This window comes from Alnus glutinosa, chromosome 2, assembly GCF_958979055.1.
Source record: "Alnus glutinosa chromosome 2, dhAlnGlut1.1, whole genome shotgun sequence".
Taxonomy (NCBI): Eukaryota; Viridiplantae; Streptophyta; class Magnoliopsida; order Fagales; family Betulaceae; genus Alnus; species Alnus glutinosa.
Window position 1 is genome coordinate 25,869,307 of NC_084887.1, and position 71,423 is coordinate 25,940,729.

General features: G+C 34.8%; 6 protein-coding genes, 1 non-coding gene and 1 pseudogene across 8 annotated transcripts in view; 5 read left to right on the top strand and 3 right to left on the bottom strand.

Annotated features, from left to right (window-relative positions):
- Positions 1–21,961: 21,961 nt before the first annotated feature.
- TRNAI-UAU (transfer RNA isoleucine (anticodon UAU)) lies at positions 21,962–22,035 on the top strand. Its single transcript has one exon. It is a non-coding gene; the product is annotated as a tRNA-Ile (tRNA).
- Positions 22,036–23,484: 1,449 nt separating this feature from the next.
- On the top strand, positions 23,485–24,404 carry LOC133859666 (glutathione S-transferase U17-like; annotated as a pseudogene).
- Positions 24,405–27,684: 3,280 nt separating this feature from the next.
- On the top strand, positions 27,685–31,627 carry LOC133861993 (uncharacterized). The gene is made up of 6 exons (XM_062297828.1): positions 27,685–27,900; positions 28,050–28,132; positions 28,774–28,918; positions 30,106–30,207; positions 30,368–30,592; positions 31,241–31,627. Exons 1-6 carry the CDS (start codon positions 27,763–27,765, stop codon positions 31,355–31,357), a joined length of 810 nt encoding a protein of 269 aa, XP_062153812.1. The 5' UTR covers positions 27,685–27,762; the 3' UTR covers positions 31,358–31,627.
- Positions 31,628–31,799: 172 nt separating this feature from the next.
- LOC133861995 (uncharacterized) lies at positions 31,800–34,935 on the bottom strand. Its single transcript, XM_062297829.1, has 3 exons — positions 34,590–34,935; positions 32,959–33,073; positions 31,800–32,174 (listed from the first exon to the last, which is right to left on the bottom strand). Exons 1-3 carry the CDS (start codon positions 34,827–34,829, stop codon positions 32,101–32,103), a joined length of 429 nt encoding a protein of 142 aa, XP_062153813.1. The 5' UTR covers positions 34,830–34,935; the 3' UTR covers positions 31,800–32,100.
- Positions 34,936–40,004: 5,069 nt separating this feature from the next.
- Positions 40,005–41,265, bottom strand: LOC133861996 (glucuronoxylan 4-O-methyltransferase 1-like). The gene has a single exon (XM_062297830.1). It carries the CDS (start codon positions 41,014–41,016, stop codon positions 40,153–40,155), a length of 864 nt encoding a protein of 287 aa, XP_062153814.1. The 5' UTR covers positions 41,017–41,265; the 3' UTR covers positions 40,005–40,152.
- A 6,240-nt stretch (positions 41,266–47,505) lies between these two features.
- On the top strand, positions 47,506–54,529 carry LOC133859429 (uncharacterized). Of its 2 annotated transcripts, XM_062294829.1 has the most exons (11): positions 47,506–47,795; positions 48,302–48,476; positions 48,574–48,732; positions 49,345–49,438; positions 49,912–49,982; positions 51,670–51,721; positions 52,185–52,233; positions 52,324–52,461; positions 53,586–53,705; positions 53,793–53,934; positions 54,367–54,529. In XM_062294829.1, exons 1-10 carry the CDS (start codon positions 47,596–47,598, stop codon positions 53,929–53,931), a joined length of 1,197 nt encoding a protein of 398 aa, XP_062150813.1. In that variant the 5' UTR covers positions 47,506–47,595; the 3' UTR covers positions 53,932–53,934; positions 54,367–54,529. The 2 variants fall into 2 exon arrangements, with proteins under 2 accessions (XP_062150813.1, XP_062150812.1); XM_062294828.1 differs by lacking the exon at positions 54,367–54,529 and having other exon boundaries at positions 47,507–47,795; positions 53,793–54,099.
- Positions 54,530–55,520: 991 nt separating this feature from the next.
- Positions 55,521–63,303, bottom strand: LOC133860933 (uncharacterized). Its single transcript, XM_062296606.1, has 10 exons — positions 62,863–63,303; positions 61,431–61,469; positions 60,805–60,931; positions 60,350–60,411; positions 59,240–59,307; positions 58,865–58,914; positions 57,416–57,485; positions 57,116–57,239; positions 56,384–56,500; positions 55,521–55,951 (listed from the first exon to the last, which is right to left on the bottom strand). Exons 1-10 carry the CDS (start codon positions 63,193–63,195, stop codon positions 55,853–55,855), a joined length of 1,089 nt encoding a protein of 362 aa, XP_062152590.1. The 5' UTR covers positions 63,196–63,303; the 3' UTR covers positions 55,521–55,852.
- Positions 63,304–65,296: 1,993 nt separating this feature from the next.
- The window catches only part of LOC133859577 (putative methyltransferase At1g22800, mitochondrial), an 8,902-nt gene continuing 2,775 nt past the window's right edge, over positions 65,297–71,423 (top strand). Inside the window, exons 1-8 of the mRNA XM_062295018.1 lie at positions 65,297–65,637; positions 65,837–65,917; positions 67,729–67,807; positions 68,241–68,382; positions 68,482–68,551; positions 69,799–69,863; positions 69,963–70,041; positions 70,433–70,520. Of these exons, the coding sequence (XP_062151002.1) occupies positions 65,443–65,637; positions 65,837–65,917; positions 67,729–67,807; positions 68,241–68,382; positions 68,482–68,551; positions 69,799–69,863; positions 69,963–70,041; positions 70,433–70,520 (799 nt within the window). The 5' untranslated portion in view covers positions 65,297–65,442. The remainder of the gene's footprint in view (positions 65,638–65,836; positions 65,918–67,728; positions 67,808–68,240; positions 68,383–68,481; positions 68,552–69,798; positions 69,864–69,962; positions 70,042–70,432; positions 70,521–71,423) is intronic.

The following is a 71,423-nucleotide window of genomic DNA, read 5'->3' on the forward strand; positions in this document are numbered from 1 at the left end:
CTAATGTTTGAGGATATTGAGCCTAAGTTGTTGAGTTTCTTGCTTAAAATATTCAAGGGGAAATTTGAAGAATTTATTAACGTTTTATTCTTGATATATTGTGCTCGATGTAAACCTAATGACCAATAATGATTACCTGTGCAAGGATGATTTACAGAGCTTATATTTTTAAAATTAGTTTAATTTTAATTATGTTATTTTGGAAAAATTATTTTACTCTATGGTGTTATGAGGTTATTTGGAGAAGTTTGGTATGAATTTGGTATTTGATGTTTAGATTTTGGAGAGATTAGTATTTGCACTAGCAATGAATTGTTTGTAGTTTGTGAGGTATCTTGTATTAATAAGTACATATATATTTTCCGCTCCTTATTTATCCAGAGTTAACAATAAAGAAGTCCTTGGGGCTTATTTACGTGGTAAATAAATCTTGGGGCTCAACTAATCCATATGTCTTGTGCTTAAATCATGTGCCCTGATTTTGTGTATTGTCTATCTAATCATCTACATTATGCTATCAGTTTGTAATGAATTGAAAAATGAGGAATATAATATATAATAGGCCAGGTAGAAGAAATATTTGGTGCTTGGATACATGTACACATAATTATTTCTAGCTTTTTTGGGTAAAAAGTAGATGTAATTTTTAGTTTTTTAAGCAATGACATGCACTTAAGTAGTATTAGCGACCAATTGATACCAGTGACCGCGCGCAATTTTTGTCGTCGCAAATAGAAGACATTAACAACCCCTTATGTACGCGGTCGCTAATGGGTGACTTTATATGGCCATAGATGTGGTCGCTAATAGAATGAGAAATGCATGTTAGAGTTCTTTATAATTGTTTTATTACATTTATGTTCTTTTAAATGTACACTAGAAAGAAGTCTAACATTCTTCCTAATAGAATAGTATTAGCGATGATTTTTTCCCACTTGTAATTAATTGTCGTTAATGTTCTATTTGCGACGGATACTAAAAACTAATAATACCTTTTGGGTCAAACGACACTAATTGGCATCGTTTTACTGTTGAGACGGCGACTTCTATCATTGCTGATATTCGATATTACTTATTAGCAATACTTTTTTTGCTTTTAGCCACAACTTTTGTGATTGTTAATGACCAAATTTCCTGTAGCGTTCATGCTAGGAATTAGTTAACTTCCCCATGAAAGCTACAAAAATCTATTATTATTCGCTGTTACAAAACTTTTATTACCATCATGATCACGTACATTCATCAATCATGCACTGATATATCAAACAAGATCAGTACCGCAAACGATGAGGCATTTGCAAAGGCAAGTATTTGGCGTCGAAGCAGATTGGCAGGTGCACTTCTGGGCCATTGACCTTGCTCCGTACCGATTCAAGAATTCAAGAGCACAGTCCAAACCGCCATTGGCCCGGCTTAGTCAACTATCCAGGGCAAAATTTGATTTGCCCTATATATATGTATACATCCCAAATACATGCCAGAATATATATATACACGTTAGCTTTACAATATCATTGGACTAATATTCATTAATATGTTGATGCCTTTTTTTTTTTTTTTATAAATAAGAAACCAGAAAGTTTACAAAGATATCAAGAGATATATATAGCTTTACCTTGTCCTTGAGAAAGGGTAAGTAGGGTTGACAGAAGAACAACCACGAGAAAAACTGTCTTCTTCATCATCTTTTCTTGCTGATCTCTCTCTTTTTCTCTATACACGTATTTGTCGAATGCTGTGTGGATGGATATTGAGCGTGGCGATCTACATATGCATGCGTCTAAACGGCTAATTATGGAGTAACAGCAATATCTAATGATAGCTACGTAGTAAAAGGATCTCCTCGAATTATTTCTAAAATAAGTTTAGGATTCTCTCTTTTATGTATTAATTACTTAATTGGTTATCATGATTCAGCAACATCTCAAGAAATAGAATAATACCATGAATATTGTGTCGATATTCATCGACTCTTGTTATCTTAGAAGTCATTGTACGTATATTCTTATATAATCAATACAAATCAATTTAATGTTTTGGTAATTAAGTAAGTACCTCAGTTAGTCAGTTTGCACTAACTATATATCAAATTTTGTTCTTGTTTATATGGCAAATAAATAAAGCTTAATTTTTTTAAGTTTACTTACCAGCTAGGTAATTTAGGAAAACCGAAACAAATTAATTGGGAAGACATTCCAACCACAACATACCTTTCGTGGATTTTGAATATCACACTGATTATATTAGGTGCCGGCCGGTACGTAGCATCCAAACATAAATTCATTTCCTTTAATATATATATATATATATACTAGAAGGTAAGATAATAAATTTTGTTTTAAGCCAAAAGAGTTTAACTATAATTGGTAAACATTCCCAAAACGTTTTTCGCTTGTCAACCACAAAACATACTCTTCATTCAAGTAGGCGTGTACAAGCGGTACTTATGATTAGCGATTATTAGCTCTACCCACTCCGCTTAGGTAGTTAATTAGCGGTTATTAAAATTTATAACTGGCTGTTTACAATTGCTTTTTATATATGAGCTTTTGGGCCTTCTTTAATATCTTTTTTGGGCTTATTTTAATAATTTTGAACCTTTTTAAAATAATAAGAATTGATTCATTAATAATGATGTAATATGCAGAAAACTTAAGAGCTTTAAGGCAAATTACAAGACCCTTAAAAAAAAAAAAAAAAAAAAAAAAAAAAAAAACAACAACAACAACAACAACAACAACCACAAAACTGACGCGTGGATGTGGAAATGAGTCGTCCCACACCAATAAGCTAGCCATTTTTATTAAAAGCCTCACCTCACCCCTTCATGGGTTTTTCCCCTCTAGCATAGGGAAAAAAAAAATTAGACGAGAAGAGTCCAGAAAATGAGAGAGAGAGAGAGAGAGAGAGAGGGTAAAAGGTAAAAGATTGACATGTGTTCCTTAGGATATATATAAAAAACTTTTTTTTTTTTTAATAGCATGTATAAGAAAGCATGTTTTTAATTCTAATATGCTTAAAAGACACATGCATATCACTATTAGTGACGACTTTTACACTATTAGCAACAACAAATTGCTAAAGACCTAATTTTTTATTTTTATTTTTTTTTTTGTTAGAGCTGCTATATATATATGTAATCACCTAAAAAACAATCAAGAGGCAAAAAATATATAACACTAAAATGATAGGATAATGTGAAGTACACATGTTTTTTGACTATATGAACTTTATTTTTCGTGGAGTTGTTGATGTAGGAGCAAACAGTACTGAATTAGTAGTTGAGTTGTTAGATATTGAATTAATGGCATTGAAATATCTTAATAAAGAAGATATGGATTAGTGAATTTTATTATGTATTATTAAACAGCTCTACAGTGCTTATCTTATCAACTATGAATAAAATAAAATGATTCTTTTTGGAAACCTAATATAGCTATTATTATAATCACCGTGTTAGATATATTTTTAAAAAAAATGGCTCATATTTTAAAATGCTTAGTAATTCTTATACTTATTGGGACCGTGGACTTATTAATCTGCCTATGTAAATGTGGCAACACCACAATTACATAGAAGTTGATGCATGTATAGAAGATGGTGAAGATGATCCATATGTCTATCTAGGATATTGTGGATAAGGTTTTCTTGTGTCTTAGTTTATCGTAAATATCCTAAAAATGTCTATCTTACGGAATATACTTATAATTAGGCATGTTCAAAGTACTTTTGGTGTATAGCTACTTATGCGTTGTGTATAGCACTTTAGTCTAGTGTTTTTTATATCATGTAAAGTACAATGTACAAATCAATATAATATAAAAGTCATAGTTTCAGTTCTGATGTATTCTAAGAGGGTTATCTTTAAAATATATATATATTTTTTTTCATCATAACTTTCGGCTCAAGAATCGGATTGCATTGAATTTGGTGGCGTTGGAAAGCTAATGAAAAATGAAACAAATAAGTCAGAAATATGTTTTCCCTATTTCGGACTTTTGCTATGCCCAAATTGTCCCGTAATAAAAGAGCGCAAATCTGATTGACATGTCATGATTTCTTACCATAATTTTTACCAAGACACATGGATTCAAGATCTGATTTATTTTCATCCTTGGGCTGCTGTGCAATTAATGCAAGATGTGATTCTTCCCTTAGCTAGACCACCAAGAAAGTACTAAAAAGACCTTGCAAGCTCTTTAAATACCATGCTTTGTTCTTCCGAAAGAGAGGAGAGGAGCGAAGGAGCACAAAAGAGCATAGAGACGCCAAGTTGAAATTTTATTTTCTTTGTTTTTAATTTATGCTTAGTACTTTGATTATGGAATTTATTTTCATAAACATGAGTGGCTAAACCTCTAGCTAGGGTTAGAGGTGAAGCCTAGTATTTTTATTATGTGTTCTTGAGACCATGTTGTTTGTTCTTCATAGATGAATGATTAAATTTTGGGGATGATTTTTTATTTGAGAGTAATTTAATGGGACAAGTTTATTTTGATTCCTTATGATTTTTGTTTATATCAAATGCTTACTTTGTTTGATTTGATATGATTCGAAAATATATGGAATGCTTAATTTTATTGTTTCATGTTTTTGAAATCAAATTTTCAATCAACCCATGTTTAATCTATTTTATATTTTTTTTATGTTTCATGAATATATAATAAAATACTAGGTGGATCCTTGAAACCCTAGTCTTTTCCAATAGGGAAAAGTACACATAACCCCCTCAAACTACCACCTCATTGTCAATGTCTCCCCCAAACTACCAATTGTGTCAATGTTCCCCCCTAAACTACCAAAAATTGTCAATGTCCCCCTAATGACAAAAATACCCTTCATAAAATTATTAAAATAAAATAAAAACTAAAAAATATAAAATAACAAAAATTTATACAAAAAAAAAATTAAAAATTAAAAACTGTTTTTTTTTTCGTTTTTTTTTTGTTAAAACAAATTATTTTTGTAAGTTTCAGTTATTTTTTCGTTTGGTTTTTTTTTAAAAAAAAAAATCATTCTTTTTCGTTTTTTTAATTTAATAAAAAACTGTTTTTCCTTTTTCTTTTTCGTTTGTTTTTTTTAAAAAAAAAAAAAAAGAAATTGTTTTTATATTTTTCAGTTATTTTTTCGTTTGTTTTTTTTAAAAAAAAAAAAAAAAAAACTTTCTTTTTCGTTTTTTTTTATTTATTTATTTAATTTGTTTTTTAAAAAATAATTTTTTAGTTTTAGTTTTTTTTTCGAATTTATAAGGACATTTTTGTCTTATTCAAAAAAATTTAGGGTTATTTTTGTCTTTTTGTTGGTATTAGGGGGGACATTGACAATTTTTTGTAGTTTGAGGGGGGCAATTGACACAATTGGTAGTTTGGGGGGCACATTGACAATTGAGTGGTAGTTTGAGGGGGATATGTGTACTTTTCCCTTTCCAATATTATCTTCAAAATCAAATTTATTTATTTTAGTTTTATAGTTTACTTTTTAATTTAAATTATATTCCTCTGCTCCACTTTCAAGTGGAAACCAAAAGGCAAAATTCCTATTTTATTTATTTATTTTTCTTTTCTACAAAATAGTAAGAATTATTTTCTCGTGTCTAATCATTCCCTGTGGATCGACCTCGTACTTACCGAGAATTTATTACTTGCGAAAACCTACACTTGGGTTTGCACCCTTTGTGGTCCAACAGAGTGCAAGTCTCAAAGTATTTTTACTTTTCACATAATGTTAATCTCTCACGCAGTGTGTCAAATTTTCAATCTCAATTTTTTTTTTGTCATGAACTAACTATGGCTTTGTGTTAAAAGGCTTAAAGCAGTACATCTTGTGATATTGTGTTAAAAGGCTTAAATATTCTTAATTTATTATTAACCCATGACTTTGTATTAAAGCAGTACGGCATGTTCTAATAGTAAATATTGTTAATTAATATTGATCTAATGATTTTTTTTTTATTTGGCTTTTATTTTATAGCTTATTTTAATGATTTTCTAGTGCATCATGTTTCCCTGTGTACTTAACTGCGCTTTACATTTTTAAATAATATTTTTCTTACTTATAAAAAATAAAAATAAAAATAGTGTATCAAGTTTGTTCACCATAATAAAGAATACTATTAATTTTTAGTTGTTAATCAATTACAGATGGATTCACCTCTAGGCACACCTTCATTGGGTAGTGATTCTTGTCGCCTATCTTCTCCTCTGAACACTCCAGTGACTCTCATAGAGATTGAGGACACTCTAGTGACTCCCATAGAGATTGAGGATGTAGAAACATCTGCTGTTGGATCTATGCCAGTTGGTGGTCATGGTCGTGGTGGACGACCACCACTCCCTAGGAAAAAAAAGAAATGTTTCAAACAAATCTGCAGCATGGAACCATTTCACTAGAGATAAAAGTACCCATTATGATGATCTCATGGCACATTGCAATTACTGTGGGACTCCCTATAAATGTCATCCAAAAATCAATGGCACCTCATCTATGATGTATCATGTGAACTCATGCCAAAAGTACAAGAGCCTAAAATCTAAACAGGATAGGTCTCAATCTAAGTTCACTTTTGAAGCCGGGCAGGGTGGTAGTGGTAACAACCTCATGATTGCCAAGTATTCTGAGAAGGTTATTAGGGAGGCACTTTGTGAAATGATTATTGTTGATGAAATGCCTTTTATGACCATGGAGGGAAAGGGATTTCAGAAATTACTCAGGGTTCTTGAGCCTCGATTTAAGGTTCCTTCTCGTACAGTGATAAAAGGTTGTGTCAAACTGTATATAAGGGATAAAAACATACTGAAGAACACATTTTTTACGATTGGTCAAAGGGTTTGCTTGACTACTGACACATGGATTTCAATTCAGAATATGAATTATATGTGTATCACTGGACATTTCATTGATACTAATTGGAAACATCACAAAAGGATATTAGCATTTCATCAAGTGGCAGATCATAAGGGACAAACAATTGCAAGGGAATTAGAAGAGTGTTTGGTTGAATGGGGTATTCATAGGATATTGACAATATCAGTTGACAATGCAAGTGCTAATGATACTGCAATTGATTGGTTTAAAAAAAGAACTATGGCTAATAAGGAAGTTGTTTGTCGTCATGAGTTTATTCATGTGAGGTGTTCTGCACATATTCTTAATCTAATTGTGCATGAGGGTTTGAAAAATGTTGATGATTCAATCATAAAAATCCAAAATATGGTGAAGTATGTGAAGTCCTCCCCTCAAAGATTGGCCCTCTTTAAGTCTTGTGCAGAAAGAAAAAAAAAAAAAAACATTGAGTGCAATGCTTCCTTAAGACTTGATGTTCCCACTAGATGGAACTCTACTTATACCATGTTGGAGGTGGCAGAGAAGTACCAAAGGGTATTTGAACTTATGATAGATGAAGATGGACATTTTTTAAACTACTTGTACGAGAATGGTGCGGGAAAAAGGGGGTTGGGTTCTCCGACAGATGATGATTGGTATAATATTCGTCACTTTATTAAGTTCTTGCAAGTGTTTTATGATGTTACAATGCAAATCTCTGGTATTTCGACGTACTTTGTTCTGTTTATTCATGTTTGACAGAATATTCTGAAAGTAGTGATCCATTGTTGAATACCATGGCGAACAGAATGAAAGTGAAATATGATAAGTATTGAGGAGATGTTGAAAAGATTAACCCGTTGTTATTTGTGGCTAGTTTGCTTGATCCACATTACAAGATGGCTGGTTTGGAATATTGGTTCCGGCTTAGTTTTGGGGCTGAGAAAGCGGAAAGAATTGACTCTCAACTGAAGTGGGTATTGGGTCGGTTATATGAGCACTATGCATGTGGTTCTAAAAATGTTGGAATTGGGTCTATATTATCAAATGATGAAGTGCGGAGTGGTACAACATTGGGTTTTACAGAATTTTCATTCATTTCGAGTGTCTCGAAATTTGATGTAATCTAAGACAGAAATAGAACAATATTTTTTGGAGGATGTTGAGACATCTAGTGAAAATTTTGATATTTTAATGTGGTGGAAGGTAAATTCGACAAAGTTTCCAATCCTCGCTGAGATAGCACGAGATGTATTGGCAATTCCAATTACCACGGTTGCTTCTAAGTCAGCATTTAGCACTAGGGGTCGCGTGATAGATCCTTATCGGAGTTCTTTGGCTCCAAAAACAGTTAAGCCTCTTGTATGTACTCAAAATTGGTTGAGATCTTCTCCCATTAGTGTACATGAGTCATACTTGTCTAACATTGAAGATGAAGAGAGCTATAAACTTGATTCAGGTAATGGTAACAAAATAAATTTCATATTTTGTTAATTGTTTCAATTATTCATTGATTTTATTAATTCTTTAAATAATTTATTGTGGTAGAAATAATGTCCAATTCCATCACATATGACGCGGATTAAGGGCTTGGAAGATGTACTTTGTCGAATGATGTCTTTTTTCAGGTAATGGTATTTTTTTTTCCATATTTTTATTTTACTTAATATTTAGTTTGTAGTATTTTTTGATTGATCACTATGCTTATGTTTTGATTTTTTTTTTATAATTGCATGTATCAATTGAAAGGAAATAAGGAATAGAATGTTGTTTAGTTTAATTTGAAAATTGAAGTGATCAAATCGAATGTTGTTATTTACTATTTAATATGGGCACTGAAGTATTTATTTTGTGTTTTGAGAAGTATGGATATTAAAGTTAAGTTTAATTGTTATATAGTATCTTTTGTATTATTTAGAATGTGCTTTTAAATTTTTTTTTTTTAAAGAGATTTTTTTTCATGATAATTGTATATACATGGTTAGTTGGATAAAACTTTTTCATGTTTTTTTCATGACAACGGTATGGCTTGGTTATTTTTTTTTCATGTTTTTATTTTTGTAACAAAAGATGGATAAAACTTTTGTTTAAAAAAAAAAAAAAAAACCTTTTAGCTAGCTGTACCGCATTTCTGATGCCCAATTGCCCATTATCATGAAAGTATTCTCTTGACTGACAAGCCTAGTGTTGGCATGGGAAGGAAAGGTTTAGGACTTTAGGTCATTGACCCAGCGGGTTCAAGATATAAACGATTCTGCAATTTTCACATTCCAAGCTACAACCTACTTTTCTCCATGATTACCTATAAAAACTAGTTGCAGCCTACTTAAAAATAAATTATAAAAATTTGTACTCCACCTAATGCATGTCTTCGTCTTGAGCCCAGATTAAAAAATTTCATACCCACTTTGCCCTTAAACCTTCATGAGCAGCTCATACCGATTTTGCTTGTCCAAGGGTATTTGAGGGAGGCAAAGAAGCTTCTCGAAATGTGGAAATTGCATACTCATACCGAGTCGTCTTGCGTTTTCACTTGCCAAACAGAAGTGCAAAACCAGTTTTCACTTCATCTTCCTTATTTTCGTCTCCCTCATTTGCTCTTTCCAAGCAATAATCAGATCAACGAGTCGCTGCCAGCCCATCACCACCGTTGCCACCACTACGTTCAGAACTAGCGACGTGGAAGCTATTTTTCTCGTCGGTCTAACAGCAAAGCCTCCCTCATTTTCGTCTAGCTCTATAACCGGTTACCGACCGTTACCTTCGCCCATTAACCGGCGACGGTAGCAGTCAAAATAGACCATGTCGGAAAGAAGTCGGTGAAATTACCAAATTCACCGACAAAGTCGGGACGATAGGCGGAAAACCCCCTACCGTCCCCAATACCCACCCCTATTTGATGTTTAGATTTTGGAGAGATTAGTCTTTGCCCTAGCAATGTATTGTTTGTAGTTTGTGAGCTATCTTGTATTAATAAGTACATATTTTCCGCTCCTTATTTATCCAGAGTTAACAATAAGGAACTCCTTGTGGCTTATTTACGTGGTAAATAAATCTTAGGGCTCAACTAATCCATACATCTTGTGCTTAAATCATGTGCCTTGATTTTGTGTATTTGATATTGTCTATCTAATCGTCTACATTTTGCTATCAAATTGTAATGAATTGAAAAATGAGGAATATAATATATAATAGGTAGAAGAAATATTTGGTGCTTCGATACATGTACACGTAATTATTTCTAGCTTTTTTGCGTAAAAAGTAGATGTAATTTTTAGTTTTTTAAGCAATGAAGCTTAAGTAGTATTAGCGACCAATTGATACCGGTGACCGCGCGCAATTTTTGTCGTCGCAAATAGAAGACATTAACAACCCTTTATGTACGTGGTCGCTAATTTGTGACTTTATTTGGCCATAGATGTGGTCGCTAATGAAATGAAGAATGTTAGAGTTTCTTGTAATTTTATTATTATATTTATGTCCTTTCAAATAGACACTAGAATGAGCTTTAGCATTGCTTCTAATAAAATAGTATTAGCGATGATTTTTGCCCACTTGTAATTAATTGTCGTCAATGTTCTATTTGCGATGGATACTAAAAACTAATAATACATTTTGGGTCAAACGACACTAATTGGCATCGTTTTACTGTTGAGACCACGACTTCTATCATTGCTGATATTCGATCATACTTATTAGCAATACTTCTTTTTGCTTTTAGCGACAACTTTTGTGATTGTTAATGACCAAATTTCCTGTAGTGATCATGCATGCTAGGAATTAATTAACTTCCCCATAAAAGCTAGAAAAATCTATTATTATTCGCTGTCACAAAACTTTTATTACCATCATGATCACGTACATTCATCAATCATGCACTGATATATCAAACAAGATCAGTACCGCAAACGATGAGGCATTTGCAAAGGCAAGTATTTGGCGTCGAAGCAGATTGGCAGGTGCACTTCTGGGCCATTGACCTTGCTCCGTACCGATTCAAGAATTCAAGAGCACAGTCCAAACCGCCACGTGGACCGCATTGGCCCGGCTTAGTCAACTGTCCAGGGCAAAATTTGATTTGCCCTATATATATGTATACATCCCAAATACATGCCAGAATATATATATATACACGTTAGCTTTACAATATCATTGGACTAATATTCATTAATATGTTGATGTCTTTTTTCTTCTTTTTTTTATAAATAAGAAACCAGAAAGTTTACAAAGATATCAAGAGATATATATAGCTTTACCTTGTCCCTGAGAAAGGGTAAGTAAGGTTGACAGAAGAACAACCACGAGAAAAACTGTCTTCTTCATCATCTTTTCTTGCTCTTTTTCTTTATACGCGTATTTGTCGAATGTTGTGTGGATGGATATTGAGCGTGGCGATCTATATATGCATGCGTCTAAACGGCTAATTATGGAGTAACAGCAATATCTAATAATTGCTACGTAGTAAAAGGATCTCCTCGGATTATTTCTAAAATAAGTTTAGGATTCTCTCTTTTATGTATTAATTACTTAATTGGTTATCATGATTCAGCAACATCTCAAGAAATGGAATAATACCATGAATATTGTGTCGATCTTCATCGGCTCTTGTTATCTTATAAGTCATTGTACGTATATATTCTTATATAATCAATACAAATCAATTTAATGTTTTGGTAATTAAGTAAGTACCTCAGTTTGCACTAACTATATATCAAATTTTGTTCCTGTTTATATGGCAAATAAATTAAGCTTAATTTTTTTAAGTTTACTTACCAGTTAATTTAGGAAAACCGAAACAAATTAATTGGCAAGACATTCCAATCACAACATACCTTTAGTGGATTTTGAATATCACACTGATTATATTAGGTGCTGGCCGGTACGTAGCATCCAAACATAAATTCATTTCCATATTAATATATATATACCAGAAGGTAAGATAATAAATTTTGTTTTAAGCCAAAAGAGTTTAACTATAATCGGTAAACATTCCCAAAACGTTTTTCGCTTCTCAACCACAAAACACACTTTTCATTCAAGTAGGCATGTACAAGCGGTACTTATGATTAGTGGTTATTAGCTCTACCCACTTCGCTTAGGTAGTTAATTAGCGGTTATTAAAACTTATAACTGGCGAATGATAATTTCTTTTTATATATGACCTTTTGGGCCTTCTTTAATATCTTTTTTGGGCTTATTTTAAATAATTTTGAACCTTTTTAAAATAATAAGAATTGATTCATTAATAATGCAGGATGTAATATGCAGAAAACTTAAGAGCTTTAAGGCAAATTACAAGACCCTTATAAAAAATAAATAAATAAACAACAATAACAACAAAAAAACTTACGCGTGGATGTGGAAATGTGTCATCCCCCACCAATAAGCTAGCCATTTTTATTAAAAGCCTCACCTCATCCCTTCATGCGTTTTTCCCCTCCAGCATAGGAAAAAAAAAAGCTATTGAATTAATGGCATTGTAATATCTTAATAAAGAAGATATGGATTAGTGAATTTTATTATGTATTATTAAACAGCTCTACAATGCTTATCTTATCAACTATGAATAAAATAAAATGATTCTTTTTTGGTAAACCTAATATAGCTATTATTATAATCACCGTGTTAGATATATTTTTTTTAAAAATGGCTCATATTTGAAAATGCTTAGTAATTCATATACTTATTGGGACCATGGACTTATTAATCCGCCTATGTAAATGTGGCAACACCACAATTATATAGAATTTTATGCATGTATGAAAGATGGTGAAGATGATCCATATGTCTGTTTAGGTATTGTGGATAAGGTTTGCTTGTGTCTTAGTTTATGGTAAATATCCCGAAAATGTCTATCTTATGGAATGTGCTTATAGTTAGGCATGTTCAAAGTACTTTTGGTGTATAGCTACTTATGCGTTGTGTGTGGCACTTTATTCTAGTGTTTTTTATATCATGTAAAGTACAATGTACAAATCAATATAATATAAAAGTCATAGTTTATGTTCTTATGTATTCTAAGAGGGTTATCTTTAAAATATATATATATTCCGCTATGAGATAAATGAACTCTAATGATATTAAGGTTGAGATAGTAGTGCTTAGTGTGAATTGGAGATTCACACTTTTTTCTACAAAATCCCATACCCATCAAGTGGTTCTTTGCAAAATCTAATCTTTTTTTGCTTCATTTCCTTTGGGCTTTGATGGTGAGGAAAATGATGGACGGAAGAGAGAGAAAGAGAGGTTTTACAGAGGAGGAAATGGAGGAGAAGCAATGATAGAGGGAAGAGACGTGGACAAAAATCTTAGAACAGATCTGAACCCTTCAATTATTTAGTTAAATCTGATCTATTCACTTTTTTTACAGCATGTGTGTTATAGTTAAAACTACAGCACACAAGCTGGATCCTACAGTTAGAGCATGTTTGGAATTGTGTTGGAAAGTATAGATTTTATATCAATAAAGGGCTTTTGAGAAAGAGCTTCATTTCCAGCTTTTCCCAAAAAAACGTTTTGACATTTTTTACAACATAAAAGTCAAATATGTACTTTTTGAGTTTTTTTTTACCAAACAGACTCATTTTTGCTTGGCCCACCTTTTAAAGTACTAAAAGTACTTTTTTAAGCTTTTTAACCAAACAAACTCTTAATCAGCATTTAGATGGCGTGCTCTATATATGAGAAGGTATGAGACTGTGAAGGATCAAGCCAGGCTAATGTTTGAGGATATTGAACCTAAGTTGTTGAGTTTCTTGCTTAAAATATTCAAGGGGAAATTTGAAGAATTTATTGACGTTTTATTCTTGAAATATTGTGCTCGATGTAAACCTAATGACCAATAATGATTACCTGTGCAAGGATGATTTACAGAGCTTATATTTTTAAAATTAGTTTAATTTTAATTATGTTATTTTGGAAAAATTATTTTACTCTATGATGTTATGAGGTTATTTGGAGAAGTTTGGTATGAATTTGGTATTTGATGTTTAGATTTTGGAGAGATTAGTATTTGCACTAGCAATGTATTGTTTGTAGTTTGTGAGGTATCTTGTATTAATAAGTATATATATATTTTCCGCTCCTTATTTATCCATAGTTAACGATAAAGAAGTCCTTGGGGCTTATTTACGTGGTAAATAAATCTTGGGGCTCAACTAATCCATATGTCTTGTGCTTAAATTATGTGCCCTGATTTTGTGTATTGTCTATCTAATCATCTACATTATGCTATCAGTTTGTAATGAATTGAAAAATGAGGAATATAATATATAATAGGCCAGGCAGAAGAAATATTTGGTGCTTGGATACATGTACACGTAATTATTTCTAGCTTTTTTGGGTAAAAAGTAGATGTAATTTTTAGTTTTTTAAGCAATGACATGCACTTAAGTAGTATTAGCGACCAATTGATACCGGTGACCGCGCGCAATTTTTGTCGTCGCAAATAGAAGACATTAACAACCCCTTATGTACGCGGTCGCTAATGGGTGACTTTATTTGGCCATAGATGTGGTCGCTAATAAAATGAGAAATGCATGTTAGAGTTGTTTATAATTGTTTTATTACATTTATGTTCTTTAAATGTACACTAGAATGAAGTCTAACATTCTTCCTAATAGAATAGTATTAGCGATGATTTTTGCCCACTTGTAATTAATTGTCGTCAATGTTCTATTTGCGATGGATACTAAAAACTAATAATACATTTTGGGTCAAACGACACTAATTGGCATCGTTTTACTGTTGAGACGGCGACTTCTATCATTGCTGATATTCGATCATACTTATTAGCAATACTCTTTTTGCTTTTAACCACAACTTTTGTGATTGTTAATGACCAAATTTCCTGTAGCGATCATGCTAGGAATTAATTAACTTCCCCATGAAAGTTAGAAAAATCTACTATTATTCGCTGTTACAAAACTTTTATTACCATCATGATCACGTACATTCATCAATCATGCACTGATATATCAAACAAGATCAGTACCGCAAACGATGAGGCATTTGCAAAGGCAAGTATTTGGCGTCGAAGCAGATTGGCATGTGCACTTCTGGGCCATTGACCTTGCTCCGTACCGATTCAAGAATTCAAGAGCACAGTCCAAACCGCCACGTGGACCGCATTGGCCCGGCTTAGTCAACTGTCCAGGGCAAAATTTGATTTGCCCTATATATATGTATACATCCCAAATACATGCCAGAATATATATATATACACGTTAGCTTTACAATATCATTGGACTAATATTCATTAATATGTTGATGTCTTTTTTCTTCTTTTTTTTATAAATAAGAAACCAGAAAGTTTACAAAGATATCAAGAGATATATATAGCTTTACCTTGTCCCTGAGAAAGGGTAAGTAAGGTTGACAGAAGAACAACCACGAGAAAAACTGTCTTCTTCATCATCTTTTCTTGCTCTTTTTCTTTATACGCGTATTTGTCGAATGTTGTGTGGATGGATATTGAGCGTGGCGATCTATATATGCATGCGTCTAAACGGCTAATTATGGAGTAACAGCAATATCTAATAATTGCTACGTAGTAAAAGGATCTCGGATTATTTCTAAAATAAGTTTAGGATTCTCTCTTTTATGTATTAATTACTTAATTGGTTATCATGATTCAGCAACATCTCAAGAAATGGAATAATACCATGAATATTGTGTCGATATTCATCGGCTCTTGTTATCTTATAAGTCATTGTACGTATATATTCTTATATAATCAATACAAATCAATTTAATGTTTGGGTAATTAAGTAAGTACCTCAGTTTGCACTAACTATATATCAAATTTTGTTCTTGTTTATATGGCAAATAAATAAAGCTTAATTTTTTTAAGTTTACTTACCAGCTAGCTAATTTAGGAAAACCGAAACAAATTAATTGGCATGACATTCCAACCACAACATACCTTTCGTGGATTTTGAATATCACACTGATTATATTAGGTGCCGGCCGGTACGTAGCTTCCAAACATAAATCCATTTCCTTTAATATATATATATATACCAGAGGGTAAGATAATAAATTTTGTTTTAAGCCAAAAGAGTTTAACTATAATTGGTAAACATTCCCAAAACGTTTTTCGCTTGTCAACCACAAAACACACTCTTCATTTAAGTAGGCATGTACCAGCGGTACTTATGATTAGCGGTCATTAGCTCTACCCACTCCGCTTAAGTAGTTAATTAGCGGTTATTTTATAACCGGCGGTTAGCGGTTATTAAAACCTATAACTCACAGTTGATAATCGTTTTTTATATATGAGCTTTTGGGCCTTCCTTAATATCTTTTTTAGGCTTATTTTAAATAATTTTGAACTTTTTTAAAATAATAAGAATTGATTCATTAATAATGATGTACTATGCATAAAACTTAAGAGCTTGAAGGCAAATTACAAGACCTTTAAAAAAAAAAAAAACAACAACAACAACAACAAAACTGACTAGTGGATGTGGAAATGAGTCATCCCCCACCAATAATCTAGCCATTTTCATTAAAAGCCTCACCTCACCCCTTCATGTGTTTTCCCCTCCAGCATAGGAAAAAAAAAAATGAGATGAGAAGAGACAAGAAAATGAGAGAGAGAGAGAGAGAGAGAGAGAGAAAGGATAGAAGGTAAAAGATTGACATGTGTCCCTTAGCTAGCATTAGGGGTGGGCATGGGGCGGGTTTCGGCATTTTTTGGCCTCGCCCCGCACCTTTGCGGGTTGGAAATTTCCAACCCGCAAACCACACTTTATAAAGAGGAACCGTGAGGTGCGGTTCACTGCGGGGTGGGTTTGTGCGGGGCGGGGATTGCGGGGCGGGGCGGGTATTTTGAGTGGCATTTACGTAATTTTGATTTTATTTTGTAAAAAATAAAAAATTCAAAAAAAATACTAGTTTTTTAAATAAAAAATTAAATTCATATTTCCATTCAAGAACATTTTCCATGGATTAGCCTTTTAAACTAAAAGCCCTATTAATTATAAGATAAAATTCTAAGAAACATCAACAAAGCATAATGAAAAATGACAAGAATAAAAAGCTATAATATTTCACTATTCCATGTCATCAATTTTCTTGTCTTTTCCAAAAGTAATGAAACGATTATTTCAAATAACAATACAATAAAAATGTGTACACTTTAACATCCCATAAAATTGAACCATAAAAATTGTATTTCTCACACAATGAAATGAGTCCACTAGTTAATAAACAACTAAACATGAAAAAATATAACAGTCAATTGGTTAGTAAACATGCAAAAATATAAAAGTGAACCAAAACAATTTAAAACAAAAGGAATGAGTGAATGAATGAATAGACGATTAGGTTTTCTTTCTTTCCCCCCCCCCCCCCCCCCCCCTTTTTTTTTTTTTTTTTTTTTTTTTCTCCTTCTTTGTGCGGGGCGGGGTGGGGCGGGGCGGGGACCCGCGTTTTTTAAAAGTCTAAACCCGCAACCCGCAACCCGCCCCGCATAAATTTCTCAAATTAGGATTCTAACCCGCAAAAAATTTCGAAAATCCGGTCTTCTGCGGGGCGGGGTGGGGCGGATGCTGCGGGGTGGGGCGGGTGCTGCGGGTTTTGCACACCCCTAGCTAGCATATATATAAAAAGCATATTTTTTTTAATAGCATGTATAAGAAAGCATGTGTTTAATTCTAATATGCTTAAAAGACACATGCATGTCACTATTAGTGACTACTTTTACACTATTAGCAACGACAAATTGCTAAAGACCTAATTTTTATTTTTATTTTTTTGGTGACAGCTGCTATATATATATATAATCACCTAAAAAACAATCAAGAGGCAAAAACAAAAAAAAAAAAAAAAAAATGTGAAGCACACATGTTTTTTTGACTATATAAACTTTATTTTTCGTGGAGTTGTTGATGTAGGAGCAAACAATACTGAATTAGTAGTTGAGTTGTTAGATATTGAATTAACTGCATTGAAATATCTTAATAAAGAAGATATGGACAAGAATGGAAAGAATCGTGCATTTTCTCTACAGGTATTTTGCTTTGTCTCAAAGTTTAAGGATATTTTTGTATTTTTATTTCTTTCTTTTTCTAGACCAAGTATTTTGCTTGGAAAATACTCAAACTTAGCCTATTTAAAAGCATGTATGTATTATTTTAAAGGGGTAATTACCTTTTTCCTCCATCAACTACCAGCCATTGTCAACATGGCCCCATGAACTGACACATCGACCAAAAGAGAGTATCCAACTACCAACTTTACATACTTTGCCCCCTTCCGTCAGTTTAATTCGTAAAAGACTTAAATACCCTAACTCAAATTCAAAAATGACATAAATGCCCTCAACTTTTTTAAACATATTAATTTTAATATTTTTTTATTAATTACTGTTAGAGGGCATTTTGGTCTTTAAACTAAAATTAACGCCCAAAAATGGAATATTCCGTCCAAGTTAACGTCATTCCCTGACGGAGGGGGGCAAAGTATGTAAAGTTGGTAGTTGGATGCTCTCTTTTGGTCGAGGTGCCAGTTCATGGGGGCATGTTGACAATGGCTGGTAGTTGATGGGGGAAAAAGGTAATTACCCCTATTTTAAATTTAAGTTTTGAAGTATCAATTAAATTTCAGCCTTTCATAGCAAGTCATTTCTCTGTTTGATCATTTGGGGCAACTAGGGTCTTTTGTTACATATGTAGTCCTTATTAGGTATTGGGTCTGTTAGGAAGTATTATCTATTAAGTTATTCAGTTCAGTAGTGTTTTATTGCTTTACTAGTTGTTTTATTAGTTTACTATTGTTATGTGAGTAGATGTCGATCTCATGTTTATCTTTTTATGTTCTTATTTGAATACAATTAGGTTTATCTCTTTTATCTAGAAATCTTGTCAACAGCAGGTTAGGCGGTTGAATTAGGAGTCAAATGAAAATTTTATTTCATGTGGTACTCTTTTTTCTATTGTATTTCGATTTTTTAAGTCCTGCTTTGTTATTGAATAAAAATAATCAATCAAATAAATTATCAAACATTGTGTCGTTTGTGAGTTCAGAGCACCTCTAATTGCTCATAAGAGGTCTAAGGTTCCTCGAAAATCCTATCATATCTATCATTCTTATTAAGTTCTCATACTACGTTACGTAAGCACGTAACATCTTTCTCTTCTCTATTTTTTATTTTCATATGTTCGTTTATTTAAAGTGCTTTCATATGTTTGAAAATGTTTTAAGGTGTAAAAATTGTTTTTACAAAATAAGTTGTCATCCAAAAATGAGTGCATATGCTCAACCATGAAATAAGGTTTCTAAAGTAAGAAATTTTCTATTTTAAGAAACTTTTCAAACAAGGAAAGTTTTTATACAAAGAAAGCAAGGCGTGACCATCACTATGTTTTCTATGCTAAGTACATGTAATAGTTTAATATATCAGCTAGCTGGCCAGGACGCAACCACATTCACAAGTATTGCCAAATCCTTGAAAGTTAGATGACACAATCTCATGAAACGGGATGTAATTGTATGCATGCAAGACCATATTATAAAAGTTAATTACAAAATAAATGTTTTAAATTTAGTAAGAAATGTCACGTTTTATTATACTTTACACGTATTATGTCAATATGCATTCCATGTTTCTTTTGTTATATGCTATGTTACAATTTTAATAAGTGTCTCAGGCATGGATCGATCGATTGGAAAAATCACTTGACTATTTAAGTTATGTTATGACAATTTTAATGTGTTTGAAGTTATACTTCAATTCCATAAAATTATTTTTCTTATGACATGTATAATAGTGATATATAGGTGCTTTAAATTTCCTAATAGGTAACCTTAGGCGCCTCTGAGACTTTAGGGTAAACGAACTTGATCAGCTTCTTGAGGCTAGGGGTGTACTTACTGTATGAAATAGTATATATATATATATATATAGCAAACATGTTAGGATTGTTGTCTTCCAATAAAAGCTCCAAAAGTCCACTATGAGTTGTTGGGTACATTAATTATCAAATATATAATATATTACTGCATCATCAATCACTTAGACAAGATCATGATGAGTTATTTGCTGCTTACAACCAATACTTTCATTACCATCAATCATGATCACATTCATCAATCAGCTAATGAAACAAGATCATGACGAACCAAAAGAGGCCTTAGTTTTATTCTCGGCAAAGGACACGGCAGTTGCAAAGGCGAGTATCAGGCTTAGAAGCAGGTTGGCAAGTGCACTTCTGGGGCATTCCGCTCGCTCCTTTCTGACGCAAGAATTCAAGAGCACACTCATAGCCGCCACGAGGACCGCATGTGCCCGTTGCAATAATCTGTGGTGCCGGGCAAAGTTCTGGTTGCACTATATATACATCCAAATACAATAAATATATAAATATTCAATGTTCATGTCTTTTTTTATAATTGAAGTAACAAAATATTTGAGAGGGTTTAATTAATAAAAAACAAAGATATCAAGATTTACCTTGTCCTTGAGACAGGGTAAGTAGACTTGACAAAATAACAACCACGAGAAACACTGCCTTCTTCATCATCTTCTCTCACTCTCTGATCTCTTTCTCTCTCTTCCTTTATACACGTATTTGTCGAATGCTGTGTGCATGGACGACATAGCAATTTATATGCGTCTAAAAGACTAATTATGGAGCACGTAACAGCTATCTAATGATAGCTACGTATAGAGTAAATATGACATTAATAACAATGCTTGAGATCTGCTCCAGTTATTTTGTAATGTCGCAACTGTTATTTTTAAAATTAGTCTTATTACTTTATTCAATCAAATTAAAAAAATGGAACAGATTGATCTAACAAAAAAATATAACAAATGCAAATATAGGAATTTAATTCTTCCATCCAAATTACATTAATGACTTGTCTAATTGCAACCTTGGCTAAATTAACCATAAGCAGCAAAGTTAGCCCCACGGTATGTATGGACAGTCTGCCAACAAGACAAAGAATTAAGGGCACTCCGTATATCATTGTATATACATCTAAATGTTAAAGTTGACAAAATTTGAATAAGTTAATTAATTTAAAGTTAATGGTTATAAACTTATTTGGTACTTCTCAAGAACCATCCCTAGCTAACTATCAAACATTACTCTTGTTTATATGGCAAATAAAGCTCAACAACATACCTAACTATCAAAGTTAACTAATTTCCTCTTGTTTAGGAAAACAGAATTAGGTCGGCAACATTCCAACCACAACATACCTTTCATGGATTTTGAATATATCACACTGAATAGGAGCCAGTCGTAGCCATCCTAAAAATGAAAGGGAGTGGCTCGTAGGGCACCCCCACGTCTATGGTGGCCTGCAAGCGACTCCAAAGATGGCTGGGGGTGGCTCGAAGAACACCCCCACCTCTGGGGTGGCCTTCAAGCCACCCCAATTCTATTTATTCTTATTATTAAAAAAAATTAAGTTTTAAATTTCTTTAATTTTTTATTTTTTTATATATTTTATTAAGAGTGACACATGTCATCATTTTATTAGCACAATAATGGAATCCGTCAAATATTTTAACAGAATTTGACTCAATTGAGTAAATTATTATTTTTTTTTTTGCATTTTTCTCAAAATTAAAAATTAAAAAAATAGAGAGTTGATTACGACCAACCCCAACGATCAAGAGAGGTGGCCGTGTGGCTAGCCCAAGCAAATATGGGTGGCCGCAATTCCCAACAAGATAAGGTGAATTGTATAACTGCCAGACAAGATAGAGGGTTGGGACGGCCGCGCGCACGGGCACCTAATTTTTTTCTCTCTATTCAAACCACCCCTAATTTATTTTATGTTTTGAAAACATTTTTCAATTTTTTTTTTTTTTTAACTTTTCAAAAATTCTAAAACAACATTTTTCAAAAATTTTACTAAACAAATTTCTTATATTAACCCACGGACAATAATTTTCAAAAAGTTTACCACCCACTCTTGTTATTGTGGACTTTTACCACCTTCTGGACTATATTATCCTACATCCTACATATTGCAAATATCATAAATAACCCTGAAATAATAATTCAGGTACGACTAAGAGTATGGGCGGGCTCCTAATATTTAACTTAATTGCTATGGAAAATTGTAGAAGATCAAACCAATCCGTACAGATAAAGCTTTTCAATCCTCTGTAACAGATGGTCCCGTAGCTCAGTTGGTTAGAGCGTTGGTCTTATGAGCCGAAGGTCGCGGGTTCGAGCCCCGCCGGGACCAACTGGCCTTCGATTTAGTCAATATTTGGGAAAACGATCTTTTACTCCATCAACCCCAATTTTCTTTTTGGTGTGATGGAAGTGAATTAAGCTGATCTTTTTTATCCTTTACAGCAAGACCTCCCTTTCACAAGCATTAATCTATATAGATTGGGTTCTTTTTCTACACAGTTTCTTGTTTTTGTTTTTCTCTTTTCTCGGTGACCAAACAAACTGGTTCAGTACTCGTAGTTGGGACTTGTTTACAACGTACAAGCTACGTTTTTTGTGCTGTCAGAAATGGATCGAGATTTCATGAATTACTTATTAAAAGCAATTGCAGATTTTTGAACTTAATCTAACGGTTAAAAAAATAGTAAAAAATAACGTGAAATTAAGTTGCATGCGTGCTCCGATCCTAAGAAGACTTGAAGAGCAAAGAGCTGCTGAAGACTCAAGTTATATAGAGACGTTGGGCATTAAACGTTGAGGAAAATGGATAAACGGTCGTGATGGGAGGATAGAGATGATCGGTGTAACGGTCAAAGAAATTAAGAGGCGTTTTGAACGAGGAAATAATTAATTAATGCAGCCATGCAGGTTGGTGGAAATGATTAATGGAGGTAGTGTTAGGAAATAAATCATATTTCTCGTATCTAATATTATAAGCGAAATATAATAAAGAATAACAAGCAATCATCTATCGGAAAAAAAAAAAAAAAAACAAGCAATCACAAGCATAAAAATTTACGTATTCCACCACTTAAAGCTTTGTTAACTGATTTGCAGAAAAGTTTTAATATTTCTTCATAAACAATACAAGTAGAAGTCAATATATACAACACATAATCCTAAAAAGTAGAAGAAACTATTAAATACGACTTTCAACTGAGTCAAAACTCTTTTCAACCGTAGAGCTTTCGACATCAAACCGGATCATGCAAGTACAAATTAAATAGGGTCAAACACAAATCAGACTCTACATAGCCAAACGGGTAGGTGGGTGGATGAAAGTGAGTAGGCGGCGGGGGATGGTCCCGCGATGGTTGAAACTTTCATACAAATTAAATCAACTTTCCAATTTGACATAAATTTTATACAAATTAAATCAACTTTTTAACTGAATGTGTATTTTTTTCGCATATTTTTTTAATAACTTAAATAACACGTATTGCTTTTTAAAGATAGTTTGCATGAATTTCTTAAAAACTAGTTTGTTCGTAAAAAATTTATGTTCCGATAAGCGTGGACGGATCTGATCACCCCTAGTTTCATACGTCAGAAAATAAAAACAATGCAATGATCACATGCACTAGGCACCTGATCTCTTACTTGCCATCTTCACACGCATATCCTGATCAGAACTTATTTCATTCACTATCTGATGTTTATTCTCACACACACACAAACGCTTAGGAGCAGATCATCTTATTCATCCAAAAAAAAAAAAAAACGAAGCATATCCTCTTGCATGGCCAAAATTGAAGTGAAGCTTCTGGGTGCATGGACGAGACCATATGTGATGAGGGCCTATTGATGTATATAGCACGTGTTTTTGCTTAATTCTTATCTGTATTTCTGTTATACAGCTGTCAGTTAATTAGAAGATAGTTAGGCACGTGTAAGCTGTTGAGTATGAGTTTCTTTTTTTCTTTTTTTTTGAACATGAGTATGAGTTTCTTGAACAGACGTTTGGTTCCGAGAGCCAGCTTCTTCTCCAATACAACCCTGTCTACAAGAAAATCCCGGTTCTCATCCATGCCGACAACCCCATCTGCGAGTCCCTTCTGATTGTTGAATACATGACGACGTCTGGACCTCCGCTCCCTCCATCCTCCCTTCTCATCCTTCGGATCGTGCTTTTCAACGATTTTGGGCTGCCTATGTTGACGACAAGATACTCATTTCTTTGATTGGTCCCCTTGGCTCCCTATGTGTTGGATGTCGTGCGCAATATCGCTAATAACATTCTCTGTATGTATAATTGGCTACAGCTAGACTAGTTGAATTTATGTGTTATTTGGGCAGCTTATCATTTTTCACTCGTAAGTCGTAATGAAAATTGAAATATATCGATGCAGTTCTTTCCGGCTATAGGAGCCATTCTGGGTGCCCAGGGAGAGGAAGCGAGGAAGGCGTTGTTGGAGCAAGTGTGTGAAGGGCTTGCGCAGTTGGAGGAAGCCTTTGGGATTCGAAGTGTAGCAAAGGGAAGGCCTTCTTCGGTGGAGATCGAACTGGGTTCCTCGATATTGCTTTTGGGTGCTTCTTGGGGTGGCTGAGGGCGACTGAGAGGATGCTGCTGTTAAAGCTGTTATGCCAGACACCCACAAACTTGTGGAGTTTGCTAAGCTTCTTACGGCCAAAATGAGAGGATCAGCTCCTCCTAAGTAATAAGGTTTCTGTGAACAACTTAGTTTCAGGTTGATCACAGAAGGATCCAGTTGATGCCCTCTATAACGTTCAACTAATTAGTTTCAGGTTGATCGATCACAGAAGGAGTTGATGCCCTCTATAACGTTCCTTTTGCTAGAAATGGCCTTTTTCTTTATGTGGTGACTGAAAATCTTGGTGAAGAATAATAATAAAGTGTGAACCCACCGGCCAATTGATATGTTCGATCTTTAACTCTTATTATGTTTTGGGTTTCATAGGGAGCAGCTGAACTCCCTTTTTTTTCTTTTTTTCTTTTTTTTTTTCCTTTTTTTTTTAGGGAAAATTTAAACTTTCATTAATCATTCAGAGAAGGTACAAATCACCACCAACTGGTTTACACAGAACAACACCATCAAGGTGTGTACCCCAAACTGAGCCAAGCTTAGACCAATACAACAACAAACAAGAAAACCACCCAAAACGAAGCTACAACCGGAAGAAGAATGCCTCCCAACATCAACCACCAAAAGCCACTGGATGCCACCGAACCACAGCAAAAGGAACGAAGCGTGGCCTTCATGCGTGTCCCAAAATGACAATATAACCTAGCACGTGAGGGCTAGCGCCGAACACTAATCATCTTTCCAGCCATAGAAAACAGCAACAAGACCAGAAGACCCCGACGACATAAGCTGAGAAGCGCGTGTAGATCAGAGGATAGCGGATTAATACAGATCTGGCCTAACGACATGCTTAAAACGTTGAGGAACGGCCAACGCTGTCACCGATGGCACTAGTAGAGCACCACTCCTCCTTCAGCACCTCACTAGGTGTTTTCCTGTCATAAAACAAAGAAAAAACAAACAAAACAAAACTCCCATAGTCCAAAAGAACTAGAAGGGGCACTACCACCGGATCTAAACTAGGGGGACAAAAACCACCACACAACCCTAATGGTTGGGAAACTTCTAGCCTCCATTGGAAAATCAGGGAGGAAACAAAACCCCCTTAGCCCAACAAAGCTAAGAGGAAGAAAACAGAAACTGGGAAGGAGTCATGAAGCCTCCTCCTGGCAAGAAAGGCCAAAGATGAAAAAAGATTTTTCTTAGAGAGAGAGGCTTTGGTTTTTAAAGAGAGAGAGAGAGATGACGTTTGTTGGGTTTTTAATATATATAGCTGAACTCCCATTAAAAAGCTATCATACTCTGTTATTTTAAGTTCAAATATGAGGGTACTACAATTTTCTTACTAGGAGTTTATAATTTGTGAAATAATTTGGAATGTATGGTTAAGATTGAAGTCGGCCACTAATTAACTAAATTCAAAAGTTAATATTTTACCTAATCATTTTACCAATTATAAAGTACTACATTAGTTTAAACTTTACCATAGAATAAAGCAAGTAGTAGTACTGAAATAAAGTACTATTATGTTAAGGAGTAATGCTACATATCATCCCCTTGTTCTCCTTTTGTCCCCCCAAAATTGATGTGACTCTTAAAATCACCATTAAATTTTTGATATATCACTCTTGAATTTTGATCCAATTGTGATTTTAAGAGCCACATCAATTTTGGGAGGACAAGGGCCGGAGATGATGTGTAGCATTACTCTATGTTAATAGTCAATAGGAATCTAGTATTGTTATGGGTTAATTAGGAGTCCTGATAGTTGTTGGGAAAATTATTATTCTCCAAAGCCCGAGCAAGACCATGACCGAATTAGTGGGCCCAATTGATTCAACCTGCCCGAATTAAGCAAGGCCCATGAACACCCGGTCGGTCATCACGGTCTTGGGACATCATTGTCTCGAGAACACGAGAAGGACATAATGAGTATTCATATCTAATTGGTCCCAGGAATGGCTTTCTCGAGATCACCACATGGCGATATGGATGAAACATGCTGAAATGTTTCATCCTGATATTACGGTCAGGATTCATGGGATAAGATTTGATTGATAATCCCTAAAAAGGCGCAGATGGATTATATCTCAGATTTCCCAAAATAAACCCTTATCCCACCAGAGATGGGATAAGAGACCAGTTTGAACTCAGCTGAAAGACAGTCCTACCTGAACTGGACTCTTCCAGAGATAAGATCTAATCTCATACAATCTGGGATTAGAATCCTAATTGGACTATACACTCCAACTGTATCAAAACTACATGCCTATAAATAGGCTGCTACCCAGGTATTAAATCTCTCTGATCTCTCTGATATTCATGTGCTCTCAATACTCCTTGAAATTTGTCTATAGAATTTGATTTAGGTATCAGAGTGGAATCCCTTATTTTGCAAATTGTTGGAGAAAGCGAATTAAAAGGCAACACATCACTATACTGGAAATTGTACCAATAGTAGTAATTGTTAAGAAAAACTCCACTTACCCCCACTCCTGTGAAGTGTCAAGAGATTTATAATCGTAATCTCGAATTATCAAAATTTATAATGTCAGTATCTTATGTTTCAATCCCTTTTAATTTCACTCCTACTGTTAGGGTTTAGGATTAAATCAAACAGTAAAGAGGTGAAATGTCTCTTATACCACTGTACAATTTATAAAAAATACAAATTTACCCTTAATTAAAAAAAACCAAAAAAGGTAAAACATAAACATAAAAAAAACAAAAAAAAAAAACACACACACGCACACAACAACTAAATATCCCCACAGGTCTAGTTTTTTTCAAGTCGTGGGTCACCAGACCCATGGTATGGCCGAACCACTCCCCACCGAATGAATCAGCCACCCCCCAAGCATTTTTTTGGACCCAGGGGTGGTAAATCACCCCTTCTCTCAATCTCTCTTTTATATTTTTATTTAATTCTTAATTCTGAATTTTTATTTATTTTTTAATGTCTTTTTTTAGTTCTCAATTTTTGTAATTTTTTTTAGTTGAGGGTTTTTTTTTTCTTTATCAAGATTTAACGTCTAAAAAATGCATATTTTGTCTGATTTAACAAAATTTCCTAGCGACAAAGTTTTTTGTACCAAAATAATAGTTTAATGTGGCCAAGTATGACAGGTGTCGTTTCTAGGAGCAACTTATAAATTATTGTAGTTCATGAGAAAAAAGATATTTAACCTTATTAAAAAAAAAAAAAAAAAAAGGCAATTTAGGCCTTTTCGTAATGAGAAATGCTAAAATATTTACTATATGTGATCCGTCTGTGCTAATATGGCATTTGTTTTTTAAAAAAAAATAAAATAAAATAAAATTACAGCTTAATTTCAACATAAAATCTTAAACATTTGCCTACTATTGGAGATGCTCTTAGACTCGCCCAAAAAAAAAAAAAAAAAAGACGCAACCAAACGAAACAGGCTTTGACTTGAAGAACCAATTTCTTCGCATCACACAAAACTTGTGTGATGGAAGTGAAGCTAAGCCAAAGACGAGACCTTCTTCCTCTTCCGAAACTCCTTCCAAAACCATTCTTCCCTTCTCATAGCTTTTCTATCATTTACAGTAAGAGTTCCATTCACAAGCACTTTAGAGGCCTTGCTCAGGTACAATCTATACTGGTTTCTTTCCTTTCGTTTCTCTAAGTTTTTTTCTGTTCTTTTCTTTTCTTGCTGACCGTAGACGGTGACACTGACAAATTTGTTCATACTGTACTTGAGACGTTTATACCAAGCTATGTATTTTGTGCTGTCAGAAATGGAGGTTTCGGATTCAGGAGATGTTGAAGGTTGAACACCCCACCAACTCCAAGCACTACTTCGTTCATGTTGTCAAAGAGTAATGGCAAAGATTATGAATTTTATTTCGTTTTCTTGCTGCCAACCAATCTCATTTGCATTTGAAACATGCCCATTTCAGGGTCTCATTTGGGTTTTTGGCTGCGTTTGAGACATGTCCCTTTTGGGTTTTGTTCGGAATTAATGCTCTCTCTGTTTGTGGGTTTTGTGGTGATGGATCTTGCTGACTAGTAGAGCGAATAGGTAGATGATTTCCAGATTTTAGAATGCATGCCACACTTGAATTCTTCTGAAATTTACTTTGGCTGCAAAATCTAAGAACTTTATCAAATAACTCAAAAAATTGAAGGTCATTGTTTAATTAGTTTTATACATATAAATTTCAAATGCAGTGAAACTTATGGCTATATGGTTTGAATTGGTTGGTAAGAAATGGAATTGGAAATGATAGAAAGTTTGGAATTTTTTTTGGGTTTCAGTCTTTTGGTTATATTGGCTAACAAATGTGTAAAAGAATGTCAAAATTTTGAGGCAAACTAATTAATATGTTGGAAGTTGGATGACTTCATAAAATTTGCAATTTGGACAAAGTCAAGAACTGAAAAGCAATTGCAAATTTTTGAACTAATATAACACTGCTTGGGATCATAATTAGTTCTACTTAAATAATGTGATTGGCAGGGGTGAAACTTTGTCTTCAATTTCAAAGCAGTATGGGATTTCAATATATGCAATTGCCGCTGCTAATAAGACTATACTGGACATTGACCTTGTCTTTGAGGGGCAGCACATTAACATTCCTTCTGCTACAGGAGATACTCAAGTGGTGAGCATGACTATCGGATCATTATAGAGTTACTCTGACTGTTTGTTTATTATCATAACTATGGTATAATTTTTTCTATGATGTATGACTGATTTATGTACATCGTGTACTTTATTTTTTTTTATACCCAAGTCCAATGCAATAGAGTCCTCACCCTACTGAAGCTTCCATTTTATCCCTCCCCCCCTTCCCAGCTTCCTCTGCTAAAGGAAGCGCACAGTCATGGAGCTGCCCTAAATATGTTCCTGATATATTTTCTTTTTTTATGAATTTACTAAGTATGGTTTGTTATTAATTTAATGGGGAAAAGATTTTTTTTTTTTTTTTTGAGTAATGTAATTGAAAAATGCGAGTTGCTAAGCTGATAAGAAATTATTGATTTAATCATTTAATTAATATTATGACATTCTCCCTCACGTGTGGGCTCAAATTCTCCCTTAATAAGTGAAGTACAACACGTGGAATATTTAATTGAAATGGAGAGTGAATTGACGAGGAGACAAGATTCGAACTCAGGATCTTTGGTCTAATACATGTTACATCAGCACTTATTCCAAAAGTTTAAGCTGATAGGAAATGATTGATTTAATCATAATTAATATTCTAACAAAGTTTAAGTTGCAAAGGTGTAATTTTGAGCTGTTTAGATGTGAACCTGTTTAAAGTGCATGCCTCAAGATAATGCTTAATCCTCATGCGATATCATCTATTATTGTAATACTGACATGAACTGCAAATAAATTAAGTAATATATATATATATATATATATATGTATATAGATGAGAAATACATACGAGTTGGGATATATAATTTTGACTCACAATTGCTAATCAGCAATGAATCTCAGTTCTGATGTTATTGACAAATGCCTACAAAGTCAGCCTTGAGTATGCGGTCTGCATCATGGAAAATTTAACTCTAAGAAACTGAGGTATGAGGCATTTTTTTTACCCACCCCTCTTAACTCCTAACCCTTGACGTGCCTCTCTGATATCAAATGCTCGAGTAACTATGTATTGAACATCCCTGAAAAGTGTAATATACTTATATCAATTGTCGATATGTAAACCTTCTTGAACTTGGTGGTAGATTTTCCAAATAGTTTTGAGTTTTGACGTTGTTGGCTTTTGAAACTGCGAGCCGTTTTTGTTCTGATCATTGACAGACTGGGATGAATTGGTTACAGGCCTTTAAATTGCTGCAAAATCATCTAGGTTCTTTGAATATCTTGGATGGGCTTCTAGAGCACAAGAGTTTCATTGCGCTATCCTCCCACTCTTTCCCACATGTAAGTACATCTTTTTATAGTTTTGCAGCCTACTTTTACTGTAATTTGTTTTTTCTTTCTTTGATAGGTTTGTACTGTTATCAGTCATGTTCTAAGGACTTTTGCTTAACAAGTTGTTGAATACTAGTGACCTCAGCATGCTTGTGCATTTTATTATCAGGTTAAAACAACTGGTTATTTTCTAGTTCTGGTTCCACTTTTAGCATTTTGCATTAGATGCATAATTGCTGCCTTTTACACTAGAGCTGCTGGAGAGTTGAGATCTCAAGTTGCGAGTGAATCAGAGGGACACCATCCTGGGCGTAGAAGCATGCGGTGGAAATCTGCCCTGAGTGACATAAGAGAAACAGATGATTTGGATGCTGAGTCAAGTCCACATTCCTATGTAAGCACTTGGTATATTGCTGTTGAAAATCTCAACATCTATCTCCCCTTAACTCGTGAGAGTGACTAGGTTGTATTATGCTTGGGGTCTTGATTCTAGTGACTATGATGGAGGATTAGTCTATAGGCTAAATCATTAGAATAAAGTACTGCTTTAGAAGATTTTGTGCTAGAGATTGAAATTTTGCTTGTTAGAAAACCCACTGCATGCTTGGAGCTTAAAAATACTTCTACTATCACTTCTAAAATGGGACCAGATAATAAATTACATATTACATAATCTGTTTTTTTTTTTTTTCAGGTTTTTTAATTATGGGTTATATTTAGGCTTCATTGACTCGTTAATGACCCTAAGCTTACTGATGCTCATCTAGTGCCCTTAGAAACATTTCTCTCTGAAAAACTTAAATACTACTGCTTTGTTCTGGGTTATAGGAATTTTATCTTTTAGTGTGTTAATAATTTCAGAATCTTATAGGTATTTTTGCAATGCTAAGGTTGTGACATTGACAATTTGCTTTCTTTTACCCCTTTTTTTCTATAAGCAAATGTAAGTTAATTGTTTTTATAGCTCATATAATTCAAGACTCAAGGTTGAAGTACCAGCTTTTGCATCTCTAAACAGAAATTTATTAATCTTGGTTTGCAGAGCCATTCAGATGATCAATCTAAAGCTTCTTTCGAAGAGGTGTCACATGCTGACAGCAAGCTTGAACAGGATTACCAGAAATTTCTATCAGAATGTGGAATGAGTGAATGGGGTTAATGGCGTGGAGGTTCTCCCGAATAAACCATTCTGGCGCATTAATTTCACTGCCATTACAAATATGGACTTCCTCATCCATTAATCTTCTATGATGAGCCAAGCTATGGAATCCCAAATAGAGCAGTAGCATGAACCTCTTGTTTGTGTTTTTTCTTCTTTTCTTTTTCTTTTTCTTTTTCTTTTTCATAGATATTCTTTTCTTTTTCAATTGTGCAGGTTTTAGATATAATGTAAATTATATTGCTAGGATATTGGATAAGATTTCAAATTCTTTACATTTTTTCAGCCCGAGTTGTTTAAGTTTCAATTTGTAGTTTATGTAATGTAAAAGATACAATTATTCCGATGTTTGGCCCCCTTAGGGCACTTACGATTGGAAAGAAGCTTGTTTTTGGAACTACCATGATGCAGCCCTGGTGGGAAAATGATCAAAAAATGGCAGTAAAGTGAACTCAGTGAAACCCTCAGCTAAGGTTGCAAATCCATTAGTCATACATTTTGATGACCCAGTAGGGATCCCACTGAATTTAAAGATTGCTTTTTTAATCTTGAGATATTACAAACTATGTAAAAAAGTTCTTGACAATGTCAAAAACCAAATGAGTTCAACTAAAATCTCCGATAATGTCTTCAACACCCCCTCTTTCCTGTTTCAACAAACGCGACGAGCTTTCTCTTCCTGTCCCATCCCAAGCGATTTCTGGGCATTTGCAATAGACTTACTAGATCCTAACCATTCTGTTTCATCGAACACGACGATCTTTCTCTTCCTGTCCTATCCCAAGCGATTTCTGGGCATTTGCAATACCTTCAGGATCTGCATTGCCACAAAAAGTATGTTAGACATGAGAATTAGGTAGCTTGTGCTTGCAATCATAAATTTGAGCATTCTTAGAATTTACAATAATGGAGGGAAGAATGACAAAGGCTTGATACATGACCTAATCCTTCGACTTTTAATGAACTTGGGTGCAATCATAAGACCAAGATTAGCTTATTCTTGGAAAGGGTCAAAAACGAGATTCAGCTTCAGGCATAATTTCAACCAATCTGAGCTTAAACGTTTGGTGAGATAAAAGTACCCTTTTTCTTTTTTCATAAGCAATACAAGGGAGAGGGCTAGGAGGGAAAGTACCTTTATTGGACATTGGAGAATCTCTTTCAACCAGTTATACTTCCATTTGTTATTACTAATTTGTTTATCATGTGTTTATTTCAGAGAGATAGAGATGCATAACCATCTCCCTAAATTTATATTTCTGTATCTTTGGAAAACATGTAGGAGACGAACCATTGAAAATATTACTTCCAGTGAAATTATAGATCTGATAGCCCAAATGCATTAAAAAAGGTTCAGAAGCTTCACAAGCATACTTATTATGATGCAGAAATACCCCCCTACCCCAGCTTGAGTGAAAGAAAAAGATTATCTGTGCGTGTGTGGAGGGGGGGACAGAAGTCCTAAACTGTAGTCACTGAAAAGGAGAGCTACAAATATGAATCCTTATAACTAAAAGGTTCTAATTGGTGTATTGTACCATACAATTTGTATCATTTCCATCTTCTCCACCACCAAAAAAGGCAAAAGGAAATCAACTTACCAAAGAATTGGGTGAAAATGCGTGTGAAGAAGTTCAAGTTGCGGGAAACATTGTAGGCCATGGCAGGCGGAAGAGGTTTCACAAGGGTGTCAGTGCTGAATACTCGTTGAAGAAACTGCATATAAAAAAACGTCTTATATCTCAAATTCAAGTAAGAACAAATCAAGATACAAACATCTTCAAAGGAAGCAGGTGGAATAGATAAGGAGTAAAATTTTTGTTGAGAACCAACTAAAACAAAAATGTAAATCTGCGTTATTCAAGCAGTGAGTGACTGAAAAGCTTTAGTATGTTTAGACTATATGTGATATACGCCAACATGCCTTAGTTAATGTAGCAAGGAGAATGTTGATTGCTTTCACAAATCAAAAATCCCAATCAAATTCAGTAATCTACAATCATGGAAGACACCACATTGCATAAACCTCACCTCATGCTGCAATCATTGCCCATGTTTAGTAGATATTTACCACAAGTTTATAGGAAGACAAAGTTGTCAAAAATCTGTTCCTCAAATGGCATATCAGTCCGCTATGAAAATGGGATGGAGAGTGAGGTCATAAGTTTAAACCCCAGTAGGTGCCTGTACAAGTCACCAATCAGAAGAGGAGAGACAGCAACAAAATTGCTGTAGCACTCAAATGATCTCTCCCTCATTTATGCTTGAGATTTTGGAAGCCCAAATTCTGTAAGTGATCTTTACCTTTTAAAAATGCGGAGGTTGGCTCCTTTATGTTTAGTGTGATGTCTTTGGAGAGAGTGGAATACAAGGAGCTTTGAAGATCATGAAACTGATGGTCGAGCTGAAGAAGATGATATTACAATCCCTTTATACATGGAGAGCAGTATGGAATAGTTTGTATGTTTCTGATATTTCTGAGTTTTTGAAATTTTGTTCCGTCTTTTTCTTTACTTTAAGGGTCTCTTGTATACTCCCCGTGTATTAAGGTTAAGGTTGCACCCTTTGCACTTTTAGTGAATTTGTATTACTTATGAAAAAAAAAAATCTTGTGTACAAAGACAAAAGTGTCATGTTTTGATCCAGACAAAGGGCGTTGGAGATGGCAACCCCTAAAAATATTTAGACAGGGGAACACAAATCATTGTATTGCTAATTAGCTATGCAGGAAAGGAAAATGTTTCAAATAGCATGACTTCCCATGGTCCATCACTTGAAACACTCTATTCTGTTTGGTTTAGTGTGGCAATAGTAAGATTTTAATTAAGTCTTGACCCAGAGTCACATGATAGAGTTGTAATACATCGCCCAACTGGTAGAATATAGGACTTTGTTAAATGTGGAAACTTACCAAATCATCTCTAAACAAAAGAAACAACAGACAAATCAAATCCATTTAAACAACTAAGAAATAGCTACGAACAACCAACTCTGCGAAAGGGTCTACTACTAATCACTAAACAACCGCAAGCAAGTAATCGAGAAACCACGAATTGTTTAACCACAGATACGCAATTTTCAAGCACGTAATCGCGAATTCTATCAATTGGGTAAGAAGAGAAACGCAATCCTTTAACAAAAAAAAAAAGGAAAAGGAAAACCAAAATTCATTGATAAACCCAAACACAAAATCAACTACCAACCAGAGAGAGAGAGAGAGAGCGAGAGAGACCTGGTAGTTGCGCTGAAAGCTATAGCGGAGCTGGGGGTCAATCTCAAGGGAATCATCATCATCGTCATCATGGTGGCCGTGGCGCTTGGACTTGTCCTTGGTTTTGCGAGGGACGTGCATCACAGATTCGGCTCCAGGCTGCTTCGTGACTTTGAGCTTCGCGTCCCGAAACTCCTCGGCAGCCTCCTCTTCGCCCCTCCATGGTGCCGACGTCATCAACCGCTTCTTCGCCTTCGCCATTGCTAATATTCAATTACGTCAAATGCGTCTCCCAGAAAGTCAGAAACACTGTGAGACACAGGGAGAGAGTTGTTTGCAGGTGATAAGGTTTCTGTTTGGCTACGTGGGTTTCGTATTCTCTGTTTTGGGGGCAGGATTTCCGTGCATTAGGTTTGACAATTTTTTTTTTATTTTTTATTTTTTAAAATTTTTTAAACGTCTATGGGACAACGGGCTACAAAGAAGTGAACTTAATGGCCGAAGCTTTGCGAATACGGCCGTAACGGAGCTGGGCCGAGCTTAACTTTAGCATTTTAAGAATGGTTTGTTTACAAAGGTGCCTATTTGATTTGAACTCGACTTGAGTTATGAGATATGTGTTCAAGTTCAGTTCATTGGAAGCTCGGACGAGTTCGAGCTTATTGAAAATGTCATTCGAATCGAACTGGGTACTCGACAAGTTCAGTTCAACTCAACTCATGCTTGAACTATGTTATTAAATTTTTTAAAGGATAATTTCACAAAAAGGTACTGAGCTACCACACATTTTAAAGAAAGGGTATCAAACTAGTAAATGTTTTGAATTGGGCTATCAAACTATCAAAACGTCTTATGGAAGGGTATTCCATCAGGATTTGCATCAAATGAATGACGCAGGTCTATTAGATCTTGGCGCGGATGCGAAGAACCCAAGCCACCAGTAAAAGTGGTTAAAAGTGTGTATAAAGTCCAGATAACCCATTCACCTATTAGGTAATAATTACAAGGAAAATAGAGGAGAACAATAAAAAGATAGATAAAACAAAAAGCCCAAAAACACACAAACAAAGCAAAATAAAGGAATAACACACTGGCTGCTGGTGGGGTAGAGCTCGCTTGTGTGGTGATGAAGCTTCTTAAAGTGGACAGATTTGATTTTAAAAAAATCAAATCCAAGAATTTCAAGAAGGTGGAGGATCCAAAGTTGAGAGCGGCATAAGGAGGCTGAAATCGAATCATCCGCGGTGGAGGAGCAGCCAAAGGAGATGTTGAATTAAAATAAATTGCCATGAGCGATGGATAAGACCTCCAAAGATATTGAATTTTTTTTTGGGCCCCTTCGTAGCTCCACCCCTACTTTCAAACAAAGTCTAACAAACACTTTTTTTAAGTGGACTCCATTAAAATAATAATAATAATAATAATAATAACTTTGTAAAACATTCAAAAAGAAAAAAAAATATATTAAAGAGTAATGCTAGAAAGTATGTTATATTCTACAACTATCTCGTAATACTGATGTGATAGTCTAAACTAACTATTGAATCAGTCATTGTTAAAAATAATTTAAAGATTAATTGCAATTGTTATATTTTAAGAGTAATGCTATGTACACACACTTTCACTTCTCCACACCCATTACTACACTCTTCTAGGTGGCTTTTAAAACCACAATTGGCTTTGATATGCATTTTTATTGGTGTTTTAAACAGGAAAACCGATCTTCATTGATATATCAAACGCCCAAAGGCAAATACAGTGAATAGGGGTACAAAACTCCCTACACACCAAGTCTGAAAAAATTCTGACTTGGGTGCTGCCTACAAATAGTAGTTTTAAAAGCCATCTAAAGGAGTATGGAAATGGGTGTGGAAAAGTGAGAGTGTGTGTAACATTACTCATATTTTTAATATAGTCGTTGAGATAAAATATAATTTTTTAGCATTGCTTTTTTTCAATTTCATAACCAAGATAATCTTGCATTTTTCTTTACATTGTTCTTTGTATTTATTTTTTGGGACAGAAATTTCATACAAATTAATTTGTAGAAAATTTCATATAAACCAACTTCTAATAGTAATATGTGTCCCTTGCATGTGAAGAGTATATAATTTTTTAATTGCATGTACTTCTCGAATGCTTTTTTAATAACTTAAAGAACGCATACCACTTTAGAGATCAATTTGTATAAATTTTTTACAAATCCGTTTTGTAATTTTTTTTTTTTTTTTTATTACGGTAATGATGATGTTATAGTAAATAATTTTCCTGTCCAAGAGACACATCATACATGGTTGGACGACAAATCAATCCATAGTGGTAGTTGGTCAATATAAATGTCAAAACATTATGATTTGACAATTGTTCCCATTAACCATATTACAAGCATAGCTTTCACCCCATGGTTATAGAAATGACAAAGCAAATTTAATTTACGGTCAAAATTTAATATAATTTTACATTATTTAAAATTTTATAAAACATGTTAACATTAACTTCACATACACCGATAGATGCATCAACTTTATATTTTAATATTTTATTTAAAATAAAATAAATTTTATTCATTTCATTAAATTAAATGAAAATGATCTTATTCCCTTAATTAATAATTGGGGCATGCTTTGTCGTATTTTATGGGACAGCTTTTGAATTTGGGATCCCACCACATCAGCTTGCATCTTTTGAAGTTTCAAGTGAATAGCATAAAGGTCGACCTATTAAGAGCATTTTTAGCATTATTATTCAATTTAACTACTTAAAAAGCCATATTTTATATTTTGCTTACTATTTTTTCGTTATAAACTCCAACAGATCATGTGTTTTATTTTTTATTTTCTTTAAATATTATTTTTTAATAATTTTTTGTATTAATTTTTAACCCAACCATTTTTCTTCCTCTCTGCACCCAAACCGGCCAGACGAAGAATTCATATGAAAAAAAAATAGATCCTGTGAACCTAGATTTCACCGGATCGAGTTTTTCCTCCAACCGAATCAACCGAAACCTATCCTCCCATTTCCCACGAGATCACCACACTCCATGCTCAGCCCTGACAAGTTGACAACGATAGCTAATTGGAGAGGGAGAGAGACAGAGTGAGAGAAGAGAATAGGTTGAAGTCGTTGAGAACGAGAGAAAGAGAGAGAAATAAACAATAAATAAAATAAAATAATATTGTAGTGTGAATAATTCTGGTGCGTTTGGGTGTTGAATCCGAATATTATTCGAATACACTGCGCGAATTACGAGGTTTGACTTTGTGAGATAAAATTTGAAAAAATTTGAAAAAGTTAAATAAAATATGATTTATTTAAAAAAAAAAAAAAAGTAAAATATTATTCAACTTTTTATACAAACCAAACACACCATAAAAAGTTAATTTGCCTCTTCTCCCATAGACGAAAAAGCACCCACAATAGTTAAAAGTGTGTTTGCTTTAAATAAAATGTACAATAATATTATACTTTTTTTAAAAAATAAATTATATTTTATTCAACTTTTTTAAATTGTTTCAAATTTTATCTCACAAAATCAAACTTCGTAATTCGCACGTTGAATTAGAATAATATTCTGATTCAAAACAATTCAACACTCAAACGAACCATTAAGTGTAGCTATAATTAAGAATTTGGTTGCTCTGTTGAAGATACTCTGAAGAGCATGTTAAGCCTCGTTTGGATTGCGGAATGAGTATTCTATTGAGAAATAAAATAGTTATTACTGAGAATTAAAGAGAGTAGAATGGAATGACTATTCCTACTCTTTAGTTTGGTAACAACTTATATATTTTTATTGGAATCCAATCAAAATTACTAAAAAAAACTCCAATTTTTTTTTTTAAAAAAATTAGAATTATAAAATTAAAAAAATAAAATAAAATAATTTTGTTAAAACAAAACTAGTGGGTGGCCAACCACCCTCAAATACTCATCAGGGGTGGCCTGACGCCCGGCCACCCGTAAAAGCCCATCAAGGATGGCCCGTGCTACCCTCAAATGCTCTAGGAGTGGTCGCACCACTCCCAACTCCATATGTGGCTAGCCGACCACTCATTGGAGTGGTCGGCTAGCCACTGTGTAAAAAGGGTTTTTTCTTTTCGTTCTTTCTTCTTTTTAAAAAAAAAAAATTGAGAAAAAATAAAAAATAATGAATATTTTTTCTAGCTATTTCTCTCATTTTTAGAGAAATATGTATTTCTCTTTATAAGAAAATAAACCCCTACCAAACAAAGTAATGACTATTCCATAGGAATAGTCATTTCATTCCAGGGGTATGTTACGCGAACCAAATGAGACCTTAATGTTTGGGATTGTGTTGAAAAATAGAGTATGTTTTTTTTTAAAAAAAAAAATGTTAAAAATAGCTTTTTTTTAAAAAAAAAAACTTTATTTTCAAGCTTTCTTAAAAACATAGTTTGTCAAAAAAGTGCTTTTAAATTTTTTTACCAATCGGACTCTTTCCTTTAATATACTAAAAACATTTTTTAAGCTTCTTAACACAATTTCAAACATATTTTTTCTTACATAGTAATGATATATACTAAACCCATATTTCACATCTATTTTATTGGATTGATGTGATTTTTTTCCATCAATCTTTAGATATTTATTTTTAACGAGAGTTGATCTAAAGATACCACGTTAGCTCAATAAAATAAAGATAAAGATGAGAAAGTATATAGCATTAATCTTTTTAATAACTTCATTGCACAAAGAGAAGATTCCCAAATAAATGCAACTTGTTAGATTTTAAACTCTTTTGGGAGAAAATTGTACAATTGGTCCTTATGGTAGGCCTAAATTACAAATTGCTCCATCTGGTATCAAAATTAATTCAGAGATTTATGTGGTTGGATTAATTTACAAATCGCTTCTTGGAGTCAAATTTTATTAAAAAATTTGACAGATTTCGTTAAGCGCCACGCCAGCTCCAATAAGATGGCTACACGTGTCGATTATAATAATAATAAAAAATCTATTAAAAATATAAATAAATAAAACTTTATTTTTTTAAAAAAAAAAAAATGGAAAGAAAAAATGGCTCATTTGGGGATTGCCGCACACCACCCCTAGATGCCTTTGGGGGTGGCTGCATACCACCCCTGACCACCTCTGAGGTGGCTCAAGGTCTCTCCCAGGGGCTAAGTGTGGAACGGAATCTATTTAATTTTTTAATGAAATTTGACTCAATGAGCAATTTGTAAATTAAGCCAACCACTTAGATTTTTGAATTAATTTTTATATTAGAGTGAGCAATTTATAATTTAAGCCAACTATATATATCAATAGTACAATTTTCCCCTCTTTTGGGCTCAAATCCGATTTTATATTAGAGTGGACAATTTATAATTTAAGCCGATTATATATGCCAATGGTACAATTTTCCCCTCTTTTGGGCTCAAATCCGATTTTCACACAGAATGGCAGTGGAAAGGATCAAAGAGGGTGAAAATACATATATATATAAGGAGAATCCGAGAGCTCCAATTCCCTCGAGTAACGTATCTCTATGAGAAACCATGAATTATACAAGAACATTAAAAGGGTACACAGTAAGAAGGACGAAGAGAGAATGAAACCTCTACGGGCAAAAGGGTCTCTCTTGGCGAGTCCTATGGCTTGGAATGTTGAAATGCCTGATTCTCCCCTCTTGTTCGCTCAAGTACCCTTCACAAAGAAAAGCCTTGGAGAACTTGTCCTCCACAACCCTATCAACATCATGAACAAACAAATCCGTCTCACCCTCCTCTCTGTTCCTCGCCATCAACCCGGCCGTGTATATGGCGCTCATCCTCCCCGGCGCATCATCGTGATACCCAGTTGGCGCGTCCACCATAATCAAGTCCCACTCTATGTCATACACTTCATTTGGAAAGCCCTTGAGGGCAAGGTGGCACTTGGAGAATCTCGGGTCACCCACAACTCTGCAATCTTCTGCCATTCCAATCTTCATCAGCTCCTCAGCCTGGTGAACTTTGGTGTCGTATGAAACATGGTATGACTCCAATGAGGGTAAACGTTGCAGGATTTGCTCGATCCAGGCCTTGTCTTCTTCGAGGAAAACTGTGCGGCCGCCGTGGTTGAGTGAGGTCCACATGAGGCTGTCATGGCCGAGGCCGAAGACTAGGAAGTTGCATGGCGATTTCTTTGCTAGAACTCTTGCTGACACCGAGATTTCTTTCAGGGTTTGTTGTGGGGTGATGTTGGTTGTTGCGTAGTGGATGAGCGCGTTGGCTAGGGAAGGTGGGGTTTTTGTGCAACTTGGTTTCAAGAGGAGGGATGATGAGCATTCTGATGTTGTTGTTGAATTTGAGAGGTGGGTTTCTGGGATGGGTGGCTGGGAAGATGGAAAGCTTGATCTTATTAGGAAGAGGAGGATGATGAGAAAGACAAAGCAGAGGAGGATGAGCTTGAGGTTGATGGAGAATTGGGTTTTGGACTTCATGGTTCTTGATGGCCTTGAACTGTGTCCTGGGGGAAAACAGAGAGAATATATAATGGCTAGGAGTTTTAGGTATATGACATTACCCTACACTTTAGTCTGAACTGAGGGAAAGAAACAGGGCAGCTTGAGGAAGAGGAGGAGACAGGGGATTTGTTTGGTTCTGTCTTTATTGGAGAGAACAGGAGAGGTAGATGAAAATATCAGGACCTTAACTTGGCTTCGTGTAAGGTGATGAGGACTTTTAAGGTTGTGATTCAGCTTCTTTTTTCTTTTTCTTTTTTTTTTTTTTTTCTATCATGGGGTGATGGGGGCATTGGAGACTTGAAAGGAAAGGGAGGAGAGAGATAATAGCAATGATTGTCTGTGGTTTTTGATTGTTTAAAGTTTTATTAGAGATGAAGCAAAGAAGTTAGCATGATGATGGAGACATGAAAGCCACTAAGGTTAGCTGTTGGTACAAACAGCATGGTTGGTAGATCTGCAAGCTGCTTTTGAATTATTGTAACCAATATTTTTTCTTTTTTTCTTTTTTTCTTTTTCCTTTATGGAGATTTGATTGATGTAGTTGAAGGGGTTTTTCTAATGGCGTAGTTGAGGGGGTTGATGATAGAACGATATTGCCTTGTGATAAAATAATGCCTTCCAAGGGATAATAGGGACAGATGTGCTGGCCTTGGGGAAAAAACAAAAGATCAAGATTAGGAGTTGAAAAGGCATAGAGTAGGTATAACTTTTATTTCTTTCATTATTGAAAAGCTTTCCGACCTAATTATAATGCCTTGAATTTTTACTTGGAGTAATCCTATAGAGCAACGTTTGTTTGGATCTGAATTTACATCATATTTTTTTTTTAATTATTAATAATTCGGACAGAAAATATGAGACGCCCTAAACCGAAATGTGAATTTGTTCAAATATTCTCATTTACTCATCGCAATACCCAACCCCATCACTACCCAATTTCAAGAACACGACTGAGTCTTTGACTCTTTGTCACCCATAATTTAGATGATTTAAATAAACAATCTGCCAATGGTGTAAATTAAGGCCACTATTGTCACTATTTTTTGATGGATCTTCAAACTGTATATGCATTTGTAATTTCTCTTTTTCATTGGCCTAAAAGGTAATTTCAAATGGTTGCACGAGTAGTAGGGTAAATGTTCGAAATCTTTAAACTTGATTAGTATTAGTCACTTTGAGTCTCACTGATGTCCTGAAATCCCTAGGTCAGTGTATAACTCAATCAGACTTGGGATAGCACACGTGATTCTCACCGTCTAGGCTCTTCTTATGCAGTCCCGAACGAATAAATGTTTCTATGATCACACACAGGTAAAATAATCGCACTGATTGTCCTCTCCTACCTTTTTTAAGATTAAAAAAGAAAAAAGGTTGGCAATAGAACGAACCAAAGCAGGTCTCTCTATTTTTCTACTATATGAAGAATAAACGATTACTAAAAATTCCTAATTGTCGATGAACATATAGTTAATAGTTGTGATCTGCTTTATACAAGTTATTATCAAATTTTAAGAGTCTTCAAAAAGTTTGATTATTAGTTTATTACCAATAAATTATTTGATAATGGAATTTTGTTGATATCCAATTTTTTTTTAACTAATTAACACGAATTTAGGGTGACTATTTTTATCTAGAATTGGGAATTGCTTAAACTATGTAGACACTTGAATGGGCTCGAAGGAATTGGGACGTGTGTCTTATTGTGGGACACATGTCCAAATTTCTTTAGTTCCAATTAGAACTGGACCCAAGGGCCAAGACAATAATGGATGCTATGCAACTTTGTTTTAATGTGTAAACTCAAACTATATTTATACTTTTCAATTTACCATCCAATTTGAAATGCCTTCTCCATCTTTTAATTTGGTTGATATATTTATCATTGGGTTTGCAATGCCCCCTTTTGCAACCCAAATGACAAATACCCTGCATAAGATTAAAAAAAATATTTTAAAACGATCAGAAAAAAGCATCACTTCAGTCTATTTTGAATTTTTTTTTTTTTTTTTTTTTTTTTTAAAAAAAACTCTATTTTTTCATTTTTGTCTTTTTATGCAAGAGTATTTTTTTTGTTTTGAGGGGAAGGAAGACATTGTTATTCCAATAGTAAATTGGTGCGGTATATTAACCAAATTAAAAAATTAGACGATATTAAAAATTAAGTGATAGAAAAACTCAACTCGATCTGGGTGAAATTATATGAGCCTTTGTTTGGTAGCAGGCACGTGTTACTACGAGTTTCACAGCATGCCGGCATTTAAACAATTAAACCCAATTTGCTTTCCTTAATTCCCTTCAAGACCTCTCTGAAAATAATATTTACACAACTTATATAATGAAGTGGACTAGAGTACTCAGAATGTAGTAAGGTTTAGGTGTTAAAAAAAAAAAAACACTTTTGAAGGGTAAAATTTAATTTTGGAGTCTATATATATATAAAAATAAAATTTATAAGTTTTTTTTTTTCCTTTTCTTTTTTTCTTTTTTTTTTTTAAAAAAAAAAAATAAATAATTATGGAGACCATGTTTAAAAAAAATTATAAGTACTGCCCTATAATACTCTCGAAACGATATGTACATAAAACTGAGCCATCAAATCTTTATTCGACCCCTTTTCTTTTTCTTTTGAACTGGAACTGGAAGTTCCATTAATAACAAGTTCGAAGCCAAATACAACAATCCGAAGACAAACAACCAGCCCGAAAGCTATAAACGCAAGCCCATAGGCCAAGGAGTGAATAGAGATACAGAATCCCTAACCACTAAGTTAGGAACAAACCCAGCTTAAAGCAGTTACCTAAGCAACAAACTAAATTTACATGAGCAAACAATTTGCTCATCTCTTTACAATAAAGCACAACTCAACTAAAATGAGAGAGTCTGGTCTAACTTATAAGCCACCTAAAATGTAAGTAATTTATAGCCCATTACAAAGGTAAATTGTAAACAAGATAAGAATGTACAAAAATAAGAAAAAAACACAAATCACAGAAGCCCAGATACTGCCAAAAGAAGAAAACCACCCGGTCACCGGCGCATGTAAAAACGCACCACCCCCGGACCTCCCCTGTTGCTGCTGCCCCTCCAACTTGAAACACCCCTAAAACTCGGTCGGAAGCGTGGAGCGTGGCTCTCCACACGCGGGCCACCCTTGGCGTGTGAGGACCACACTTCGTGCGTGGAGGCTCGACACCGCCGGTTGTTGAGGTGGTGTCTTCAGAAGCGAACGACGAACACAATTGAGCAGATTGTGTCGCAAGGTCTCTGCCAAAACGTTGTAGATTTAGCTCGAAATGAGTCGGAGACACAAGCTAAAGTCACACCTCAAAACCATCTCCAACCTTCCGATATGCTAAAACAAGAGGAAAAAGAAGCAAAAACAAAGCAAATAAACAAACTCCATAGCTTTAAAGGTATGAGAAACATAGTCACTACCGGATCTAGTCGGAGAGATCAAAAGCTCCACAACCCTAATGGTTGGGAGAAATCTATCACCATTGGAACAAACCAGGGGTAACAAAAAAACCACCCCGACTCACGAGGAGCTAAAGGGAAAATCACTATTGGGAGGAGGGAGGCGTGAGGCCACCCCCTCTCGGTGAAAACCATACTCACAGGGGCTCCCTCTTCTCGCTCTCTCTCTCTCTCTCTCCCCACTGCTAACTTTTATAAGTGTTGTTTCGACCCATTTTTTTGTTAGTTTTTTTTATCTTACATTGATATCTCACCCCCTTCGTTTGTCTTGTCTTATCTTATCTTTTATTTATTTATTGAACGGGTAGCCAGAGCTACCTTGCATTAATAGAAGAGCTCGAAGGCCATTACAGTGAATAGAGGTACAAAAACACCCTACACACTAAGTCGGAAAAAAATTATGACTTGGTGCTGTCTACAAATTCTAAATATTACAGGAACAGACATTTGAGCTACTTTTTAACAATAACGCTCATTTAACAAAGAAAAGATGGCTGATCCGAGCTAACAAGCCATAAAAAGTCTAGCAATATCTGAAAATTTAACCGACAGACTTTCGAACTAAACTACAAAAAATAGAAAACACCAAACACAGAGCCGGCGTCAAAAAGAACTGTCGTCACCAGAGACGGTGCGTGTAGCACACACGCCATCCTCGGGAACCCCCCACAACAGACAACCGCCAGAAACCACCAGACACCACTGGCCACAACCTGGAAAACAATGCGTGGTCCTTAAGAGCGGTCCTAAGAAAGGAAGATCCTTAGCGCGTGTTGGCCACGCGCTGAGCACGGAAGTCCAACAAGGCTGTGGCTTGGGGCGGCATGATTGGAGGATGATAGTGAGTCCCACGGAGGGGCGCATGATGTGGTCTTTTGTTTACCAAAATATATCAATAAAAAATAACCACTTACAATAGTACGAATCCTTATAGGATAGGGCTACGTTGAGGGTGTCGAACCTCAAGGACTGCGTAGGTGTTGCTATCAAGTTTTTCAAGATTAAATATAACTTAATTTAAAATATGTTTGATTTTTGTTTATTTATAACTAAGTTAAATGCATAAAAGTAAAAACATCAAAATAAAGATAGAGTAGGGATAAGAGAAATAATAGGGGATTGATTTCACCACTCACCGCATAACAATGGTCAATCATAAATTAATTACTATACATGATATAAGGCTCGTCTCACTCGAGTAGTCAAAAAATTACCTCTAAAGAATAAGTATAATCCATCTTTGGTTGGCACAGACCGTCCACCTAACCACTAAGATGCGGTACGACCCGTCTTCCCTAGACATGGTCTATCTAACCCTCTTGATTATATGTCAATGAAAACCGTTGTATAACAATCATTCACATAATCACAGAAAATATGAAGGATTGAGTTCAATCAATATAAAATACTTTCTAAGACAAGATAAGAAATTCATAATGATTGAATATAAACATTAAGATCAATTCTCACAGTTATATAACCATCATGCATATAAAAAATACCAAATTAAAATACAATCAAACCATTGTTACTTGGAAATGGCTACATCAACACCCTTGTAAGAATTTAGCTGCTCATCGTGGTGTTGGGATGGCCTCCTGCCATTTTCTTCTCCTCTTCAACTTGTCAGGCCTCCAAGAAAAATTTTGTGTCTAAAGCTAAGCACAAGCACAAGCACAAGCACAAGCACACCTTCTCTTGAAGCTTAGGAGTCTATTTATAGGGACTAGGAGAGGCCTAGAAGCTCTTGAAATTCCATAAAAATCGACTCTTGAGTCTTCTTATCCAAGTATGAGATTGAAACTTTAATCCAAGTAGGAAAAGGACTCCAAATTCATCAAGAATTGCAGTCTTTTATTGCGAGATAATTTTGGTATAGTAAACTTCTGAATTAGGGAAAATCTATTTCTGACATATTTGTTTTATTTTTTACTAGATTTCCAACGCCACCAATTTCATTGCAATCCGATATCTGAGTCAAAAGTTATGATTAAAAATACTGTGACATGTTCAGAATCCAAATTTGAATCCAATCCGATGTTGACTCTTAGTGGAGAAATTCCGATTTAATCATTCACTTGATTTGATTAAACTTAACCACATCATATAGGTCTTCTATTATGAATGGTTAAGCTTAAACATATTTTCTAAGTCTTCTCAAAGTGTGCTTTAAACCCAAAATCAATGGAATTAATAGCATCTTTATTTAAAACCTGAAAACAATAAAACAACACAAAATTAAACAATTAACAATGCTAAGGAATTAACATATATAAGTTATGGGGCTTGAATGTGCAACATTCGACGCTCATCAGCGTGTGTCACGTAGAATCCGGTGGATGGATACAGATCTGGCTTCAAAGGTATAAGAACAGATGGAAGCACTGCCAGCAAGCGCCGATGACACGGGAGGAGAGATGGCCACTTCTCAAAGGGACATCTTGTGTTAGCCTTCCTGCCTGAAAGAACCAAAGAAAAAAAGAAAAAAAAGAAGCAAAGAACTCCATAACCCTAAAATGACTAGGAGACAATCTCCACTGGATCTAATCTAAGGAGAAACCAAAAACCTCCATAGCCCTAGAAGGATTAAGAGAAACAAAAACTTCATAGTCCTTGAAGGACTAGAAGATGATCTCAACTAGATCTAAGCTAGGAAGAAAACAAAAAACTTCCATAGCCCTAGAAGGACTAGGAGGGAAGCACCATTAGGAAGAAGGAGGCGTCCTCAGAAATTTACGGTTACATCCCCACATGTATAGTGCCTCCTTTTCTTTTATTAATTCAATCTTACTTATAAAAAAAAAAAAATAATAATAAATAAATTACTTTGATTATTTTCTTAATGGTCACGGCTCCTCTAGAATCCATAATAACCTTTATTTACGTGAATATATATATACAAAAATTATACTTTCTTATTCTAGACTTGTCTTTGAATCTCCCTAACAAAACAAAAGGAAAACGACATTGGGCCGGGTTCAGCCCACCCAATACCATAAATTTTGAGCAAAATCCAACGTTTACCCCCGAGTCCCGACTTTCTTGTCTCCGTCAAGAAGGACGAAGCAAGAGAGACAGAGCATGAAGTTCGCAGTAAAGGCATGGAGCAACGGAAGGGCACGTTCAGGGGTGCTGCAGCTGGGCGGCTGCCCGAGCCCAATAGAAACACCTTCTCTTCTCCTTTCTACACGTAAAGGGCTGCCCTTTTTTATCTCCCCTGACCTCCTTCCCTCTCTTCCTTCCCCTGATTCCCATGTACTCCAAGTCTGCCCCTTTCACTTGTAAGTATTTTCCACTCCACCCCCTGCACTTTCCTTTCTTTCTTTTTTTTTTTTTTTTCAATTATTATAGTTAGTGCATTAAAGGTGTTTGTGAACTGGGTTGCTTGAGCTTGTGTCATTGAAGTTCGTTACGTTGTGTTTGTGCCCTCTTAGATATTGTGTGAATTCGCTGTCACGGATTATGCAGTCAAGTGCTACTTATTTTCCTCAAAAGGAAGGGAGGGTTTGTGGAGGGGGAGTTTGTTACTTGTTGTGAAAATAATGGTTTCGATTATTTATTTATTTTTTCATTGATGCTGCAAAGAAAAGTTGGAAGACAGTAAAGGTGCTGTAGAAACCACTAGTACCTAATAGATTTAGGACTTTGTAAAACGTAATATTTCAAGAAACTTTGAAGCATACAAAATTACCAACAGAAACACTTCCAGTAGAGAATAAATACAGTTTGCTTGTGTATAATTTAATTATTCATTGAGCAAGCTATGTGACATTATTTAATTATGCAGTTTGGAAGGCCTTTCACCAAAAACTATATCAAATATTGGCGGACTTCATCAAATGCTTGGTCTGCATGACTATGGACTTGTAGCTGTAGCAAGGGACTCTATTCAATGCCTTCCAGAGTGTAACAGCACAAACAAAATTGGAGCATCATTTGAGACTCCTTGCGGTCGTCTTTTGGTAATTGGCCCGTATAGCTTCTTAATCAAAGTAACTTCTACACAGTAATTTTCAAATAGTCAATTTGTATATGTCTAAATTTATTGTGTGCTTTCAGATTAAACCTGTAGAATACATGGAACTGATTTCTTCATTGAGGCCGAATCTATGGGCTACTTTGGCTGATGAAGTGCCTACTTGGGTATCTGAAAAGAGAAACAAGACCTCGGTGGATCGAACTATAAAATGGCTTGATGAATGCATTGCATTAAGCCCAGTAAGAACTATACGTGTGTGTGTGTTTCAACCCCTTTTCTGGTCTTAATTTCTATCATAATCTGAAGCCAATATTTGGATATTGTGAGTTACTGTATTAAGATATGTGTGTGTGTGTTTCCCCCTGTCTTTTTGGTCTTAATTTCTATTATAATCTGAAACCAATATTTGGACACTCAGAGTTACTGTGTTAGGATGTTTCTGACTTTAATTGTTAGTCATAATGCATTGTTGTATGAAACTTGATTAAGCAATTTTATGCTATTTGCTATTTCAGCAATTTTAAAATCTTTAGGAGCTATGATGTGTGGGACATCTCCCTATTACTGAGTGTTGTTGGATACTCATGGACATGATACCCATTTGCCTCTCTGTTTTGATACCTTCGTTTATGATGAATAAATGTGAATAGAAAGTGGGATCAACAAAAAGTTTTCACGAATTTCAAGCTGATTGCTCTCATATGTTGTGGGTTTTCTTTTTGTTCATTCAATCTTGTTAGTGGCAACTAGTAAATTGTGAGCTCATTAGTGACATGCTTTAGATCTATGCGATAGACTCCTTGTTGTGTAGTTTGGTTGTTAATGGGCGTGAATTAATCCATAAAATATAGGCAGGTGGAGCTGTGTTTGGAGCCATTGTTGGAGGGTCTAGTACAGAAGAACGCCGGCGATGTGCACAAGAGGTAGCCAGTCGAAATGTATCAGGTTTCTCCAACTTTTCAATTAACTTAACTTATCTGTGAATAAGATTCAGTCATTGCATGGCTAAGAGTTGATGATGCCAACATATTCTCTCCAGCTCCTCACTTATATCTTTCCACGTTGTCAGGTTTTTTTACTGTATAGGCTGCCAGCATGGTCATCTAAGCATTAGGTTTATATTTCCTTGTTGTGCTGTTTCGTTGTATTAATGAACGTTGTTGTTTCTAAACTGGAAAACACACACACCCCTTTGTGCAAGAAGTAGGAAATGAAGCTCATCCTCCTTCCAATTATCCATTGCCAAGAGTCATTTGAATTGTTTTTTTTTTTTTTTCTATGCATAGTTTAGTGATACTAAGTGATTAATTTAGGATATTGACCTGTTTTAATTGATTATTATAAGAAATTGGCTTCACTTTGGAATTTTTTTGGTTATCTATTTTTCTCTTAACTTGACCACAAGATATCTTATGCAGGTTACTGGATTGGAGGCTTTGGGCTAGGAGAGAGTATGGATGAGCGCCCTACTCTCCTTAATGCTGTTACTGTATGACACTCAATTCTCTAAGTACTATCTTAAGAAAAGTACTGAAACCTCTAGAATTCCTCTTATGGTTTTGTCAATAAATTTGTCACTTGTGTAAAAACAGCAAGATAAATGATAATGATATATGAATGTGTTTGTCCCCCAAGTTAAGTTCGGCAGCGTGATACATTGACATTCCCCTGATACATGAACAACTGTTGTCACGACTTACCACAAGTTAATGATTTTAGAAATTGAGGATCCTGAGACTCCACACTGAGAATTGGTTTATTTTCCTTGAACAAAATGTTGAAATAAAATTGGCCAAGTAAAAAATGCTTGAATGAGAACAAATTTTGTATATAAATATTTTCTTTACTTACGGTGATAGCAATGGACCAATGGTATACTGGACTTGTTTTCTGTATAATAATTTTTGTAACGACCCATAGAAAGCGCTAACCACATCCACATCTGCGTTATAACTCCAAAAGGGTTAGTCAATTTGGAGCTTCCCTAAATTACTTATAAAGACCAGTTTCACCTATTAAGTAATGTGAAACTTAGCACCCATGAATATCTTTATAAACTATTTACTTTATGTGAGCTATTCATCTTCCTACTGTAGGAGCTGTGTGTTACAATCTCTCCCTTTAAACCCATGACGTGCAGTGTTCCAGTACATTATGGCATTACTAAGTGACTCTGATACCATTTGTAACGACTCAGGAGAAGAACTAGTCACATCTACGCTGTCACCCCAAATGATTAGTAGTCAATTTGGAGCTTCCTTAAAATCATTTATAAAGTACAGTTTCACCTAGTAAGAAAGAAATGTGAGACTTAGCACCCATGAGTGTTTTTATGAACTACCCACTCTATGTGGTTACTCATCTTCCCAATGTGGGATTTGTGTTACAATTTTTCCTTATGATGATGCAAATGGCAAGACACAAATTTTATTTTAATTTAGATCTTATTAATTAATTAGGCTATTAATATTCGGTTTTATGTTTTAAGAGTCAATGGTGTTGTTTTGGGTTATTCAATAAATAGGCGATTGCCCTAAATTATTTTAGGCAATTCAATAAATGGTTGTTGCCCTAAATTATATTTGGTAAGTCAATAAATGGGCATTGCCCTAGGATTTAGTCGTTAATCTATTTAATTGTCTTTTGTACTCCAATGGAGGCAGACTTTGATGGAATAAAATTATGAGAAGTTGACTCTCTCTCTCTCTCTCTCTCTCTCTCTAGCTTCTTCTCTCATCTTTCTCTCTATTCTTTTAGCTCCTTTCTCCTTGCTTTGCCTTGCTTTTTCCGTCTGATTTTTGAGATCATTGTTGGTCCTACAAAATCTGCCAACAATACACATTGATCTTAATATTTTACATAATTTCGAAGTTATGATATTCATTATGGTGTTGACCAGTTATGTCTGCACCATGTTTAGTGTAATGGTATCTATGGCGTCATTTAAGGCTTTTATAATTTGTAAAACTCAAGCCATATCCCGTTAAACCAAGATTCTGATGCTTAACGTTAATCTCCATTTGACTCGGTCAATTTGCTGAAGCGAACAGTATAGAAAAGGTTTGCTGAAAGTCATACAAAGAAAACTGTGTTAATACTGAAAGGGCTTTTTTCATATTAAAATCGATTGTTTCCTTAAATATTTCTGAAATCTAATGCTGCTGCCAAATGCTCAGGATCTTTTAGCAGAGGAAAAGCCTCGCCTGATATGTGGGCTTGGACTTCCAGGTACCAGGTTTACCGTTGTTACTATGATTTTATATATATATATATATATATATATATATATATATATATATATATATATGAAATGTTTCATTGCCTAGGATTCAGTTTAAACTTTTATCACTTTTATTTTCTTTTTATTGGTATCTATCACTTATGAAAATTTTGTCAGAGGTTGAATGCAAAATGTAGCATGCAGCCTATTAAAAATGTGAATTTCACAGAGCATTTATGTTTATTGAGGATCCAATGCTTGATCCCTAATCTCGAATGTTGACTTAGGTCCTCTGGGCATATAGTTGTCTTGTGACTTGCAAGTTGCTATACTTGCTTATCTGCACTTAGTTATCATTAGGACAGCTTCATATTAGAAACATGTTACCAGTACTGAAATGTGTTTTTGTTTAGACTTGTCATTGTGGATTCATAATCTGTCAGCAAATAAAATCTTTTATTAATCTCACAGAGGAGGTCTTGCAGGGTGTTGCTTCAGGCATTGATCTTTTTGACTCAGTGTATGTAGCTTATTTCACTATTTATTGTCTTCCCAGGTTCTCTTATGGTAATTCCACCAATATATGAATAATTTATGTTACGTTTTGCAGGTATATTTATCAACTTACCCTTGGAGGCTTTGCACTTACCTTTCCACTGGATGGATTTGATGTAAATGAATCTGATTTTCAGCAGAGTGATAACGGAAATGACCGGACAAAGATTAATTTAAGGGCAACAGTTTATAGGTAACTGATATGGATCCTTTTCAACTTACAGCATTACCACTTGATATAGGAGAATTTGTTGATCCTAGCCTTTTGGTAGCAGGAGTCAGAATTTTGACTATCATACGAGCCTAATTTACATCTTATATATGGAGGTTAAAACATTTATCCGTTCTGTTCCTTATGTTTTATCTAAATCACTTTGAAAATTCAATTAAATTTGTTTGTTACATATATAATAATTTCTTTCTCATGTCTGATTTAAATAGCCTTTTCTTGGAGTACTATAAGTCATATTTTCTATCAACTCTGATTATAGTATTTCATTTTAATTCGTTGATACTTAATATTAGTTCCAGATAACAGAAATTTGTTCAATTCTCATGTTGAGATTTTTTTATGTCAATGGTTCTCAAGTATGGAATGGTATTTACCTGAACATTAATCATAGGGCATGGGCAACTATTTATGCATCAATCATATAATTCTTAAGTCCTTTCTGTTTGCTTTTTGTATGAAAAAAGATCTCTTATATCTCCTTCAACTCAACTTTCTTAAGCTTTTAACCTACATTTGAAGGATCATGTTTAATTTAAGCTGTTCTAACTAATGTCTAGTCGCCAAATCACCAGAGGTATCATATCAATCTGTTAATAAGTACCATTGCATGAAAGTTGTGATGGTATATCTTTTTTTTGCATTCATATCAATTTTTAGTTTCATATACTTCTCGCTTTGTTTTTTCCCCTAGTAATTTTGAAGATTAATGAGAAAGTTGGTTAGATTTAAAGCATGGGATGTAGATTACTATTTATGCATGAACAATATAATTTCTTTCTTTCTTTTTGTATTAAAAACAAAAAAACAAACAAAAGCAATCTTGTATCTGCTATAACTTGAGCATTTAACCTACATTTTGTAGCATCATGTTCAATGTAAGTTCTTACCTCTAGCTGACGTTCAGTCAGGAAATCACCAAAATTTTCATATTAATCTGTTTTTAAGTACCATACTTGAAAATTGTGATGGTTTATCTTTTTCTCCATTCATGTCACTTTTCAGTTTCATGTACTTTTTGTGTTTCTTTCCATAGTAATTTGGAGATTTAAGGAATATCATCTTTATTGGATTTGTTTCTTATTCAGGAAAGATGCATCGCCAATCGTCGAAGGCTGTAGCTGCTATACATGCCAAAACCACACAAAAGCATACATTAATCACCTGCTCAATGTTCATGAAATGCTGGCTCAAATTCTGCTAGAAATGTAAGAGAACTAATGGCTGGCGATGACAATGTTAAAGTATTACTATTTTCTGGAGCAATAATCATAATCCTGTTCTTGATTTTGCAGACATAATACTCACCATTATCTTGGCTTCTTCCGTGTAATAAGAGAAGCAGTTAAATCAGGAAACTTTGAGCGGTTTCGGCAACAGTTCATTGAGAGTCGGCGTGATCGGCTCGGCGTGGCTGCTGCTGTCTATGCATGAGTTGTGAGTTCACAAAATTGTAATTTTTGAAGTCTGTTTTTTATGAGAGTGTATTAGTTCAACTACATTATTTAGGTTCCTGTTCGGTTGAGAACGTTAAATATCGAGAATTATTTTGATTCTTGAGATTTTAAACTCACGAGAATTAAAAATCATTGAGTATTGACATGATTTCATTGGGATATAATTTAGATTCATACCCTACTTTTGAGAACCACTATGTCTAAAAATATACACATTCATTTAGTGCCTATAAAATTAACAGGGATATTATTTCAAAAATTCCTCAGTTTTGTTCATGTGACAAATAAGAGCATGAATTTTTAATTTGACAATTAAATGTTCGATTTTTGGTCTTATGACAGACTTGTTAGTTGTCATTTTCTTCATGTTTAATCAATAAATATTTGTAACTCAAAAATGGGCTATTCTCAGTGATGAGAGAGGCAATATCATTCAGGCTGTTTCTCAAAAACTGGCTTCCTCTGATGCATTTCTTGGTGAAGCTTCTGCTCTGCCCTTTTGGCGTCTCGTTTGGCTGCATCTTCTAGTCGTGAAAATCTGTTTTTGAAGGGTGATGCTCTTCTTGTTGCTCTTGCCATCAACAATCCCTTTCTTTTTTTTTCTTCTTAGTCTTTTGCTAACTGTATTTCTACCATTAGCTTAGCTTTATTGTCATTTCAAAGCTGGTATGCTTGGAGAGTGTTTTGTAGTGCAAATTTTCGTGCACATTATTTAGCTAAGTAGGCCACTTCTAATCTTGTTTTTTGAAGCATTCCTATAGGATTTCTCTCATTTTCTCTTCCATTTGGATTAGAAATGAAAAAGATCCTCTCTGGTAGCCTTTTTCTCATTCAATTAAAAAAAAAAAAAAAAAAAAGAAGAAGAAGAAAAAAGATCAACGTTATTATGGTCACCTCACGTATACAATTGTGCCTAAAAAATAGATACCCCATTCGTATACGTGAGGTGACATGATAACGTCGATCTTTTTTCTTCTATTTTTTTCAAAGGCACAATTATCTCATGGTATACGTGAGATGATTGTGCATAAAAAAATAGATAATTGTATCAACGTTATCATGTGACCTCATGTATACCACCTCTGAAGGGGTGGATTTTCTCATTCGAAAGGTGGTGGGGGAGGAATTAATACGTCATTCACTATGAATGGTTTTGAAGTAACAAAAGTACCCTTGAACATTGCTAAGCAGCTTGTTGGTGAAAAATAAATTCAATGTAGTTACTGTTACCCCATTTGTAATTTCAACAAAAACAACATATATGAGAATTAATATCCCTACCTGGAAAGGAGTTACATGTGAATTGGGACAATATTCATGGGAACTGTAATTTTAAAAAATTTAATTTTGTTAAACAAACAGCTAATATTGATTTTAGAATTATAGCCAAGGGTTGTCCTTTTTTTATGAATTTAGGAAAGAGAATTATACCCATGCTAACAAAAAGAGAAATACTTATTATTATTATTATTAATGTTTGAAACAGAAAAAAAAGTAATTATCTTTAAACCTTTAATTGAAACCCGTTACACTGAGGGAGTGAAATTACGAAATAAATAATGCTACTGAAGGGAAAATCTCCCCAAATTTGACATCCAATAAAAGGAAAGTTTACATTTGAAAAAAAAAAAAACTTTGGAGCTTATTTATCATCACCATTTTGGAGTTTGTTTGTTTGTTTTTTTTTTCCCCCACATTTACAGCATATTCAGAAATGAATTCAACTACATCAGTATTCTCCAAGTAGAATGGATAAATTTTCTTTTCCTAATTTATTTTTATTTGTGGGGTAAGAAGCAATACATTACCCTGAATAGAAGAAAAAAAAAAAACAGGGACAGGTATACCCCAAACAAACAAAGAAGGCTGTACACAGAATTTAGCACCAGAAGTTGGAACTACACATTGGCTGCTGAATATGTCTGGAACAAATAAGACAATATCCTCTTGTAGTCACCAAATTGAGCACCAGTGTTAGGATCAATAAAGTAAGGTACCTGTAAGATAAGACAAAATTTCCCCAGTCATGCTTAAGCATGCAGGTAAGCAAAATACCTTTAACATACTGTGAACCTTGTAAGATGTTCACAATTTTTTTCCTCTCTCTCTCTCTCTCTCTCTCTCTCTGTGTGTCTTCTGCCTTTTGTCATGAGCTTATGCAAGGCGCAGGCCATAGGAAAGGAGATGCACACAAACAGATTTAATACCTGCCAGGGCGGGCGCATCGGCTGCCTAAATGAGGGAAAAGTACATTGCAAGTATCACTACCTCATGATGGCAGCAGAGATACTGCAGAAACTCAAGCCCAATAGAAAGGCACAATGACTAGCATGTTCAGACTAAACTAGCGAAACTAAATTCATCTCAACTAAAGCACACTAGTTGATAGAAACTATGGATTGTTGCCTAATGTTGTATGGAAGACTAACCTCTTTGGACCCAGATACATCAAGAAGCGTCTTTGCCCGCCGAGAACCTTCTCCAACATTATGGAGGAGGTAAGGAAGCTCCAACTCACACAGTGCCTCACGCACAATTCGTGCATACTGGAAAGAAGGGAAAGGTGAGGAAAATGGAAATGAAATACATTACATATAACACAAAATGCTTTGAACTGCTAGAAGATACTTGAAGAAAGTATAACAAGCATGGCAGGTCTACAATATGTACTTTAATGATCCTAATATTCTAGCTTATTTATACATCTGATTTTATGTACTTTAATGATCCTAGTATTCTAACTTATTTATACATCTGATTAAATAATCTAGCATACTGTCTTAGTTTTATTTTTCTTTTCAGGTTTCTTTAGTTGACAACTCAAGCATGTTGCTACCCCAAACTAGCACAAATGTTGTCATAGCTCTCTGACTCGGTAACATGCCTCAGTTTGGCCAGTTGAAGCCCAAAAATCAAACTTAAGCAGGTATCGAGAGCCTGCACTTTATTTTCCACTTGGGACACCAAGAGACCACTGTTTTTCCAGCATACTTATTCAAAAAAGAAGGGGAAAAAATATAGAAACAAAAACCCTCATTTTCCAACATTCTATGGTGTTAGCCCCGTCATATAGCATATAAGTGAAATCAGAAACCATTTAAAATATTAAACACAATAATCTAGACCAAAAAAAAAAAGGGAATGGAAAACCATTATCTTACCGGATTGTTTTCATATGAGAAAAGTTCCAACTTTTTGGGTGGTGGGTCTTGTCTGGCCTTTTCCCACAATGTCATTCCTCTACCTGCTCGGAGGATTGTTGGCATCCATCCTGTGAAAAATGTGCTGTGTGACAGGAGTTATACAGTCTAGGTTATACACACAAACAATCTATACTTGATGATCATGAAATAAAGACATGGTATCTAATAGCAATTGATAACTTCATCTCAAATCTCCAAGCTGTTCTCATACAGAATATGAAATTCTTGATCAATACGATATTTTCTGATATCCAATACCTTTCCAAAAGTCCTGTCGATGGGCTTCTACCTTTACCATATTGCTGAAAAAGGTAATTCACAATGTCACCTATCAGCAAAAGTTACAATGCATGTTAAAGAACATTTGAACATGAAGAAACTAGGTCCAGAAAGCAATGGGGCACAAGATGAATTAAATTATGAGCTAAAATTTACAAGTTAGATGTGTAGTTTTGATTCTCAAATTTGTGTAAAAGGCTATTAAAAGAAGTGCAAACAATCCCTTCAAATATGCATCACATAATCAATAAATTCAAATTAAATCTCAAATGCTGAGAATGACTTTCATCAATCAGTTCTGTCTGGCGTCTGCTGAGTTTAACAATATTTCACTTTATTTTCAAAACAAAATTACAAATGACATAGTCAGCATCATCTTAAGTACCATGACAGTTCAGGAAATGGTTCCGAGGGATCCAATTTATCCAGAAAACCATATCTTCATTTTGCCTGGGAGTTTTCAAGCTCAAATCCTCTCTATCCTATCTGTGTGTACGTTGCCCAACCGGATCAGGTGTTTAAGTTATCTAGACCATCTAAAAGCCTCTTTTATGTCCCCAGGACAATTATAAACTGCCTTATGTTAAGAAGTTTCACTAACTGGCAGTCTAATAACAGGATCCTTGAGCCCTTCATGGATTGGAAGAACCATTGGGTTTTCTGACTTAAAAGTGCCTCACTCAAATTTTTTTGGGTCAATTCAGGGAGTCACGAATCCATCTTGCTTATATTTTTGCCGCCGCAACCAGTCAACTCGGTTGACCCCTCTCATCTATCTCATGAAAATTCTTAAAACTCAATAAGAAAGGTACTATCTAACAAGTCAGCAGTTGATAACTTGTTTGTTACCAGGCTATTGGATTAGAGAATTACCCCTTTTTTGCTTGCCCTTCTTTTGATTGAAAAAGGGTAAAAAAAAAAAAGGGCAAGTACTCATGAAGTTCTCAAATGTGGTAAACATTTTATATTTTCCAATTCTAATGGGAAACTATAACACAGTTTCCCACATCCTACATGATAATCTACTGTGATATTCCTTATTAGGTTTTGATCTATAGTACACTAAATATACCAAGAGGTGTTAAGATGTTTATACATCTAATCAGTCTTGTGCTGCAATTCAAAATAAGTTACAAAGAAGCATGCTACTATACAGATATCTACTGGCACTTTAAGAATCTTGCAGCTCACAGCTACAACGTAGCCAAAGAGTATAGATATTGATTGGGACTGATCGATTGATGGATAACACAAATAATTTTAAAGAGATTATAACCACCACCTTTCCAATTATTATCAAATCCAGTAAATGAGAATAGATAGTTGGGGCATCCATAATTAACAAATTTGCCCCCAAGAAAATCAGAGCTATCGAAAGAAATTACAAGTAGCCACATCCATACTTGTGAAATTGAGCTTCATGCTTACCGCTTTCATACAATGAAATACCAGTATTCAGATCAATGAGGAAAGGAAACCTGCATGGAAATTCCATAACTGTTCAAAATTTGTGAAGGCAAAGAAGTAAAATAGGGATCACACTTTATCTTTTTGCTCAAAGAATGCATGTCCCAAATACATTGATATCAAAACCATCAAAAGCTCATACTTTGACCATAGTAGAAATGATGTGCCATAATTATTGGAAAATATGGTCATTTATGTTCCCGTTAACATCTATGGTGACCTTGTATGACATTCGATCATATTTATATTGGAGTTCTAGCCTAACTCAAAGCAATTCCACAAGTCAAACAAAACAACAGCTCGATATTATAAAACCTGGCAGAAAGAATTACTTACTGCTCTTTGCCACCAGATGTTCTAACCATCTCTCTATGTCTAACAGAGCCTTTTGGACAGGGATAGACCTATGCATACATTCATTGAGTTGAATTAGGAAACTAAATAACAAAGCAGCACCAATAAAAAAAATACTTTGCAAATAATACAAACAAGGCTGAAAAACAATGGACGTCAAATTGTTTATTCATAAAAATACAAGACATATCTTCTTTGAAAAATTCACAATTAGCTATAGGAGCTTGTTTTGCTAAATTATCAAGAAAGTATAATGAAACGTTTACTATATCTAACTTTCAGAAGCTAATGTTACCACGATTCAGATTGGACAACCTGATCTAATAATCATTCAGTACTGAATTATTGAACCACTATTATTGAGCATGTTGTAATGAATGCTGTTAGCTAGAGGATCTCAAACTGTACAAAAGTAGCAATGCATAGGCTATGGAGCATGCAACTCAAAAAGATAAACTTTTTATAGCATGGCAGACTGATGCAACCTTTTGATAGAGAAAACACTGAAGATAATTTCTTGACAACATGAGATCATCAAAGATGAGGAGAAAATGAAGAACAAATTGCACGAAGAAGTTGCTGGCCTGATCTTCCCATTATTTCCAAAGACATAAGCTTCTTGAGTCATAACATGTGAAGGTACTTACTAATGTTCTTTTGGTTATGAAGCAGTTCAGATTTGAACACCCATAGAGGGTTGAGGGTTGAAATTGAAAAGCATTGAATGCAAAGTTAGGGCATTGGATGTTTTTTTTTTGGTGAAATAACAATATAACAGAGCTACTCCAACCTTTTCCCATACAAAATCTGAAAACCTTCCCCATTTCTTTATAATAGATGCAAGATGGACTAGAATCAAGGCCATAAGTCTCAGCTTAAGCATGGGCTCAAACCATCTGTTATTTCCCTTTTTTAGGGAATCTTATGATGAAGGGATATGCCTAGAGTGAAAAAAATAGAATGGTGTAGAATCCATGAGACAGTAAAGAAAATGTGTGTTCTCAGTCTAACAATAGGACAGCAACCAGTAAATCATGAGAGATTGAGATAACTAACGAGTTGGTGATTGTATCTAAAGAATTCATTTCTCACCTCTACAGAAAGATCTAGCTCAGTCATGGCCTCTCGAACCCTCCGGCAAAAGGGGCATGCCTCTGTTGACAAATTATATTTGAAAGATTAAACTTACAGAAAAAGTACCAGTCCCTCAAAACAACTTAAAATGTTGAATAAACATTTACAACAATCTGCAGCACATGGTATGCGAACTTAGTTGAAGAAACCTTATCTTAAGAACTATCAGGACTCTCTTAACCAATAGATGACTTGTGCTTCTTCATTATGGTTTAAGCATACCAATATCCAAGCTTATAGCCCAAAATCAAGAATATGGAAAATTCAAATAGTGTAAATCATGTTCCGAAAATAGTCTTGATGCTCATAACTTAAAAGTCACATGAAACAAAATGTACTTTTTCTGCTTGCAACAAGCATCAATTATGACTTTGTCGATGAATAGCTGATTGTATAACCAGGGAGAAGCTTGCCAAATTCAAAGAGTTGCAAATGCATAGGAGGATCTGCAGTGAGGATCTCTTGGCTCTGTGAACTCTCAGATAGTGCATTTGATCCCCATGGAAATCTTGCCAAGGTGGACATTAGAGATGTTGCTACCTACATTCAGAAACAAAAGCAGAGGTGTCTGAGTTAGCGAGAAGGTAAAACTGCTCAGAAATTGAGACCTATCTAGTGCAAAATTCATATTACTACACAAATGTATACGGGATACGTGCACACATAACACAAAGACATGCATATGCAGGGACACAAGAAAATAGATGCAAAGTGAAATACATGGCATACTTATTGAACTGTAAAGATACTCATAATCCAACTAGACTTTTTAAGTATTCTTCTCTACTCATCAAGAGCAGTTACACAAACTCAGTTTTACCACATGACACATTTAGTATTTCTATAAAATAAATTAACCACTGTATCTTTTCATTCATTTCATTTTCCACATCTCTTCTATGAGAAGATGAAACAAGAAGCATCAACTAAGACCAAAAAATAGTGAAAAGGCAAAAAGGACAATAAATGAGAGAAAAATCCATATAACACACCATTGAATCCGAATTTTGAAAACAAGACAACTCTTAAAAGAGATTACCTCCAAACTATAATTCCGTTCTCGAGAAGGATCTCCTCCCTGAAAGAAAGAAGACACATATAATGGTAAATTAAAATGACAAACCAGAAAACAAAACTGAAGTTTGGATCCCGTAGAACAAGTAGGCAATGGGGTACTACAACAAAAGATTGTACAGTCAAAGATAAAATATATAAAATCATGCACACAATAAAGTTTTCATGGGAAGTAGGATTTATTAGGGATTTGATACAACATGTTAAGCTAACTACACAGTTGTAACGACCTACCCCCAATGACACAATATTGTCCGCTTTTGACTCCCCAAACCAAACTTCCCAGGAGGTCACCCATCCTGGGATTACTCTCGCAGAAGCACGCTTAACTGCGGAGTTCTAATAGGTTCATGGCCATCATGGTTTTAAAACGCGTTGTGTCATAAATGATGCATTTATACATATAAGCACATCCTCATTCGCAGGCGATGTGGGACGTCACAATCACCCCCTCTTTGGACCCAACGTCCCCGCTGGCGTCCCTCATTGGGCTTGTGCACAATCCACCGTCTCAGGCTGGGTAATGGCTCTGATACCATTTGTAACGACCCACCCCCAATGACACAATATTGTCCGCTTTTGACTCCCCAAACCAGACTTCCCAGGAGGTCACCCATTCTGGGATTGCTCTCGTAGAAGCACGCTTAACTGCGGAGTTCTAATAGGTTCATGGCCATCATGGCTTTAAAACGCGTTGTGTCATAAATGGTGCATTTATACATATAAGCACATCCTCATTCCCAGGCGATGTGATACGTCACAACAGTTCTTCATCCTCTCACTAGGCTTGCAACCTTTAGCATCTTACATAACCCATCAGGCAATTCAAGCTGCATGGGTTCCTTACATCTCAATTTGTACAGGTGCATTTCAGTGGTTGTACCTTTCTATGCTAACATGCCTAGTTGTATTGATCTTACAAAAATTCATCCATCTACTTGATGTGAATCGACAATAACATAATATTTGATAAGCACCACCTTCAGCTTATTTGTTGTTTTATGGTAACTTTATTTCTTCAGCTTAGTCATACAATGAGATAAAGCTGACACCGAGATCGATATTCTATGATATCTGTAAATTTAAGTGCTCATGCATAAAGTAAAATTGACAAATGCTGAATTTTCCCACTTTGGAGGACAAAATTGATTGCAAACTCAATTAATACATTTCATTGCATATGTTTGATGTTTCCAATACTCGAATCCATTTTACGATAAATACTATTTCCAGCTACAAATTTTCTTGGACGAGTGGAGACATAAGGACTTCCATCTCTATGAACACAACACGTTCCGACAGTAATATTTCCTTCTATGTCAACTAATACGAAAAAATACTACATGGGTTTCCAAGATAAGGTCCATAAAGGTTTCAAATTTTAGCCGTCTACTTACAGAGAAGAGCTTGAGCAGGGGACAAAGAAGAGACAAAAAACTGGTCGTTGAGTTGCCACCGGTACTGGAAACTGTAACATTTCCCACGGAAGATTGGGTGGATGGCTCATTGGTATTGGGTTCTGCGTCAGCAGATTTTGCATGAAATCTGTTTCTCTGAGAAACCCAAATCCCATTTCTCAACAATCTTTTAGAAAATGGGGAGAAGTTCAGAGTAGAAACCGGAGCTGAAGTGCTTGGGAATGGAAACTTGTTAACCTTTGTAGGAAAATCCTGAAGTGCTGAAGTTGAGAAATGGGACTGAGAGGACAAGGTCAGATTAAACAACGGCATTCTCTTGGGATTTGGGTGGCTACTGGCGCTTCCAACTCTCCCAAAATTGTTTAACAAAGTTGCGTATTAGCAATGGAAGATAAGGCTTAGGTCCGGGCCTGTTTGGTAAACTTTTACAAAAGTCTTTTCACCCTCAAACGCTCAAAACGCTTTTCAAATATTCAGTTAACAGACTTTCATATATAATTCTTTTTATTTTTATTTTTTTAAAGAGCACGAAGAACATTGACATTTTGTTGATAATTAAGGAAGACATTATACAATTGGTAATTTAAAAGGAATATTGACAATGTAATTGTAGTTTTGTGAATCGTGTATCTACTTTTTCCTCAAATTTAATTTGGTAGGGGCACATTTGAAAAAACATTAAGAATTAGTTCATTAAAGTTTAGAAAAATATTTTGTAAAAATTTAAAATAAAGAAATATTTTTTAAAAAATGAACAAAAAAAATGGAGGCAATTGTCGCCAGAACTAACTAGCTGCCAGCTTGCCACCACATAGCTATCAAATCTGTTAATCACCCTTGAGTCACCATATAGTCACCTTGAGACGGTAGAATAAAGATCATTTTCATTTCAAATAAAATGGATGGTATTCATTACAAGGTTATGATTTAAAGTTTGCGCATATAATAGTGTACATGATTTCATATTATTTATATTTTTTAAAATACGTGCTAATATTAACTTCATATATACCACTAGATGTACAAACTTAAAATCACGACCATAAAATGAATACTACCAATTTAATTTAAAATGTAAATGATCGTATTTTGAGACGGTAGTTGTCGACATTAGGCAGCTACAGCGCCACCCCAATCTTTTTTTTTTTTTAAACAATTTTAAGTGTATATTTTTTTTACTTCTAATTAGCCTCTACACGCATTTAAAAAAAAAAAAAAAAAAGGTGAAAGTACAATCTGCCCTCTTAAATAAATATAATTAAGTTATGTCAATAAAAAAATATATAATTAATTAATTAAGTTAATTTTTGAAAGTCAACAAAAATATAAAAATGATGTTTGGTATTGGCATTGGCAGCAAAAAGACAACAGTTTTTTTAGCTTCAAAGTTGGCGATGGCACTGAAATATTTTTGTGGTATGATGTTTGGCATCCAGAAGGTTGTCTGTTTGACAAGTATGGATGCTGAATTCTCTATGATGCTGATAGATTCATTAAACCTCGGGTCTCCTCGATTATTAGAGAGGGAGAATGGTTCTGGCCTAGAGCTAGATCTGATCAGTTGGTGCAAATACAAAGTCGATTATTTGAAGTTAGCATTGGGGAGGAGGATCTTTCGGTTTAGAAAGGTAAGTATTTGTGTGCTCAGACATGGGAGCTACTTCAAACTAAATTGCCGAAAGTAGGATGGCATAAGGTTGTCTAGTTTGAGTTGACAATTCATAAACATGCTTTCATTATTTGGTTGGTCTTTCGGAATGCCCTCATCACCAAGGAAATGATGTGTTATTGGGGTTACACGGGATCCACTCTATGTATGTTTTGCTTTGCTTGCCAGGAAAGTAAAGACCATCTCTTCTTTAGTTGTAGCTTTAGCAAGCGTATCTAGAGGAATGTTATTGCTGATTGTCCGATACGGAATCCACCAGTTGAGTGGGATTCAATTGAGAGATGGAGTGATGCTCATCTGAATGGGAAAAGCTTGCTTGCTACCATTTGTAGGCTCTATTTGGGGGCAACCGTTTATCATATTTGGAGGCACTGTAATGACTTGATTCATGGGAATTTACTTCGATCTGAGGAGATTCTGGTACATCAAGTGAAGAGGGACGTGTGTTCGAGACTGCTAGCTTGATGTTCGACTAAGAAGATTAGGAATAGTCTTCAGCTTGTAGAGAACTGAAACTTACAGCCTTTGTTGTCTTTGTAGTGTTTTGACTGTTGTTGTTCTTGTGTGTTTAGTTGTTCTGTTTGAGTAGCTTTGATCCAGATTTTCTGGAGTGATTGTAGACTGTTGTATAAAAGCATTTATTCATAAAAAATAAAAAATAAATAAAAATAAAATAAAATGAAAATGATCTTAAATTTTTTTAAATAAGACAAAATTGTTTAATGAAAACAAAAAACACCCTTAAAAAGGTTTTACGAAACAAATCGGCATCAATTTGAATCCTATTATCAAATTTTCGTACGACCGCGTTCGAACATTCTTGCTGTTCTTTTTATTTTCTCCACGAATAATACACATTCTCGTGAGCTTGCCATTTGCGTAAGATAGAGATGAGGGCTTTCTCTCAGTATCAGCGAAGCTCGTTGTCTCTGTGGATAAGAAGAAGAAACGAACCGTACCGTATCTTCTCCTCCGGTTCTCTCTGTACGGACACAGCCACCGTCACCTCCAACACCAAGAACAACACTGATGAGTTCCAGAGCTCGAAGCTCCAGATCTTCGATCGCCACCTCAAACGCAAACAGGTTTCTCGTCTCAGTCCCTTTCAAATATTCCCTACTCTTCCTTCTTGTTCTGAAATCTCGCTGTTTGGTTGGCGTAATTCAGTATATATTTTAAATTGTCTGTCAAATCTCAAACTCCCTTTGTTTTTCATTTATGTATTTGTTCCTGGGTTGCAAATGTGTTTTTGGTATTCTAATGTTGGTTGTTTCTCGGTGGCAGCGTGATCGAGCTGCTTGGTTGATGCGTCCAAAGGATTGTTTTGTTGACACTGTTGCTGAGAATCTATTGGATCGCTTGGAGGTAATAATGCGCATCTTTATTATTTACTTGGTTTCCATGTTCTTCAGTGTTACTGAAGGGTTGGATGACTTCTACACCTAGAGTGTTGCAATCATTGTTATTACGATCGTATCCTCTAGGCGCTTTCTAATATTGTTGCTGTTGTCATTGGTTTGGAATTTGTTTTTGAATAAGAAATGAAAATAGGCTTGAAAATTATTTTAGTATCTCTGAGTTGTGAATGAAAAGGGGAGGGTTGATTTTAAAACCTTCATGTAAGAAGAGGCTATAGACTAATTTTTCATTTTGCTTAATAGAGGACCGTTTTTTTTTTTTTTTTTTGTCGATATCATCATCATCATTATAATTATTAACAAGCAATCAGTTCAAAGATTAAGCTATTAGATTGTTGTGTGATAACTTATTTGAAACACTCCCCAAATTTGAATTTTAAAACCCACTGCAACGATGCATTACAGAGGAGGGTCTTAACACTGCTAAGTGCTCTAGAAAAAGCTTTTTGTGTAACCAATTTGTACACCTGGTGTTGGAACAGGTAGCTCTTGTATTCAAATATTGAGGCCTGCCTAGAGGATAGGCAAATATTTACTGAATACTACTTCTTCACTCTTTGGTCCTCTAGAATTGTGGTTCACTATAATTGCCTCTTCTTGGGTTTCAAGCTCTTTGGAAATGCTTTTTTTTTTTTTTATTTTATTTTTATATTTTTTTTAAACAGGGTGTCCCTCGGTTTTTAAGCCGTAGACTAATCATTGGCCCAATTTTCTAGCACCACTCTAGGCATTGGGCCGTTAACTTGCAGGCTATGCCCGAGTGGCTGGCCCCAAGAGGGAGGTAGCATTTAGGCGGATTTGAACTCGAGACCTCAAGGGGTAATATTCCCTTGAAGCCGCAAGCCTAACCACTAGGCCACCCCCTTGGGGTTTTCTTTGGAAATGCATTTTGTTTTCCTTGTTCTGTTTTTAAGGATATTTCCTCCCACCTCTTCCTCCTTCTTTTTTTTTTTTTTTTTTTTTTTTTTTTTTTTTTTTTCCCTTGTTTCTAGCAAGTTATATTATTGTATAATTGGAGTTTGTTTCTTTAACTGTCATTGAAAACGAAGTTAGAAGATTCTATTTATAGTAATGTTAAAAACCACATTTTTATCCCACAATGCTGATGTGGCAGTCCCAACCAACTCTTGAATCAGTCCATTAAAAAATAAAATAAAAAATAAAAAATCTTCAATTCACTTGAATCCCATGGAATTATTTATACTAAATATTGTCCCCAACAAAATTGAGACTTGAATATTTACTCATAAATCATGTAATCATGACCGCTATCCTTTTTTTAATTGCTTTTAATTTCTCTCATAAACCATGAAATCATAGTCATTTTATTCTATTTTTTGCTTTACATATTTGAAGTTGCAATCATCTTCTCTACTATCTCATATGCACTGTGTAAAAACGAAATTGTGCCAAAATTAATAAATTTTTCTATAGTGTATCTCTTTAATTATCTCATATATTTCATACATTCTATTAGTTATATAACACATGTTTTTGTATTAGTATTTGAAGATTTATGTCATAAATCAATTGTTAGAAAATATATATATTTTTTTATATTTTATTCTAGAATTATACCTGGTCCCCCAGATAAACATCTTGGTTCTCCACCTGGTAGTAACCAATGGCAACTTCACTTACAAAGTTTGAGTTTTTACTATTTAACATTCAAAAGAGTCTTAAATGTCTCAAGACTATTATACCTTGAGAACTGTTTCCTCTTTAGGTTTACGTTAGCCATGTGTTTGCCTGTTGCAGGATTGTAAAAAAGCATTTCCCACAGCATTATGTTTGGGTGGTTCGTTGGAAGCTATCAGACGTTTGTTACGTGGTCGTGGTACAAGTTTAACAGCATCTTTTTTTCCCTTCCAACTATGTGTCTAGCTTTTGCTTACAGTTGGCCGAGTTCTTATTAATCTGCAATCAGTATAAATTAAAGAATTTATTTGGGTGTGAAGTGGAAAGAACCAGGATAGCATGATTTAATACTTTTGATTTGTGGGAATTAGAATTTGCATGAAGGCCACCCTTTTTAGATTTAATGCAGTGATTTTTTTTTTTTTTGGGTTGTCCAAAGTTTTAATCCAGTGATTTGAGGAAGATGCTACACGTACAATTAGAGTTTGGTGGTCAGTTGTCTTTAAATTGATAGTTACTGCCATGTTGAATTTTATTTACCTGTCTTTTTCCCCTTCTAATATGTTAGTTTTGTCTATGATATGCTACCTCTCTATAGATTGTAATATCAAACACACTTTCCATGATGCCAGGTGCCATTGAAAAGCTCATTATGATGGATACATCATATGACATGGTAAAAGTTTGTAAGGATGCTGAGAAAGACGTGCATAATGAAAACATTGAAACATCCTTTATAGTTGGTGATGAGGAGTTTTTGCCTATCAAAGAGAGGTGTGCATGTACATTGAAATTTCCTTTTATAGGTTCAAGTGGAATCACTATATCAGGTAATTCTTATTTACTTACGTACTCTGTATTTGTGGTTTGAAGCTCTCTAGATCTGGTAATAAGTTGCTTGGGGCTCCACTGGACAAATGATCTTCCAGGAGCCATGATACAGGTATGTCATCTTAGATTCAGTTTTGGTGGTCTGTTATGCGACAAATTCATTACAATTAGAAAAAGAGACAGCAACTTAATTTAATTAAATGGAAAAGTTGTGTGGGAACAAATGTGTAATGTTTGTATTTTATTTTCTGTGTTGTCAGACACACAAAGGGCAAGTACATATGTAAAAAAGTACATGCTTATAGAAAGAATAAACACTGGAAATGTCGAATGCTATCAGTTAGTTCTTCATCTTTATTCTTTCAAATTTATGATTACAAAATACCCAACTTTATTAAACACATGGTATTGGAATCACATTGATTTCTTTGCTTTCATCTTTTAATAAGTTTTAACATTTTTAGTTATAAATTAAACCCAAAGCAATATCAAATATTATTTGATTTAGCAATTTGACAGCCAAAAGTATACACATGCATGTATAAACAAAGAGTAACATGCATGCACACACCACACTTCTGCGCAGGTTCACACATACACAAAGACTTCAATAGCGGTAATAATCTGCATGGTCTGAAAGAACATTAAAACTAGGGGTAATTACCTTTTCCCCCCATGAACTACCAACTCGACCAAAATAGAGCATTCAACTACCAAAGACAATCTTTTTCCCCCCTTCCGTCAGTCGAAGGGGTTAAAACAAACGGTCAACAGCTCACGTGACCGTCACACGCCGTTTTACCTTCATTTTCTTCCTCTTTTCCCCCCATGAACTACCACCATCTTCCGCTTTCCCCCCCATGAACTACTACTATCTTCCAACATGCTTCCATGTAAAACGGCACATGACCCGTTGATTGTTTCTTTTAACCCCTAACTGACGGAAGGGGGTAAAATGGTTGTCTTTGGTAGTTGAATGCTCTATTTTGATCAAGTTGGTAGTTCATGGGGGCATCACGCATTTTTTGGTAGTTCATGGGGGGAAAATGTAATTACCCCTTAAAACCAATTTGGTTATTTTAAAAAAAAAAAAAAAAAAATAATTCTATATGTATGTCTCCCCAAAATTCTTTCCATATATTTAGAGGGTCCTTATTGGATTAATTTGTAATGGCAATGATACTTAAACCATGATTCCTGTTGCTCTTGGAGACACTATCACAAGTTCACCATGAATTGGCATATACTGTTCCTGTTTTCATTTTCCCACTAATTTTGGTTGCTATCTTTTGTTATTATTTCAGTGTATATATGTGCGTGTGCGTGTGGCAATGTCTAAGATATGTTTATCTTTGTCAGTGTAGATTAGCGTTGAAGCCAGATGGCCTGTTTTTGGCAGCTATCCTCGGTGGAGAAACCTTAAAGTTGCCTATTCCTCTTCATTTACTTGTTTATTTACTTATGTCCACACAGATGCAGGAAATGCGTAGTTGATTTTGCTAATTGCTCATACTTGTGACTAGGGAGCTGAGAATAGCATGCACTGTGGCTCAAATGGAGCGTGAAGGAGGCATCAGTCCACGAGTATCACCTTTGGCACAAGTATGTTTTGTTGAAGAATTCTGCTCAATTTCTTTATTGAATAACTCATTTTCATTGATGATTTTTAAATGAATCCAAGCAGTAATATTTTTGCATGATTGATGTATTTTAATATGTACATCATTCTTGCACTTACGGTTTTAATGTCTTTGATTCAATGAGATTATATTTATGTATATTAGTAGTCAAAAGTTAAAATGAAATAGATGAAATAGAAGTTAAAATTACTGCATTGCATGTTTTGGTTCTCAAATTAACTAACTTAAGCACTCGTAAACTAATTTTTTATTTTGATCATGTTAATTTGAAAGTACTTGAGGAATAAACATCAATAATAAGCCCTATTGGACATTGTGAACCAATTAACAGATTTTTTGCACATCTTGTTTAGGTGCGGGATGCAGGGAATCTTTTGACTAGGGCAGGCTTCACCCTTCCTGGTGTTGATGTTGATGAATATGTTGTTAAATATCAAAGTGGTAAGCATTTTCCTATCTGCATGCGATATTTGTTAACATATATTGTGGTACCCTTACAGCTTGTTGCATGAGTAGAACAACAATGGGTTACTGGTTTACTAATTCAGTAGTCTACCTACTTTGTTCACCAAAATACCCTTCATTGTGTATGAGTTACGAGTGTCAAATCAGTTCAAGTTAGGGTTCATCATCACTATTATGCTTCACTTGGTATCTTATGCTTAATATTGTGGTGGGCTCTACCAACTAAAGACAAACTCTATTCTTGTCTTCAATGTCAGAGCAACTCGGGAGGGATAGTCTAAATTTGGGTAAGGAGTTGAGCCCTTCGAAAAAGAGCAAGGAAAGTGGGTTGGCTTCCAAGGAGGGTGTTGCTTATTTCCTGGGTGGTAAAGATTCTATTTCAGTGGCTGGGCTTGCTGGGTGTTGTGTAGAAAGAAGTAGTTTGCCATGCTCGGAATTGATGCTTTGCTCTCAGGAGGAACCCTTTGTGTGTGGGCCTTTGAATTGCTGTCCCCCAGGTGTGTTTATCAATTCTGAGTGTTCCAGGTCAGTGGCTTCAAGTTGGGTTCTGCAGAAGATGGAGGATATTCATCACTGTGTAGGATTATCTTCTGATGGGTTTGAAGGGGAATTCATGGCGTTGTTAACAGCCATTGAAACGAGTCATAATTGGGGGGAGTCGGTTTCCAACTCCAAATCAGCCAACAGAGGAAAAAGAGAATTAAAAAGATTGTCGTGTTCCATTAATTACGATTCTATGGGTGGAAGTTCTAGCAGAAGCAGGGTTAAGGGGGTAGTTTAGTTGTCCCATGAAGCCTAAATCGTTATCCTAGAATGTATGAGGGTTAAATGAGGGGGAGAAGCGCCTTAGAGTTAGAAATTTACTTAGAGAGTGGAAGG

Coding starts and splice junctions, on each gene's coding strand:
- LOC133861993 (XM_062297828.1), top strand. CDS start 27,763: ATGGAAGTGAAGCTAAGCCAAAGACGAGACCTTCTTCCTCTTCCGAAA. Junction 28,133..28,773: donor TTCGTTCATGTTGTCAAAGA/GTAATGGCAAAG, acceptor TGTGATTGGCAG/GGGTGAAACTTTGTCTTCAA. Junction 30,593..31,240: donor AGTCAAGTCCACATTCCTAT/GTAAGCACTTGG, acceptor CTTGGTTTGCAG/AGCCATTCAGATGATCAATC.
- LOC133861995 (XM_062297829.1), bottom strand. CDS start 34,829: ATGGCGAAGGCGAAGAAGCGGTTGATGACGTCGGCACCATGGAGGGGC. Junction 33,074..34,589: donor GCTTTCAGCGCAACTACCAG/GTCTCTCTCGCT, acceptor TTTTATATGCAG/TTTCTTCAACGAGTATTCAG. Junction 32,175..32,958: donor CATTTTCACCCAATTCTTTG/GTAAGTTGATTT, acceptor GTGGCAATGCAG/ATCCTGAAGGTATTGCAAAT.
- LOC133861996 (XM_062297830.1), bottom strand. CDS start 41,016: ATGAAGTCCAAAACCCAATTCTCCATCAACCTCAAGCTCATCCTCCTC.
- LOC133859429 (XM_062294829.1), top strand. CDS start 47,596: ATGAAGTTCGCAGTAAAGGCATGGAGCAACGGAAGGGCACGTTCAGGG. Junction 48,733..49,344: donor AATGCATTGCATTAAGCCCA/GTAAGAACTATA, acceptor CATAAAATATAG/GCAGGTGGAGCTGTGTTTGG. Junction 52,462..53,585: donor TTAAGGGCAACAGTTTATAG/GTAACTGATATG, acceptor TTTCTTATTCAG/GAAAGATGCATCGCCAATCG.
- LOC133860933 (XM_062296606.1), bottom strand. CDS start 63,195: ATGCCGTTGTTTAATCTGACCTTGTCCTCTCAGTCCCATTTCTCAACT. Junction 61,470..62,862: donor CCCTGCTCAAGCTCTTCTCT/GTAAGTAGACGG, acceptor TCTTTCTTTCAG/GGAGGAGATCCTTCTCGAGA. Junction 60,412..60,804: donor TTTGCAACTCTTTGAATTTG/GCAAGCTTCTCC, acceptor ATTTGTCAACAG/AGGCATGCCCCTTTTGCCGG.